The sequence below is a fragment of the Crocuta crocuta genome, unplaced genomic scaffold, assembly GCF_008692635.1.
Source record: "Crocuta crocuta isolate KB4526 unplaced genomic scaffold, BGI_CrCroc_1.0 scaffold154, whole genome shotgun sequence".
In the NCBI taxonomy this organism is placed as follows: Eukaryota; Metazoa; Chordata; class Mammalia; order Carnivora; family Hyaenidae; genus Crocuta; species Crocuta crocuta.
In genome coordinates this window covers 368,950-441,038 of record NW_027530545.1, presented here as the reverse complement: position 1 = coordinate 441,038, position 72,089 = coordinate 368,950, and positions in this window count along the sequence as shown.

The following is a 72,089-nucleotide window of genomic DNA, read 5'->3' as shown; positions in this document are numbered from 1 at the left end:
TCCCCAAACCTTCAGATGCTATCTTTTACTTAACTCATTAAGTCACATTAAGAGTCTAGAATTAAATGCTGCTTAATGTTATTGATGAGATCTTATGTCAGAATATTATTTTAGCTAATCTATTGAAACTCATCAAAGTAACCATTTTAGTTCTCTCTCCATTCTCATTCAATAATGTGATTTTATTCCTGACATTAAAAATAATGTCCTCTAGGGGCAGTGGAATTCAGTGTGCTGTGAGCAAGCCACAGAGGCCCCCAGATGAAGAGTCTCCAATAGGAAGAAAATGAGCCACTTCTGTTCATCCCAGCTTTGACTCTCAGTTGCCTTCAAAACCAAAGTCCAGGTTAAATTAAAAACAGGAAGTCTATATATACTGGTTCCTTTCCTAGGAACCAATATAAAAAAAATAATGTATTGACCACATTTCTCAAATAATGAATTGAATACAATCCAAAATATTTTGGAAGACGTGGATCTTCAGTGATACTCTACATTTGGAACACAGCAGTAGGATAGAGCCTTCCAGTCATTTCGTAGATATGATTTCAGAGCTAATGAAGTCTTTATTTCTCTGTAATCCTTTTCCTAATATTTTCATTTCTACATCTACACTTCTTGCAATGTCATCTATTGTTCCTTTTACCCCCACAATCCATTTTTTCCCTCAGCAAATGTAATTTAATGTTTTCTAGAGAGTCATCTTCCTTCACACTCACTGCTTGTGGTTCAGTTTACACTAAGCCTACTTCTGAATCCGAGCATTAGACATAGGACTCAAGATAGAGCACCACATCCCACTGGCAACACAAATTGAATTCGGAAAGGACTTGTGTTCCTGAGGTTACAACTGGTGTATTTCACCTGTCTGGCCGGAGTGTTTGGGTCATGGATAGGCACAGGACCCAACCAAGCCAATGACCCTCAACCAGAACTTTTGGTGGCATATTGAAATGGAGATTATCTTTCCTTTAGACTGAGGTTAGTAATAAAGCAGTCTTGAGTTGCTGAGAGCTACCTAACCTTCCTGTGGGAAGAGCTGCCTGCATGGAAAGCCAACACAGAGGAAAATTATGCCCAAGAGTAAAGACGGGCTGAATTCTTATGAAATTATTTGAACTCCTATGTCAAGCTATTCCTGAAGACCTCCTGCCAAATGTTCAGCTACATATATAAACTAATATTTCTTTTTTCTGACATCTGATTCAGTTGAGTTTTATATCATCTGGGACTGAAAGATTCTGTCAGTATATTGCTCCATTACTTTTCTAGAATGTTGGGATCTCCTGTCAGAATATTCAAACAGATAAAAAAAAAAAAGATCGCTGAATTATTTTGACAGAAAGTAGATTAAAAGTCTTCTCTGTTAATCCAGAGATTAGTGAGGAAACAAGCACATTAACTTAGTGTCCTATGGACCCTGAGCAAGGCTATTACAATCTTTCTTGGTAACATGACATATATTAGTGACATTACTATGATGAAATAAGTGGTTGTATATGATTAAGCCATGTGCCGTAGTCTCTCCATAAGCAATTCAAAATACATACAGCATGTTTGAGCATTATAATAATTTCCAGATTCTAAAAATACATAGTTCAGTCAATCTATAATTCATTTATATTTTTGGTTCATTCATTCATTCATTCATTCAAGAAATGTTGGTTAGGTACCAACTGTAGGCCAGTCATTTTGCTTCTTGCTGAATACACAATATCCACTAAATTAATAAGCATTTATTTTGCCTCTTAAACCCAATGGGTTATTTTACTGTTCATTGGTACTTCCTTTACAAGATGGATAGGAGGGAAAAAAGAGATGAAAATCTTTTCAGTTAAATGTCATCACTTGTAAATGATTTTACTGGTGGCTGAATGGAAAAGGACTTTTAAATGAATGAACAATGAGAAATTTGGAGATTATTTGTCATTTCCATTTTCCTCTAATTTTCTTCTCACCCATTTTAATAAATCATTGATAATTGGCTGTGGTCCAAGGGAATAGATTTGTCAGAGGGCCCAGGTTATGATGGTCATTAAAAGTATTTCAAAAATTGTCACTTCTCAAATATGTTTGTCTACCCAGAAGTTGAAAAGTGGACAACTTTGTAAAACTGTCTAGATAATTCAAGTCAAGTGTCCTAATGATGATGCTGAGTGAGACTTTTGATGATCATAACATCATAACATGTTTAATTTGGGAAAATTCAATAAGATTAGGCAGTTTGGACATTATACTGTGAACCATAGTTCTAGGAATCCAAAATTTGAATCTCCATAACTTTGTCCCCAACCATTTGAAGAAGGGAGTTATTTAATGCTAATAATTGCAATCATTATGTTTAAAGGCAAAGAGAAAATACCGTAAACAAAGCAGGAAAATATTTTTGGTGTGTAGCATAAACACACAAACAATTATCTTAAAATGTAATCTTCATGTGACTTATTAAAGTAGATTACATTTTAATGTGCGTTGCAATTTGCACATTATAGAGAGCACTCTATATGCAGCGTTAACTGTGTGACCAGCCTGACAACCTGCACAACTGAAGATATAAAAAGAGAAAAAAACCCTCTGCTATCTTTCTCTAAATGGATGTATTTGGTGTTGATAGTCAGATACAGTTTTCACCTTTATCCCAGCTTGTTTCTGACCCAGTGGGTTAGTGTTAATCACCACTGTAGGCACCAATAATTTCCCCATATGTGGAATTTGATAAGTTAGAGCACCCACTTCAATTCAAGAAGATTCCAGCTGACTATCCAGTTATCGCTATGGACAGCTTCAAGCACATCCATGGCTGGCCTTGTATTCTTAGCTTTATCAAGCGCTTTGCACTTTTTGTCTTTTATCTCTTAATTGAGACCTGACTGCAAGAAACGCCTATCTCTTCAACTAGGTTGCATTAAGTATTAACTTTAACTGCTTTGGGTACTTGAGGTACAGAAGAGGGGAAAAAAAGCCTTAAGAAGCTGTGTAGAGTGGAAAATCTTCCCAAATCTCTATTTATAAATTGTGTAAATGCTACAGTGTTTTTTAAAAAGTAAATAAATCTTTATCTCTTTTCCAGATTTTAAAAAAAAAAGTGTTTACATTACCAACTGGAGGAAAGTTTATGAATCCTCCATCATATTTGGCAGTAATAATAATCCTACAATTCTGGCCAAAAGAGATAATATTTAGGAAGAGTAAATAATTCAGTAATAATAGATGAGAAAGAACTTGGTATTTTATGTCTCTGGAATATCTATGGACTGGCTCTTCTCTAAAGGATATGGAAATGGATTTTATTTGAGCTGAGAGAACACCAGACCAAGGATTCAGGTTCCAAGTCTTGCAATTTCCATTTCTAAATATTTCCCATTTCTAAATATCATCCAATTTGTACTGTTTTGTGAACCCCATGAAGGCTCTATCTGTGCCCTTTTCATCTTTCCCCCCAAGTTTCCTGTATATAGTAGACATTCAACTAATGCTCACTGACCTAAATGACATTCACATGGGGTCTTGCTCAGCATTTGGGGAACCTCCCTGTGACTCCACTTTGTGTTCCTTTGTGACAGATGTCTAATTCTGCCAGCTCTGTGGCACCTCTCATAGGTGTTCTTCCATGACTAATATAGAAGTATTGCTTGGAGAATATATGTCATGAACAAAAACAGTGCCTTTAGACAATAACACTGAAAAACTGAAACCCAAGAAAAAGGGTAATTTACTAGCAGGCGGGGGCCCTGATTGCTGCAAATTGAAATGTCACTGCTCCATTTTTATACCGATACCTAAAAACTGAGAACAAATGCAAGATATTAGTGTTGAATATTGCTTCAGTCAAATGTCCTCAACTAAATCAAAGTCTAGACAAGAAATATCTCCTAAGAATCAGATCAAAGACCAATCTTTAAAATTAATTCAGAGCTGGGAAGATGCAAAGAAATGTAGAATAACAAGACTGTTAACAATCTCACAGGAGTTATTATAAAATTTTTAATTATAGATTTGTGTTACTAATTGAGAGTAAATTTCCCGTATTGTATGTAATTCCAGTTAAAAACTCAGCGATAGACCATACATTAAAGAGTGCATGGTGAAAGACATCTATCTATACAAGGTAGATGCTATGTTTTGAAATTTTCATATATCACAAATAGTACTCAAGCCCCCGTACTATCTAGAAGAATTGATTACCAAAAACCTGTCTAGATCTGAAAAGAGAATGAAAAGAAAAGAGAATCATAGTTCTTTTTTTTTTTATTTTTATGTTTATTTATTTTGAGAAAGACAGAGAGAGAGCAAGAGCGCAAGTGGTGGAGGGGCAGAGAGAGAGGGAGAAAGACAATCCCAAGCAGGCTCCATGCAGCCAGCACAGAGCCCTACACGGGGCTTGAGCTCACAAAACCAAAACCTCGAGATGGCGACCTGAGCTAAAACCAAGAGTCCCACGCTTAACCTGAGCTAAAACCGAGAGCCACCCCTGTGCCCCAAGAGAATCATAGGTCTAAAAACAAATGAATGTTAAGTCTGAATGAAAAGAATTTTTTTAAATGTCTTATTTATTTCTGAGAGAGAGAGAGAGAGAGAGACAGCGTGAGCAGGGGAGGGTCAGAGAGAGAGGGAGACACAGAATCAGAAGCAGGTTCCAGGCTCTGAGTTAGCTGTTAACACAGAGCCCGACAAGGGGCTCAAACCCACCAACCGTGAGATCATGACGTAAACCAAAGTCAGACGCTTAACCGACTGAGCCACCCAGGTACCCCTATATCAGAAGAAATTCTATCCCCCACCACTCGTGGTACCAGAGCACTGTAGGATGAATTAATGTTTCATTCATTCATTCATTCATTTTGCAAATCTCTGAGGACTTTGTAGGTGGAGGCACCAGAGTAGCAAAATAAATAGGCTTTTTTGTGTGTGTGCTGCCCTGTGGGCACGGCTGGTGGAGCACAGCACACTGCTTATTCAAAACTGTGAATCGTTAAAATTGGAATCAGAAGTGCTTGAGGAATAGTGTTAATTGACAGCAAATAACACAATCTATTCCTCACCTATAGTCCTACAATGGAATACGATTTTCCTTCAAGTTTCCTAACTCATGTGTTGGTCAGACACATTCATCCTCTCTTATATCCACACCCGGTTCCAATCTCTCAGTGTGACATCACCAACAGGAGCTTGTAAAACCTCCACTCCCTATAGGAAACAATAATACTATTAATAAGGGTTTAATATTCTGCTTTTCTGTGGACATGGAGGATATGTAAAAAGAAGCATTTTTTTCTTTTATGCTTTTCACTTCAGCTTCTAAAAATCCCCCTCCCCACTTAAAGGGAAAGACAAAATACTCTCATTTTATTGTTTTCTTATAGGCTCATAAAATTTTAGCTTTGTGTTACTTTTTCAAAGACTCTATTAAACTTGATACATGAGACTGGTAGGCTGCCACAAACTCATAAAAATCTTTTCGAAGAATTGCTGCCTAGCAGTGGAAATTGAATGGCAATTTCTAAGAATCAAGCTAATGGCTTAAACTATAGAAAATGTGAAGCCCGCTAATAGATAATTTAGGATTTGCTCTCTCCCCCCCTCCCCCACCACTGGAGAGAAAGGAACATGAGCTTGAATAAAATTGCACCGAGATCTTATTAATCTTCGGTCTGTAAAAGCTCCATTGTCTTAAGCAATGGGCTGTGGTATACATACCACAGTAAAAGCTATGCTTAAAATGTCCTCCATATTTCGGGAGCTAAAAGCTCTGCACCTTTTGGCTATGTGGACACTTGTATTATTGTCAGTTTCAAGAGTTAAATATTCCAGCAGGAATTTGTTACTACACAGCGGTACATAATGCCTGAAAACCCCCTGCACCAATATTGCTCTCAAATTGGCAGCAAGTGAACAAGGGACATGAAGGATGCTTCAGCCCAGTAACCTATCCTTCCTTCTCTCCTGGGAGCCACTTGGCCAGCTTTCATCCTCATAATTATAATAAATTTGACATTTCATAGATAATATTGATTTCTGTATTTTAGCATTTCACCATAGGTGACAGTCTAGCGTCAAGAATGAAATTTCTATTGATCTCCTGCGCATTAATCTCTCATGTGTATGTGATCATTTTTATAAGACCTTTTACTGCACATAAATCAATATTTCATATTTCCAGCTATGCCAGAGGAGATGTCATATTTGTAAACTGTGAGTTGACACCTGCAATTCCTTCCTGTTCAGCTTCAACTGTTCAGTAAGAGTCGATTCAGGGTTGGGAAAGGATCAAGCTCAAGAAACCAGGTAGATGAAAGGCGCGGATGTAGACTAGAGTAATTAGCTTAATGAACAAAGAAGCCAGGTAGTGAAAAAAAGTGAAAGAATGTTTCTTCTGTAAAAATTGCTTCTACGGACATAGCATCCATGAGACAGTCTGGCTCTCCATCCTTGCTAGGGAGCTGATGCTAGATTCAAATGTCTGTGGTAATCAGGAACACCAAAATACTTTTAAATAATTACTGTAAAAGAACCAACAAATCTTATGGATAAGAAAGTCACTACAGTTTCACGAATGTTTAACGTACAATCTTCTTACCCACAGCTCTAACAGAGCTGATGAAATAGTTTTGGGGACTGCGATCGGTTTCCTAATTTGGCAAGCATTTTAGAAAGTAAGGAAATAATTTTCCTTGTTCACGTTTAATGGTTTTCATATTTCAAAAATAAGATCTTCGAATTACATATGAAGATTCTAATGAATCAGAAGACAATAATATTATGAACAGAACATAAGCTCTTTGTAAGAATTTTAATGCAGAGTGGGGACTAGCAGGTATTTTTAACAAGTGAATTCTTCACTCTAAAGAGATACTACTTACTCTTAAAATGACATAGGGACCCACTAAAATATTTATTTTGACAATTTCACTAGCAAGTAAAAAATCAATGTGCATTTCTATATAATCTTGCTGGACTTCTCTAAGCTTCATTATTTTCAAAAACTGTTTCCCATTTATTACAAAATTGGAGTTGATCCATGAAATATTTTAAGAGCTTTTGGAATAAACCATCGGACACGAGCTGATCTATGTGGATGTTTATGCTTCTATCTATACATTTTCCCTGCCTCTTCTTACACTTGCTGATAGAGGTTATTAAATGCAAAACTCAATTTGGATATGGTCTAATATAAATGAAAAGGTACTGAGGATAGAATGTTATCTAGTACAGTGTTAGCATTTATTTTTCACAAAATTTCTATTCCACATATTTAGAGAAGTTCAGAACTCTAAGCTTTGTGCAATCAACATTTTCAGAATCTGACAAAGATGCTTTTAATTCAATAAAGTGTTTACTGGTTTAAAAAGAACTACTTTTTCCCAGATAAAAGTGGACTTGGAAATGTCCACTTTCTAGCAATTTCCTATAGTCACTATTGACACACTATTATTTCAAATTATATGTCGTTTCACTAGAAGGAAATGCTACTCTTGCTTATTTTTTAAAGGCCAACCCTTTTTGCTGGTTTCTGAAACATGTTCATGGCCATAAAATATGTCAGCAAATGACTGTTTTAACATGATGACAGACACATTATCGGAGTGTGACTGACTAGTGTATGAGTGACTATATTTTGACAGTTGTGTCAGCTTCTGGCTGAAGGAGCACAATTAAAAAAAAAAAAAACCCACCTAGACCGAATGGTAGGGTATTACTGAAGAAGTCAGCAGGTGGAATGTATCTTTACAAATAGCTTAGTTTCTCGAGTGGCCAAAGAGTTAGTTGTGAGCTTTAGGCATTATAAAATTTATTTTGTTTGAAACCCAATTAACATTACAAAGAAGCAGGCAGCAGAAATTTGTGTTCTCAAAACTAAAAACTTTGTCTTTTAATGTTCAAGTTGACTGGATCTAATGCTCTCATTTTGTCTTAGTTAACTTTCACTGTACATTTTGGCATTTTATTTCTTTAAGTTGAAAATTTCTGAGCCCTGAAATCCCAAAGCCGAAATGACCACCTAACATTCGTTACTAATATCTATTCCTTAAGTAAAATGAATAAGGAACCACATTCTCTTAGGGGAAAAATATTCCTCCAATTTTGTGAGCAAAAACTTTTAGTAATAATAGGGTGTATGCTCACAAAATTATGGAGGGCATTTTTTTAAATGGCGTTTTAATTTGCACTTGATGATTTTGCTATTTCTTTGTATCTCTTTCTCTCCTCACACTTGTCAGTTGTCTTTTATATTCCAGAATCCATAGAGATTTCTCACGGAAACAAAATATCATTACATCTGTTCTCATGTCTCTCCCCTCCATTGCCTGGATCTACTATTTGCTATTCTTGGTAAGACTGGAGTGCACATCTCCTTGGTTTCTATGGCACCCATGGATACTTTGTCATTGTACTCAACTATACTATTATTTTAAGCATTTGTATTTCTTTCTTTTCCACAAGTTGAGAAATCTTTTTTTTTCCTGTCAAAGTTCCCATTGTCTTATACTTAGTAAATATGCAATAGATGTATTTAGTAAATACTAACCACTGGATAAGTAAGCAAATCTTTATGGAATGAATGAATGAATGAATGAATGAGTAATACAATCAGTGGTACATTTAAAATATGTTTTACAATGAGAGGGATCATTAATTCAATGATGTGGCTTACACAGAAGAATCCACTTCCTTATTTTAACAGTGCTATAAATTTAAGCTCTTTAGTATCATTTTTTGTAATCAAAAGGTATTTAGCATCTGGTAGAAACTCAGTAAATAGCCTGCAAAGTGTAGTAAGTTTTTAGCTTTTAATTCATATGGAAATAGTTTTTAATTGGTAAGTGCACAAAAAATTGTTCCATGGTTTCAGAATTTTAAAAATATGCATGCTGTTGGTGTTTTAATATGAGAAGAAATAAAGATTTTTAACAGTATATTTCTAAGATCTTTATAATTTTAAAATAGCAACAATTTTTCTAAATAAGATATGAAAATTATCTCTTTTCTTCATATTAACTTCCTAAATATAGATGTTGACTCAACATTATATATATTTTGGGGGAAATTTGGCTTAATTTTTCAAATTAATTTTCTATTACTTAAAATGTCAAAATTTCAAGTTCTAACTGAAATTTTTAAGATAAAAATTGCATCTATAAATTATGTGGAGTGATGTAAAACCTCAAATTACGGTGAAATTTAGAAATATCTAGAAAGGAAACATAGATTACAGCATTTTAAGACTGGAATAATTTTGATTATTTGATTATTGGTTGCTTCTGTATAAATTGGAGTGACTGATCGCAGACAAAAAGATCCAATTTTCAAAATAAATTTGATGTCCTAAAATTACAGGATTGCCAATGACAACATGGACACTGAGAGAAAGAACACTTTCTGGCATGAAAGTCAAAGATGAAATTAACATTACGGTAGGCTTCATGATATATGAAAACAACCAATGTATTTCAATGAAATTCAAGAATTTGATATGCTGCAGCAGTAAAAATTCCCAGGATTAATATTAAAGGGTAGGTTCATATAAAAAGGAGTTTATTAAATATACATAAATTGAAATGAGTGTATATATGCTGTATAAATATTTTACTGATGGATTCTTATGAGGTACATTTACCCCAAATTATCTTCATATTTCAAGAATTAATATCAACCACATATAAAAATTAAATTCAGATTTCTATGAGGTTTTTAAAAACTGTTTTAAAATCAAAACGTTGAAGCATTTTAGGATTAAAAAGAAGTACTTAAAGAAACAACTATGTAAATTAAGGATTCAATGGGTACATTTTTGTTGATGTTTTTACCAAGAATAATATGACAATTTTTATAGCACATAAAAAAGGAAGAAAAAGGAAATGATTCAGTTGCTCTCATTGCATCTTCAGAGCTAAAATTATAAGTAAAAGGAAGAGCGTTTATTTTAATTGTAATCAGAGCACAGTATGGAATATTTTTGTTCATCTCTTACTCATGGAATCTTTTAAGAAATTCTCGCGTTGATTCTGGTTTCCCAAACTTTAGAAGTTAAAAAGGAAGCCAAACATGGAAGATTTACCTATTAAAGTCTCAGCTTCAAAAATAATAACAGTTCTAGAGAGAACATGACAAAGCATGTATTAGCATGTAAATGTATGTGCCAAAATGTAATTAAAAGTGGTAGTTGAATCTAAATGCTACCTATCATTCCCCTTGTAAAGTCCTCTCTGCTAAACTTTGAAGCAAAGTAGGGGTTGTGACGAGTGGAAAGGAAATGTTCAATTTTTATTTTTTCCTTTTTGAACCATTTTAATCGTCTATACATATTCAATTACTACTTTTATAATTTTTTATAAAACCAATGATTATTTAAGCAGGGTAATGACAGTTTTCGTTTTCCTTTCCCTCTCTGAAAATCTATGCCCAAAAACTTCTTTTTATTTTTTAAAAAATTATTTCTTTATTCTGAGAGAGACAGAGACAGTATGTGTGGGGGAAGGGAAAAAAGAAGGGAAGAGAGAGAAAATCCCAAGCAGGCTCTGCGCAGCCCAGTACCGGACTTGAACCGGTGAAGCCTTGATGTCATGACCTGAGCCAAAACCAGAGTCAGATGCTTAACTGTCTAAGCCACCCAGGTACCCCTGTCCAAAAATTTTTAAAAGCTAATATATGTTATATGCACACACACGACTAAATGAGAAACAAAAGATCAGATATATAGTCAAACTTTAAATTGAAAAAAAATCTCATATATGTGCGTGCGTGTGTGTGTGTGCGCGCGCGCGCATGCATGCATATGTGCATATCTGACATGCCTGGACCAACATGCCTAAAAATTATGAAAGAGAGTCATCACGAAGTTACCTGTTTTTTCCCACCAAAATAGTGCCCATAACTGACATGCCCTTTTTTAAACTGCGGCTCAAAATATGTCTGCTTGTCTTTTAATATTGAAGTTAATATACTTCCAAATCCCCATTTACTCAGATTGAGAGAGAAACAATAGCACAGTGAGTGAAGAAACAAATTTTAGAGCCGACTTCTGCCCCTTACTAGAGATGTGACCTTGGGCAAGTCACTTAATTTCTCAGTGTTTTGTTTTCTCTTCCGTGGAGGGAAGACCATTTCCTACCTCTAACTTTAGGTGTTGTGAGGATACCATGGGTTAATAGAAGTAAAGCACTTAGAAGAGTAAACTGCTATACAAACATAAGCTAAGATTAGCATTCTCCCTCCAGATGTTCCCAAAGATTCCCAGGATGGTTTGCTCAGTCCAGTTCAACCAGATTGTTATTATCTATGGAAAGTCTGGTCTGTCAGCCCATTTTCTCAGCTTTGCTGCTGTCACTGTCACAGAGTATCACCAACAAACGTGGGCAGTCTGGGAGATAGAAGAAGAATGCATTGATTCGATAAATACATGTCGAGTTCTTTCTATAAGCCCGGTGTTCTCCTAAGCATTGAGAATACAATAGTGAACAAAACCAAGCCCCAGTTCTGGTGGAGTTTACGATGTATTTTCTTGACCTCGCTTACGTGCAAACCAGCACAGTTTAGCAGTCTAAAACTGAGGTCACCAAGTAAGTTGGTTTGTCCCAAACTTCTTAATTTTGAAAGTTGTTATAAGAAGGTAAGCAATTTTCTGACAGTTCTTCCCCAAAAAGAATACTTTAAATTACTGAAAATGCTTCATGTTACAAAACGGAGAAAAGACTATTACAGGTATGAGTGCGTATTTGTGTATGTGCATATGTGAGAAAAGGTAGGGTCAGCAGTACGTGCTAAGTGAAATTGCACCTGCAAGTCACAAAGTGAGAGATTTTTATTGAACTTGTCTTTTATTTAGATTTAAACTTAAATCTTTTAATGCCAAATTTCCACTCACAAAAAAAAAAAAAAAACACCTTGAGAAACAAAAACAATTCGGTGCATTCAGGTGTCAACGGTAAATTTTAATCAAAGTAAATATTTTGTAATTGACACTAAAATGGTAAGCCTAAATGCAAATGGATACATGCACGGGGTTCCCTCCCCCCGCCCCCCCGAGGAAATGTAAACATGTTGTATTCTTTGTCCATGACAGCTCTCCTTGAAAAACTGATTCTACATGCCAGTGATACAATTTCACAGAATTGAAGCAACAATGCTGATCAGCAAAACTACGAATAAAATTCTAGCCTGGCCAAGTTGTTTTATAATTCCGTCACCATAGAAAAAGGAAGAATACAGAATATTGGTGCATAGCTATCCCTAATCAAATTTGCTTCCTTTGGAAAGAAAAGATTCAGTTTTATGGGAGAAAATCTCAAGCAATGGAGAAGGGGTGTCTCTCTATTTGCTAAATTGAAAATTCCTTATGAGAACAACCAGATTGAGATTACTCACATATTTATAGAGTCTTGCAGTGTTTTCCCAAGTGAGATTACATTTCTCATTTGAAAAAAGGAGAAACACAAAATTGCATTCATCTGGAAAAGAGTATGCTGTTATTCAGTACATCCTATTGCTTCAAATGGGAGTTACTTCGATATGCATTTGTTTATACCACACATCTCAAAACAAACCTTTTTCATAATCTATAATTTTAGAAATTATGTTCTTATGGTGATAAATATTAGCAACTGAAGTTTTAACTCATGCAGGATTTACTGTTTTTGAACTCCACAATTACCTGGCCATTAAATATATATTCATTTTTCAACATATAAACATATCACATGGTAGACATACTATATATAGCACCATGTAAAAATACATGTGAGCCTTAACCTCATGTAATTAAAAGTATTATGGGGTGGAAAGTAAACACACAAATAAATATCTAGTTATAAATTCTGATGAATGTTTTAAAAACAATGAAGAGAATGGAGACCCACTCCAAATTGTGTGGTTCAGGGAAAGTTTCTAGAAAGAAGAGTGAAAACAAAACCCAAAAGAAAAGAAGCTTTTGAGCCAACTGGGGGATGAAAGCATGTGTGAAGGCTTTGCTAGGAAATTATTTGCCTAATTTATGAAACTAAAAGAGCCATAGTTGAAGCTGGGTGAGAAATAGGGAGAATAATTCCAGGAGAAAATGGAGAGAGAAGTAGGAGCCATTGGATGTAGGTCCCTGAGGCCAATTGTTTTAATTAGAAGAATGACATTTTCAGATTTACAACATGAAACAATCACATCAGAGAGTGTTCTAAGGAGGGCAAGGAGTAGAAAAAGGGAGACCAATGGAAACAATGTCAGCAATGCACAAAATTGCTACAAAAGTCCTGTTTTTTCTTCTGACAACTTTAGACATCTGTCTTGGATTGGTGTCTACACAAGTAGTAGACACAAAAGTAATTTTCATTGAAGAACTTGTTGTGAATTGTTGTCAACAATAAACAAAACCCATTGTCTATCCATATTTCAAGCATGCCCTGGATTTATGCGAGCTATCATGGGACGCTAACTGACATCTATAACATTTCCATATGGGGATGTGTCAAATGTGAGTGTTGGGAATCCGTGGTTAGCGGACATGTGCTTGGCTCCAAAGGGAAACCACTCTTCATCTCCACCTAATTTTTGTTTTGTAGGAAAGGGGGTTTAGTGTTGATAAATGTCTAGTTTTCCAAAATGAGCTAGAAACCTAGATTTTGGTGTGAAATCTTCCAATGCTTGATGTTAGTTCAATTAAAACAATATGTATTTGGATTAACTTCAAGACTTTGTCAGCAATTGAATCTTTGACCATTATAAGGCTCATGTGGTCTTAAGTGAACAAAGATGATTCCGTACCCATAAGAAAATAATTCGATTAAGCAACAAGATAATCTACAAAGGACATTTCTAAAACTAAACTAGTCTAAGGAATCCTCAACATTTAATAATTTTCCCCAAATCCAAAAAAAGATGCCTTTTCTATGAATGAATTCTACAAAAAATTTTGACAAGTAGGCATTCTCAAAAACTGCCCACTGCATTCAATCCCTTAAAATAAAGATAAAATAATTTAGGATATTCAAGTAATCATTCGTGCATTCATTCATTTATTCATTCAACAAATACAAGGGTCAAGCATTGTATTTGGCACTGACCCAAGTAGGATACAAGATAAAATTATTGCTGTCATGAAGCTTGTAGTCACTGGATGGGGGAGTTAAGTTCATAGGTAAGTCAACACACTGAAGTGTGTTGAATGTTTTAAAATGGGAGAGTACAGTATGATCCATAAATATATAGAAGGAGCACATAAATCCACACTTGGAACTGAGAGATGGGGGGATGGGCTAGAGACCGTTCCCAATAGAAGTATCTTATGGCTGAAGAATAAGTAAGCGTTGCTGAGTACGAGTAAAGAATGAGCATGTTTAAGGACCAAATGACTGCAAAGGATAAAATGCTTTCCACAAAGTGTTGAATGGCAAAAGGAAATAGGCCAACCATATGAAAGAGGAAAGCAGAGCATTAGTCACACATGAAAGTAATAGCTCCAAACAACATGGCATTTGGCGAACTTCTGGAACAAGTAGCAGCACTAAGATCCTAAGTACCCTAAGCACTTAGACTAAGTATCCATGAGAAACAGAAACACTCTTTCCAAACCAGTGCTTCAGGCTACCACACATGCTGGAGTTAAGAAAGTGCACAGCAGATTCTTCAAAGATTCCTGAGACCAAGCACCAGCTTCTCCTGCATGCTGTGTAGTAAGAAATGCCCACCTTTTCAGAGACACCTTGCACCAAGGAAAGCACATCATCTTCCTTGGAAATAAACCAAAATTCACATCAGCGAGGAATGGCCATTGGGTAATCCTCACCACCCTAAAGATACTCAGCCTTAATAAAGTATTACCCATCTTTTATCACATCTCTTGAGGCCTCCGGTCTCCCCCACAGGAACACCCATAACTACTGTCACCAGTTCAACACTATTATGTAATTTCTGTCTTCAAAATGTTCCAGGAAATCCACTTCTTAGTACTTACAGGCAACACTTGATTTCAGAGATAAAAGTGGCATAAATCAACTAAAAAACTGCTTACTTCTATTGGAGAGAATGATGTCAGAAAAGTCAAGATGCTGTGGGACCATGGTTACACAGAGAATGGTGGAGAGGAGGATGGGAATGCTCGCTGCAGAACATTCTGGTAAGGCAGGGGATGGAGGAATGGCTAGCTAGACCCTGGGAAAGACAGCCCTGGAATGCAGTAAGTGGACAAATGAAGGGTGAATCTAGATAGAGCTGTGACATGCAGTTGATATATACACAGTGATTTCGATATCTACCAGGATGTATCCATTAAGACTCTTTTTATTTATAAAACCCATTTTAAACTGGCTTACACAAAGATTATTTATTGGTTCATATAACTGAAAGGTCCAAGGAGTATGTTGGGCTTCAGACAGCAGGAGTTCAGAAGTTCAAATGATGTCATTGAAACCAGGTTTTCCTCTTTTCCCTGCCTTCTAGTTTGCTGGCTTCCATCACTAAGCACAACATGTTGACTTTTGACAGCTTCAGGCTTACCTTGTGGTAGCAAGATATTGAACTTGCTTTTCAGTTTTATGCCTTTGTTTTAGTACTTTATCCTGTGTTTTCATTTGATCTCTATTTCCCTCAAGTTTTGTATCGTGGTAAAATACACATAATTTAAAATTTGCCATTGTAACCATTTTTAAGTGTACAGTTCAGTGCTACTAAATACATTGACCATGCTGCGCTAAAGTCCTCACCATCCATCTCTAGAACTCTTTTTATCTTGCAAAACTGAAACGCTATGCCCAGGGAACATTAACCTCCCAGCTACTCCTTTCCCTGAGCCCCCAACAACCACCATTCTATTTTCTGTCTATGATTTTAAATACTCTGAGTACCTCATGATTGGAAACATACAGTACTTGTCTTTTTGTGACTGGCTTATTTCACTTAGCATAATGTCCTCAGTGTTCATTCATGTTGTAGCCTACGTCAGAATTTCATTCCTTTTAAGACTACACAATACGGCATTGTATGTATATACCTCATTTTGCTCATCCATTCATCCATCAATGGATACTTGGGCTGTTTCCACGTTTTACTTCCTGTAAATAATGATGCTATGAATATAAGTAAACAATTATCTTTTCAGGACAATTGAAACCTTACTTTCAGTTCTCTTGGATTTATACCCAAAAGTGGAAATGCTGAGTCAGATGGTAATTCTTTTTTTTTTTTTTTTTTTTTTTTGAGGAAATGCTCTACTGTTTTCCATAGCAGTGGTACCATTTCACAATTTTACATTCCCACCAATAGTGTACAGGTGTTCCAATTCTTCCACATTCTCACCAATACATTTTCTGTTTGTTTGTTCGCTTGTTTTGTTTTTGAGAAAAGCCATCCTAAGGACATTAGTTGGTACCTTACTGTAGGTTTGAAAGGCACTTCCTAATGATTAGTGATGTTAAACATCTTTTCATGTGCTTGGCCATTTGTATACCTTCTTTGAGAAATGTCTATTGAAGTCATTTGCCCATTTTTGAATCAGGTTGTTTCTTTTTGTTGTTGTTAAGCTTCAGGAGTTCTTTATATATTCTCAGTATTAATCCTTTATCAGTATATGGTTTGCAAATATTCTATCCCATTGTGTAGGTGGTCTTTTTACTGTTTATAGCATCTTTTAATGCATCTTACAAAATTTTCATGAAGCCTAATTTGTTTAATTTTGTCATTTGTTGTCTGTGCCTTTGATGTCACAAGATGTTTAATATTGATTTTTTAAAAGGCAAGGGAGGGACGCCTGGGTGACTCAGTCGGTTAAGCATTCAACTTTTGATTTCGGCCCAGGTCATGATCTTGCAATTTGTGAGATCAAAGCCCCATGTCAGGCTCTGCAGTGAGAGCACAGGGCTTGCTTGGGATTCTCTCTCTCTCTCTCTCTCTCTCTCTCTTTCACTCTCTCTCTCTCTCAAAGTAAATAAATAAATATTTTTCCCCAAAAAAGGCAAGAGATTCTTTTCCAGGATTTTAAGAGATGTTTTTCCTTGTCTCCCTGGCTCTGATTAGGTGCCATGTACATACCTAAAACAATTCCTGTGACTGGATCTATACCCAGAATGTACACAAAAATAGGAAGCATTAGGAGGAGGACAATTATTTCAGGAAATATCCTTTATTTGAAAATTTCTGGAACGGTAGTGCACAGTGCAACCCACAAAATTTCACAAGTGTATATAAAATCAGGGACTCAGTCTTTCTTTTGTACAAGCACAATGTTTTGTAAATATTTTAGCAAAATGACATCCCAACAATAAAACTTTTCACTATAGCTACAACCTGAAAAATATTCACTATGCTACATTTTGCTCCACAGGTCAGTAGGCATCAAGAGGTCCTGAAATAAAGCACAGACACTTAAAATAAGCTATACTGAGTACTCTTCTACAATACTATCTTTTTACCCCAAGAATGACACTGTAGAATCCGAATAGTTTCAAAGACCAATTAAAGCACAAATTGAACTGAAAGGAATGTATCTAGTCTGTTTGGCTGCTATAACAAAATGTCACAGGTTGGGTGGTTTCTATACAGTAGATATTTATTTCTCACAGTTCAAGAGGGTAGAAAGTCTAAGATCAAGGTACTGGCAGATTTGGGGTGTGGAGAAACCCACTTCCTGGCTCAGACATGGCCATCTTCTCCCTGTGCCCTTACATGGCAGAAGAGGGGAAGGAGTTCCCTGGTGTTTCTTGTATAAGGGCATTAATCCCATTCACAACGACTCTGCATCTATGACCTAATCACCTCCCAAAAGCTACCCNAGAGAGAGGGAGACACAGAATCCGAAACAGGCTACAGGCTCTGAGCTGCCAGCACTGAGCCTGATGCGAGGCTTGAACCCATGAACTACAAGATCATGACCTGAGTTGAAGTTAGACGCTTAACCAACTGGGCCACCCAGGTGCCCCCAGTTTTTTGTCTGGATAAGTAGTAACTGAAAGAATGTACTAGTGAAACCTATTAACTCATTAAAAGTATAAAGATATAAATATAGATTTAATAGGTAGAAACCATAGGATTTCTTGAAAAATAGTGTGTATACCATAAAAAAAGGGATAAATTGTGAACAACTTTAATTTGAGAGGTTAGTTGATAGTAATGACTTTTGCATTAGTCAAAACTAATAGGGCAAGGGATATCCATTGAAAATGAAGCCCATTAAATTTAGAGCAAACTAAAAAGAAATTGTACTAACTTCAGTAAATAATAAATATGAGGAACTCATTAGAAACTCAAGAAGTGGTAAACCTGAAAATTTAAATGAATCTGAAAATATTTTCTTTAATTATGAACTACAGAACCATTAAGTGAAACTGGCATGAATAGAATTTTAAGGATTTCATAGATGGTAATTATACGCTCTCTTAATTTCATGTCCACCAATGTCTTAGTCATTATTTCACAAGGCAGCATATTCCATTATAGAACAACTTTTATGGTTAGAAAGTCCTTCTTTCATTTGGACTAAAGCTACTAGTTACTTCCATCCTACCTTAGAATCACTCAGGAAAAAAAAATTAAAGATTTATACTCAGAATTAAAGCCATTGATCTCTATGTGATCCAACTAATGCAGACTAGAACAGAAATACGGCCTCCTTTGTTCAGGACACATATCTGCTATTAATGCCCCAAAATAAAAATTTATTATCTTTATTGACAACTTACTGTTACTGAATTCTGTGCTGGATATTGATTGTTTTATCACCAGCATTCATTTTCATTTCCTTGTACGCTCTCTCCTATGCTGCTGAATAATCCCCTTCCACCCCTCACACCCCTCTCCTCCAGATATCTAGCCCCTAATCCCTGGAACCTGTGAGTGTTACCTTGGATGACAACAGGGACCTTGCAGATGTTATTAAATGAAGAATACTGAGATGGGGAGATTATCCTGGATTATCGAGGTTGACCCTAAATGTAATCGTGCATGTTCTTATAGGAAGCAGGGAGAGGGAGAATTGGAACACAAAGAAAAGTCAGTGTGAGCAAGGGAAACACGAAGAAGAAAGCAGATGGTGCGATGCAGGGCCATGAGCAATAGGAATACTGTCCAGAAGTTGGAAAAGTCAAGGAAATGGATTTGTCCCTAGAACCTCTAGGAGGAATATGACCCTGCCAACATCTTGATTTCCACCCAGTGAAACTCATGTCAGACTTCTGGCCTCCAGAACTATGAGAAAAAACACGTGCTGTTTTAAACCACCAAATGTTTGATAGTTTGTTAGAGCAATCACAAGAAATTAAAACACCCTCTCTTATGAGGGGGCGATCACATGAAATTTGGAACACGGAAGAGAATCTAAGTCATTATTATTCTCCTGGCGGTCATATACATGCACAGAGAATTTGGTAGTGGCTCCTGGGACATCTTCACCTTTTCGTGCTTAAGGCAACTGGGTCCACTGGCCGTCAGCATTTGCAAATTCCACAAATTCCTGATTTCCGGAAAGCTCGCAAAACTTTCTATGACTTCCACCAAATCCTCAGCTCTGCCAAATGATTTTAAGCTCCTGAATTTAAACCTCCCTAAAAATATAAAATAAAATAAAATAATAAAATAAAATAAAACCCTTCCTATTTGAAACACGTAAAATGCTGTTTTCCTGACTAACATCCAAGTTCTGAATGTCCTGCAGCTTACTTAGAATAAACACAAAATATTTTGCTTCCCAAACTTTTACAAGGTTCTCATTTCTATAATTCACAACCATGGGAAGAGTTAAATATTTCTAAAACAATATAACTAAATATGTATAAAGAGAAAAGTATAACATTTAATATTTACTTACTCCCTCATTCATTCAACAAATATTTCTTGAGCACCAATTCTGTTGGAGATGCCATATGCAATATTAGAAATGCAACGATGAGCAAGGTGGATGTTACCTGCCAACAGAGTTGATAGTAAGAAGAGAAAAAGACAAATATATAGGCAACTGAATAGAGAATAACATTCTATGATAAGGTAAGTACAAGGTGCTACAGAAGAACACAGACTTAGCAGGATCAAGGAATGCTACTTGGAAGAAGTTACATTCTAAGCCACGATCAAAAGCATAATGGGCATTACTAAGGTGTTTTGTAAATGGAAGAAGAAATTATCCTTTTCTCCCCATCTTGCCTCATCTGTCATTTGTCCCTCCTCCTACATCCACAGATTCCCACAGTACTCAAGCTACCTCCGACTTCTTTCCAACCAGACTTAAACAGAAACTTAAAAAACCGGGGTGCCTGGGTGTCTCAGTTGGTTGAGTGTCCAACTCGGGTCATGATCTTGCATTTTGTGAGTTCGAGCCCCATCTCTGGCTCTGTGCAGACAGCTCAGGGCCTGGGGCCTGTTTCAGATTCTGTGTCTCCCCCTTTCTCTGCCCCTCCCATGATCATGCTTTGCCTCTCTCTGTCTCTTAATGATAAACAAAAGTTTAAAAAAAAGAAAATTGAGGCAAATGGAAGAAAAATATTATTGAAAAGCAATGAGCATTTCCTCCAGTTATGAGTTTTGGAAATAAAAATCTAGAAAACAGGACAATCATTCTAAGGGAGAGTTTAGCATGAAGAGGACACCTCAAATGTAGAAAATGGGCCCCAAACTGCTTTTCGTTCTTGCTGCTGCTTTTGTCCCTATGGCAGTTATTTGAAATATATTATTGGCCAGCATAGAATTTTCAAAATTTCTGAAACCAAATGTCTTTATTCAGAATTCTGCAATTTACTACAGTCCTATTACTTGGATTGAATACTTCACATACTTGTTTCACCTACCAGTTCTCTCAAAGCATTTACTCATGAATCTTACTTTTAAAAAAAGGGGGGTGGGAGGCACCTGGGCGGCTCAGTCTGTTAAGCGACTGACTTCAGCTCAGGTCATGATCTCATTGTTCGTGGGGCTCGACTCAAGTCATGATCTCATTGTTTGTGGGTTCGAGCCCCGCATCGGGCTCTGTGCTTACAGCCAGCCCAGAGCCTGAAGACTGCTTAGGATTCTGTGTCTCCTTCTCTCTCTGCCCCTCCCCTGCTCAGCTGTTTCTCTGTGTGTGTATCAGAAATAAATAAAACATTAAAAAGAATTTTCTAAATAAATTTTAAAAAATTAAAAAGGGTCACCTGGGTGGCTCAGTCAGTTAAGCGTCTGACTTCGGCTCAGGTCATGATCCCCCGGTTCATGAGTTCGAGCCCCACGTCGGGCTCTGTGCTAACTGCCAGCTTACNCTTACAGCCAGCCCAGAGCCTGAAGACTGCTTAGGATTCTGTGTCTCCTTCTCTCTCTGCCCCTCCCCTGCTCAGCTGTTTCTCTGTGTGTGTATCAGAAATAAATAAAACATTAAAAAGAATTTTCTAAATAAATTTTAAAAAATTAAAAAGGGTCACCTGGGTGGCTCAGTCAGTTAAGCGTCTGACTTCGGCTCAGGTCATGATCCCCCGGTTCATGAGTTCGAGCCCCACGTCGGGCTCTGTGCTAACTGCCAGCTTACAGCCTGGAGCCTGTTTCAGATTCTGTATTTCCCTCTCTCTCTCTCTGACCCTCCCCTGCTCATTCTGTCTTCTCTCTCTCTCTCTCTCTCTGTCTCTCTCTCTCAGAAATAACTAAAACATTAAAAAGAATTTAAAAAGAAAAAGTTATGCAGACTTAAGTAGGTCAAACTTGAGTTTAGAGCTCAGTTCAGCACTTATTACATGTGTAATCTGGGACAAAGTACTTAAATTACCGAGTTTTTTTAATTAATCTGTAAATTGAATATAATGATATCTAATCATGCACAGAAACAATGCCTATTAAATGCCCAGTTCAATAGCCAACCTTGTCTTCCTTTCTCCCTTCCTCCGTCCCTCCCTTCTTTCCTTCTTTCCTTCCTTCCTTTGTTCCTTCTTTTTTCTTGAGAGTGCAGCATGTAATAATATTGTAAGAATTATGTGATAGCATCTTAAGTGTAAATTAAAACATTTTTTCTAGCTTGAATATGAGCCTATAATCAGTAAAGTTTCAAGATTTTCAGTTTGAAACAATCTGTCAAATGGATCAAATAAGTGGGGAGACTCAGGTCCCGACTTACCCTTCTTCCGGCCTCAGAGGAATGTCTGCTCAGTTAACATGGTCCTCTATTTTGAATTATTAATGGAAACAGGAAGAAAATTCTTCCTGGTTAGATCAGTAAATCCAATTTTCTACTGCCCACTTCAAGCATTAAGTCAAGCTCCAAATAATGATAGCATTATATCAAAGTAATGGACAAAATAGTCTATATCGTGTAAAATTAAAATGTGAATTAATTTCCAAAGAAAAAAATATTTTCAGTGGTATTAGTTCTTTCATTCTTATCGCCTACTGGGAATGAAGAGAACTGCTCTCAAATCATCTGATGGATTGGTCCCAGAACAAGCAGTAAGAGCCAATTCACCAATTAAGTTTTTAAAAATCCAAGGAACTGAGCACATGTCTAATAAAAAGAACATGGATCCCTGAAGGGAAGAAGAAGAGAAAGAGGAGGAGGAGGAAGAGGAAGAGAAGGAGTGGGAGGACACTAGATCACACGAAAAAGGCTATGTGGTCTAATGAATGAAACTTTGCGTTCTCTATAAGAAGTGTGTTCCATTATCACATGACCTTGAAGGAGACATGTGCTGCTCCTATTCCAGGGTCTAAAGAGTATGATTGAATATAAATGACTCATCAAGAAATACTTAAGAGTACTCTGATATTTTGTTGATACTCTAAAAATGGTATAGTCTGCATTTTCATAATCTACTTTGTTTTAGAAAGACGTATTGCTCACAGATTATGAGAACCCAGGAGACAAGAACTACCCCTTTTCCAATTTTGTACCCTGACAGATTTCCTAGAAAAATGTTTTAAACACAGCATATGTATATCAAATGTAATGAAATCAAAAGCCAGAGACAGTTGCACAACTCCTGGCCCATCTTAAAATGATATAAGGTTTTGTCTATTGCCCATGTATTTGCACAATTATTGGGACCAATGTATTTGTCCAGGAGATTTTTTTCCAAGGTTGGAAAGTATTGGTTTTCTTTAAACAGGGTCCTAAGTAGCAAAGAAACAAAATAAGTCCCAGACTCTGGCCTTTGGACAGCTAGGAAGCTGTTGGGTGAAAAGTTGGAGGGGGCTACCATCACCTAAGAATTACAGAAAAGATGGGTTTTGGGAAATGGAAGTGCCTTCAGGAATTCCAATGCCTTGGAAATGGCATGTCTGGGCAGTGGGGGAGGGGAGGACATGGTCCTATCATGAGGAAAGGTGCTGGAGGAGGCTGTACTGTTTCTATGAAGAGTGATATGGAAACCACAAATGGCAAATTATATAATGAAAATGAAATATAAACACTATAGCTATTCACCTCTAGGATAATTGCCTCCGATATTAGGCTGGGGAAATCTCAACCTGTTGGATTCTTTAGAAGCAACTGTTGTACTGAAGTTACCATGAGATATTCATTTCCCAAAATCAACTAAAAAGCTTGAATGAACAATTAGCATCCTTTTCTCCACATTAGTACCATTCAATGTCTCAGACGCAGGGAATGAGGTGTATGTACCAGGTTTCAGACAAGTTTGACACTTCAGTCTACCCAAAGATAGAAACTATTTTTAAGATACATAAGAACATGGCTTTAAGTTGGGGGCTAGGGGAGTGGTTTTTTTGGTTTAGTTTAGTTTTTTATATGACTGTCTCCTTCACTGTAGCAAGAATTCGTCAAAAGGGGTGGCTTTGATACAGTCATCCTTGTTTCTACAGCTCTTACCATGGTACCTGGCATAGAGAAGATATTCAATATATGTTAGGTGGATGGATGGGAAGGATGATGAATGACTAGGTAAATATTCATAGATGAGTTGTGGCAATTACGGGTACTTAGAAATATCCTTTAATTAAGAGAAATGACTTACATTCTTAAGTTCCCAGGCAAACTTTCTTTCTTGAAGCATAGAAATGCCTAAGAGATATTCCTTATTGGATGACAGAGAGTTTTCTGATATCCAGACTAACCTACAAAATGCCTGGGAGCCAGAGTATTAACCCTAAATACCAGAACCTAAAACATTGAAATGAAGGGACTGGAATATGATGAGTGTGTAGAATCTGTAAAATGAACTAAAAAATGGCAGCGCAGTTTTATCGAGGTTATGTGCAAAGTAGTCCAATTACAAATCTAAGGAATAAATAGAAACCTTCAGACCTCTGACTTGGGGCCCCAATTCCCCCTCCCTTTACCAAGAATCTTCCAGTCCTCCCTTCCATGAGAAAAACAGGTTACTTAGGTTTAGAAATTGTCCTTACATGAAAAAAAGCGTGGTTTAAGTTTCCTATCCTGAAAGATTTCGTCTCAGTTAAGCCTGGAAAAATTCTTCCCAGAAAAACAAAGTTTACGGGAAACTAAATGTTCTATATCTCATATGAAAAGACAAACTATATATATATAAATACCTTGGCTTTTGAGTTCTGATTAACTGAAATGGGAATAACATACACTTTATGCTTTTTAAAGCACAACATTGCCAAATTTTACCAAGGGGAGATCATGTGGGTCTTCACAGGCACCTTTAAGTGTTCACTGTCACGTGATCGCTACCCCAGCCACACTGTACGTGTCACTTCGATCCATCTTGCTTAACCTTGCTAACTAATTATGGTTACACACCAGAGACAATGAAGGAAGGAAATTATTCTAAAGAGCTAATCAAAATATAAAAGCCACATGTCATTAAAAATGCAAAATTGCAAAATTAACACACAAATAGCTATTCTTAGAGTTGGGAAAAAGATGGTTCTAAAGATAGTCATTTGCTTCACATTTCAAAGAAATATTACCATGACCAGAGGAATGTCAGTAAAGAGATGTCTGTGACTGTAACACAAAGCGAAACCAGGCTTTTCTTAGGTGTAATGAATTATGGATTAATCTGTAAGAAAACTATTTGAATGGATTTATTTCTTACCAACAGAAAGTGGTTTTTCTTCTTTTAGAATACTGCTATTCCCTCCTGAAACTTTTTCAGGAGCTCATTGCTGTTTGGGTTTTTACTTGTTTTTTACAGAGACACATTTTTAAGAATTATTTTCTCTTAATAGTGAACATAATCACTTTTCCTTTTATTTCAATGGTTGAAATATGTTCTCCTGTTGGTAAATGTGGCTCGGGAAAATGACTGACCTTTTCAAACAAAATTTATAATTTTAGAAATGTAAAACTTAACATTCTTTAGTAATCCAATATTAAAATACATTTAGGATGATCTATAAAATGCTATGATTTCAACTATTCTTTTTTGAGTGTGCAATAGAGAAGCATTAACAATACGTGTGGTTTAGAAAAATTCATTTATATAGCTGTTTGCTATGTCATGATGTATTTTAAACAAAAGAGGTACAGACAAAGGTATTGATTTTAGGGACTTAACTAAATAAACAGTATGTAAATTGTGTCTTTTTCTATAAAATTAGATCAGGACACACATATTACACTGCCTTTTTCTATAAGAATGACAGCTATTGAATTTGGCAGACATTGGAATTTGGTTAAAGAGTTACAGACCTTTGATCTTTGGATTACAATTAAATGAAACCATTGTAAAAGGACAGGAGTGGTCCAGCCAATTCCTCAAGCACACCACAGCAGCCAGGAGGCGTTATCGCTTAGTGCTGTCGAGAAATCGACTACATTCAGTTCTCAGCACGATGCCTGCTGGTAGATGATGGTGGTGACGATATCCTCATCAGAATACACAGTAATACCTGGAGAACACAATTTAGTGGTTTTCCTCCCCTTTGGTTTCAACCATGTATCCATGTTGATCTATTATACTTCCAAGTAATGATATAATACCCTGGGTATTAGTTGGCTCATGTGTGTGTGTGTGTGTGTGTGTGTGTGTGTGTGTGTGTATACACATATATTTTTTTTCCTTAAGACTCTACATTCTACATGAGATCAGTTTTAGAGTGAGTAGAAACAAACACTGAATCTCGGGTTCAAATTTATTGGAGTTTTAAGGAAAACAAATGCAGGGAAGAAACTTAAGGTTAATGTTGCTCTAGTTACTTCCTCATTTATAGGAATGTTTGTTTCGTTTTTTTTCCTTGTGTCTTTTCTCTTCTTTTATTTTTTAAATACACTCTCTTAATCAACCTGACTGTTAATAAATTAACTTTCACCGTCATACCCAAGAGACTCATTCCTTTCAATTCTTTGCTTTTTAAGCTAAATTCTCCAAGTTACAAATAATGCCGTTACACCACAATGACTACACTTGACCTCCATTTATAAAACGAGATTTATTGATAACCTTTTGAATAAGAGGAGTGCTCCATCCCCAAGTTCCCTATTAATGCACATTCTTCTATAATTATTAGTAATTCTAGCAAGGAGTACCCTAATAAACTGACAATAAACAATGACTTAGCAGGTTTTCTTAATCCAAAATTATATATTCATAGCAACAAATAGGCAAGTTAGATCTCTCTTAGGTCTTTTTATCCAGCCCACCAGATCTGTGTTCTTTTTTTTTTTTTTTTTTAAACCTTCTTTGTTATGTCATTCTGCAGACAGAGCTCAGGCTGTTTCCTGTCACCCACCGGAGCAAACTGCTCAACAGAAAGCACAGTTGGACAGCCCTTAATTAGTGCTACTTGGGATAGTCAGTGTGCGAGCCTGTGTCAGCATCTCACTTAAACAGGAATAGAGCAGTGAGAATCAGCTGACAGTTTGAAATGCGAGACACCAGGTCTTCCACTTCCACCTACAGTCATACACTGCACGCTGCACGCTCGTGAATGTTATGGAAAATGTTGGAAATGATGTTCTGTATGTAAATTGGAGTCAAATTATTCCATCACATTTTACAGGGTGTTTATTTCTTTAAGTTATCCAGGCCATGTTCTCCACTTGAAATCTAATGTGCAAAAATAAGTAAAATGCATCTTGAAATCACTTTCTGACAATTAATGTTTTTTTAATTAACCAGACAGACCTGGCACCATTTTTAATATATATAAAAAAAAACAGAGAATAGCACTTTATAATTAGTTAACTGGAGCCAAGGAATGCAATTAACTTAAAATCAAGGGAACACTAGACTTAGGAGTTGTATTTTATTTTTGCATTGGTTATTAAATGTGATAAAATGATCATTGAGTATTATGATATCCTATATGTAACTTAAACAGAAATCAAACTATATCCAGGTAGACTACATCACCCACATCTTCTTGGCCAAAATCTGAGTGAGGGAGATGCTTTATAAACCTAAACTTCATATTCGCGAACGTAACGAAAGATTTACAGCTTGACAAATCTCTTGGCGGGATAAAAAACCTGAACACAGCACTCAACCATCTGCTTGCACCTCTAAAGTTAAGATGACCAGCTATTCTGATATTTTATTACAATTTCATCTCTACAGCCAAAACCAAGATTCGATGCAGAATTTGGTTCAGTCTGTGATGGTGGGATTTTCTTTGTTGTAGAACAGCCACTGTTTAGTCTGGGTGAAAAGCGAGATCAATATATTCTAAACCTGTAACTTACTATACACATAACCTCCCCCAAAAGTGTTTTAAATGAATATTTTTCCAGTGGCTAATCGAGTCCCTTTAGGTTAAATGTGAAAGGAGTCTACCATGCATGTTTTCAGAGGGTAAACAATCACCACTTCCTTTTTTTAAAAAATTTCTCTGAAAAGTAGCTAGCGTACTTTACACAGTAGACGTTTTTAGAGACTGTTTTTGCTTTTTGTTGTTGTGCAGTTCAGAGGTAAGGTGGCGTTTCAGGGCTGGTGGCAGTACAGCCTTCTTTATAAGGATGAATGAAGATGAAAAGCAAGACAAATAGAAGCGAATGAGACACTGCTTTATGTGATTCATGATAGCTTGCCATAAGCCTGTTAGCCTCTGCCTGGCTCTCCTCCCTGAGAAAATAATGGATAGTTACAATGTGTACAGTGACACTGTCAAACCATCAGGAATTGCTGATTATAGTGCTAAATATTGATCTCTGCTTCACATGTGTCAAAATTCTTTCTTCCCTTAATTAGAACTTCCCTAAGCACCATACAAGAACAAACTGAATATATCAGATCTCCGTGAAAGGGAGTGTGATGCTAGAATATAATTGTGACCTCTTGTCTTCTCCTTTTCTCTTGAGTTCCGAGACGACTTCGGCTGTCTCTCTTGCCCTTCCTAGCCCATGTGATCATCGTGCTCATTTTTCCCAATCTAACCATAGGAAGATTTCTCCCAGCCTCTGCTTTTCATCATTCTGAACCACGAGGGTAGTAGTCAGATGGCAGTGAGACTTAAAGTGCCAGAAGGTGCCTTTTTCTATTTGTTTGTTTCATGGTACACCGCACCAGGCAATGACCTGTGGCAACAATGTCATACAAAACGGAGACAGGTTCACCCAATCAAAGGGAGCTTGAAAATTAATACAGATCCCTTCATTTCTTCATGGGAGATCTGGGAAGGGCAATTTCAGGGTGCCATAGTCTTCCTGATTATCCGGCACATTCACTTTAAAAATCTTTCTTAGAAACTTTTGTGATGGAAATAATCCCGTTTTAGCTCCAAATTCTGCCATCAGCTGAAGCAGGGTAAAGCTCCCTACTAATCTGATATTACTATTCAATCAGCTTCCCTATTCTGTACTCTAGCAGGAATGCCATATGATGAAAGGTTGTGATGTATGGTTTCAATTTGCACCGCAAACTGAACACTTAACTCATTTATCTTAGTTTACCTGTAATATATTGTTATTTTTTAATCATGGCACCATGGTACATTTGCCTTTAGTTTGATGTGCTTGATAAAATCAATATTTCATTAAAAGATTTTCAAAAATTGTTTGTTTCAAACGCGGGGCCGATTGGCAGCCAGTTTCTTAGAAAGCAACATCTGGCCTGACTCTGACTCGCCCCTCAACTACCTTGTGTGGAGGATCTTGGTCTGCAGTTACCTTCCTGGGAATAACAGCCTCCCTCTTTTTGAACAATTCTGACAGGAAGCTCTATCCCACCCAGAGAAACCCCAAGTGTCCTGCATGAACGCAGGCCCCTTCCCATCGCTGCCCAAGTCACCTGGCTACATCTCACCGCGGGTGCTCTGCGTCACTGGTAATGATGAGGTGAGCAAAGTGCAGAGAACTGAACTTTAAATTGGGCTGAAGTGCCTCAGACTGCAATGGAGAGGTGCCAGCATTTCAAATTTCCTGGTGCACATCGATGACACCGAATGCTTGTTTTAATGTGGCGTAGTTTGCAACTTACATGAGAAATGTTAACTAATGGCAACCGTCGACTTTTTCTCCCTCAGCTTAGGGATGTAGGAAGAAAAATGATCATTGGGCTGTCTGGTTAAAACACACATTACCCATTTTCTTGAAGCCATTCAGCTCACAGAAATAACACTTTTGCCTGTTTTCTCCTCCATGTTACACATAAAATATAAATTTATCACTCTAAATCAATATCCAGCTATCTCCACAGGCTACATTTATGCCCTTTGGAGATAAATGTAGAATATGATAACTGAAGCCAATATAGCATCTCTGAACAGATATTTAGCTATCATATAAATACAAGGAAGGTGGTGACATATAAACTTATATGTGTAGATTTAAATAAGTTTGTCCTATAAGATAATAAAAGTCAAAAATGGTCACTGACAAAACTACATGTATTTACCGAATTGTGTTCCTTCTACTTTAAGGTGACGGCAATTTTGTAAATACCAAACTCTGATGAGCACATTGACAATTACATGTAGAGCTCTCCATCAAAAACAATCACGGGTTGAAATGACTAAATCGGCTTCTCCTTTGGTAATAATTGGACAGAAGAGGATTTCCGAGGGCAGGTGTGCATAATACTGTAGAGCCAATAGCATCTAAGGGCAACAAGCTTTTCTTTAATATCATCGCAACTGTGTATCATCCAAAATCTGGAATAAATTAGTCATCCTTCTATCTATAAGAAATATTCATGACAATTCACAGCTGAGACAGATAGGATATGGTCAATAAAGAGTCTACCAGTCTTTACTACGTATGTCCTTCCCATGAATCTTAACCGAAAGAAGTAATAAATAAGTGGCACATACGAATAGTACCTTTAAATAAGCAAGTGAGCCTTCTTCAGCAACAAGCAACATTCTCTGGATATCAAAAATAATAACTGGTTTTGCAGCAATGCAGCGTGGAAACACGAGGGTATAAGATATACTGTACTTTAAGCTCTGTTTGATGAATCTGAGCACAGTTCCTGGGGGATAGATTACTTTAAACCATGCTCTTTTACTTTCTAATCCTGACTTGATTTGATTTGTACTTTAATACAGCTGCCTGGCAATTCAACAGCAAATAGAGACTATTTATGTAATCAGATTGTAAGTAGTGGGACAAGAAGAAACTCTCTAGAACCTTTTTGGAAAATAGTTTGTTGTACTTTTTATTTATTGAACAGCAGGGCTCCGGGCTTTCCAGTGCTCATTATAATTGGTTTTCTGCTTGAACTTTCAAAAACTGTCATGTCAATACTCAAACAGAATTTTTTTGCTTACTATATGGCTGTGGGCTCTATTTTCTCATGTGCAACTTGACAAAGTTTCTTGTAATACCTTAGAGGCAAAGTTCTAGAGTTTCTTTCGCTATTTAAGAAAACTGGGCGTTGGAGAGCTGCAGTGTTTTGCACACTTGTGTTCTTATTTTGCAATTAAACGCCTTAGTCTAATGTATGTTTCCTTTTGTGCCTACCTCTGCCTATTGCGTGTCCCTATTGTTCTGGGGAAGGAGGTCCTCTGCTTTTGTTTGGCGGGCCCTCAACAGGTTCTGAATTCTACTACCTTGAGGCACCCCCACGAGTAAATAAGGTTGTTTTTCCATTGATGTGTTCATAATCACTGTTCATATGCTAATTACCATTTGAAAAAAAAAGTATGCCCTTTCCCATAAGTGTCATTTCCTGTGCCACTACCAAAAGTGCAAACGTGAATTCTATTTTCACCCACAACCCTTTTTCCTTCAGAAGCTCTAAAAACTCACCCAACCAGTGATGCACAACAAGAACCTCCAACGACTGTAAGACAAAGTGAAATTTGCCCAAAGTGAAAATGAATTTTTAAAGTCCATCCCTGGAAATAACCTCTTTTGAGTAACATGAATATTTATATTTTCAAAGAGATTAGCCCTATCATATTCTACTTTTTAACTAGCGTGAGGTCACTTGATTATTTATAACAATTTTTATGTGGCCAGTATGGAGATAATTGCAAGACACAGGATTTGTGCTGGAAATGAGTGCTCTGTATGTAGTTTTATTTCCTTTCTTTCTAAAATTTCATCCTATTTAAAGTAGTCATCTCTTAGGAACTATGCAGTGAGTGAATATTTTCTCTTCGTTTGAAAATGCAGTACCATCATTAAATAAATGAAGGACATTGAATAACATCAAAAATGTAGTTTAAAAAAAACTTTTAAAGTATCAAAACAGTCTGTGCTTGGAGTGGCTGATAGCATTGCAGATAGTTGATCTGTTACAATGTTTCCCTCAATTATGTGAGGAGCTTCCTTAAAGAGTATTCAAGAAAGACATTGTGCTGTAAACTACAACTTTGCATTTGATTTGGTTCCATTCTATCCTAATTTTGTGCTGGTGGTGGTGGTTACACACGTGATTGCAAAGCCAAAAACCATTTTTCTCTCCAAACCAGCCCAGGTGCTAAATTTTCAAAATCCAAATGTTCACAGACAAAGCAGCCATCTACAAGCACAAGGTTAACTTTAAACTCAGTCAAAGAGAAATGTGTCTGCAAGGAAAAATATGCATCATTGAAATGCTGTAGCTGCTGATCAGATTTTCGGCCCTATTCTCAAATGTGAACCTCAGGAAGCTGACAGGGATGCAAGCTGTGGGTCACCTTTATAGAGCACTTCAGCTTTTTTAACCCTTGCTCCAGAAAAAAATTGGCCCTGCCGTTGGTGGGGGTGGGGGGGTCCTTATGCACCTTATGGAATGTATCAGTGCCATCTAATATACGTTTAGAACTTTTCATATTCAGGGTCCAGAAAAAGATTTCCAGACCATGGGGGAAACTGGGCTGTAACTAAGAATAAAAAGATAGTTCAGTATAATGAGGGCGTGATGGGGAATGAAAAATGTTGCAGAAGTTCAAGAAATGGAAAAATACCTGACAACGCTTACTTGAAACAATAATAGACATAGAGGCTCTTGCTGGACTCTATTATTTATTTCAAATATTTAACTGGAGTGGATTTGTATATTTATACAATCATATCTGTGCAGGTAGTCATGTTTAACCACAGAGTACGACTTGCAGCTTGATCCTGGAAATATAAGTTTGCCGTGCTATCATACAGGTTTAAGGTGACTATCAGAATCAAATAAAAATATGAAATCCATTAAATTCTTAGGATAAAACTCATTCTCTGGATCTCAAATAGGAAATTGCTTGTGGATGGCGGCTTTTTACTTTCATAAATTTATGTCTCTGTTGTTCCCTATATGAGTGAATATGTAACTTCTGTTTACATGGAAACTGACAAACTCTCTTAATTCTTTGAAAAACATACAGTGAAAGATACATACACATTTATCCATATATTCATATATACGTTTGTACATGTGAATAAACTAACAAATCTAGCCTGCTGATGATTAGTAAAGAATTCATTTTGTGTTTTCCGTATGGAATGAGCTCAGGGCTTTTAGAGACTGTGTGATTGGATTATCTATTGTATTATCTGTTTTACCATCAGACAGGGGGGATGGACTGGTGTATTTGTTTCATCTCACAGAACAACCGGCTGAGATTTGCTGTCCCCTGTACACTAAACTCAGAAGACAGATCTGATTCTCTGTCTTTAGCTCCCAAAACTACATCAAGGCTACTCTTTTAGTCAACTTGGAAATTTATATACTATACACTAACCCTCCTTTAATATCCTCTCCCTCTTTCCTCTGGGCATTTATTGCTGTTCTTTCTAGTTCAGTAACCAGTGAGCAGAAGGTTCATTAAAACTAATTGAATTGGAAACTTGTCTGCCCTGGGAAATATTAACTCTTTGTTGTTATCTGTAGGAAAGTCCTTTTGTTATGTTCCTTTGAATTGAATTATTGGATCTGAATATTACAAACGCTGTGTTAAAAGTGATTTCTATCTTTTTGATGGTCTAGATGGCAAGTTTCAGGAAAATGTCCTTATACTGGATTGGATCTCACAAAATAAAGCGGCATCTTATTCAATGATATAAACAAACAGCAGTATTGCACACTGCTCAGAAACTGGACCAATGTTGCCCTGTTAACTCATGTAGTTCCAGTCGCTGCTACAGGAGCTGGAAATTTAAAAAGAGAAGAAGAAGAAGAAGAAGAAGAAGAAGAAGAAGGAGAAGAAGAAGGAGAAGGAGAAGGAGAAGGAGAAGAAGAGGAAAAAGAGGAAGAGGTTTCTTTTATGGCTCATTCTCACTTGGTAAAACAACACAACTGTAGGTTAGCAAGTCGATGTTCATTGAATATAGATTATCCAAGAACATTAAGCCTACAACTGCTGCCATTCTATCCATTTGAAAAAATGTCAAAATGAAAAGATTATAATTATTCTTAATGATACAGGGAAACTCACTTTAACTCGTCATTTGTAATCATTTGGAAATTGTGTTGGAAAAAAATGCATCTGAAATAAGGTGATGTGTGTTCTGGAATTGTTTCGAGCAGAGAAATATTGACAAACTTGGGAACATTTGATAATAGTCACAGTGGTAGACTTTTGCTAGCTTTAAAAATCAATCGGAAATAACAGGCAACCCACTGTTGCTAATAAAAGTAAATATTTATGACTGATTTGACTGTGCTTCAATACCAGTCAATCACTTTCCAAAGAATCTTTGCAATTCATTAACCTCTTTTTACTGGTCTTGTCCCTGTTGGAATTAGCCATTAAAAAAGAATAAGGGAGGGGGTTTTGATTTTTCTGTTCTCATCATTCATAGCTTATTTGTTCCTTCCCTTCATTCCCATACATTGCGGCTAAATTGATTGTCTGTTTAGTCATATGAATGATAAAGTAGCCGTGCCAGCAAGATTGAAAGCCTCCATTAATTTCTGAGGAAGGTGAGTTCCTCTGTTTCAGCCACAACTGAAAACAAACCTACTTCCCCCAGTGTCTTCTATCACTACTAATTCCTATTGTGATAGAGTCCGTGTAACTGTCAGACTTCTTTGGAGTTCTCCTTGGGCAAACTTTAATTTTTTTTTAATGTTTATTTTTGAGAGAGAGAGACAGAGACAGACAGAGCATGAGCAGAGGAGAGGCAAAAAGAGAGGGAGTCACAGAATCCAAAGCAGGCTCCAGGCTCTGAGCTGTCAGCACAGAGCCCAATGTGGGGCTCGAACCCATGAACTGTGAGATCATGACTCTAGCCAAAGTCCACCACTTAACTGACTGAGCCACCCAGATGCCCCTCTCTGGGCAAACTTAAAAAAAAAAAAAACAAAAAAAAAAACTGAACAGATATTTAGTAATATCATCTCAAAATTGTTCTGTTTCCTTCTATGTTTCCTTCTAGCCTAGCTGTAATCTTTATGTACAAAACAAGAACATCTATCTGCAAATTTTTATTTAACCATTAAAAACAATATTTAACACGTATTTTTTTAAAAGATGCTACAAAATTCCATTCATTCAGTAATCAACAGACTCAAAGGTAAATCTTTAATGCAGTGAGACATCTTGCTTTAGGAAAAGAGCTTTTTAGAGCTCTTCCATGACACAGTTTTAGATTTCTGAGCTCTGAGTTTAAAAATAATAGCACTACACCTTACTGATGTTTTTTTTTACTTCTTAAAATATTCATAAAATCATAACCATCTAAAATTATCTATAGCAACTGTGTTTCCTTTCAGAGGTATTCTGTGATGTATTACAGCACTACTTTAAGTTGCTTTAATTGCTGTTGTAAGTACATATTTTGTCACTGAATTAACAGACTGAGCAGACTTGTAAAACCCGCATAACTTACCAGTATGTGTAAGTTAAAGCCACCTCTAGGTAGCCTTAAATTATATTCCTCAATGGAGATAGATTTTTTTAACTCTTCCAATGGTGTGTGTGTTTTATCTCTCCCCATACTTTCACGGGACTTTGTTTTTTATAATGACAGCTAACATTTGTTGAGCTAGAAGGCTTGCGTGGCCAGTGCTATGTTTTAAAAAGTGAACTTTGACATAAATCATCATACTTAACCTTCTCAATGACTCCATGAGGAAGATCCCATTTTAACTGCAAGTTCTCAGATGAGAAAACTGAGGCTTCTAGAGATTAAATAATCTTTCCAAAATCGCATGTATGTTTAGCAATAAAAACTGAATTTGCACAACATTCCGAAGCCAGAGCCCATGGGGTAAATGCTAGACCTCACCTCTGTTGGACCATTCAGCATGATCTACCCTGCACAGATCTGTCTGTCCCCCTCCCAGATGGTAATACCCCCCAAGCACTGTGGGACCCAACTATCCCTTAGCATGACACTTTGCATACGATAGATGCTTTTGACTCACCAGAATATGCATACTAGACAGGAACAGATTCTAATTACTTTAGAATTCTTGGTTTTCTTCCTTTGTAAATGCTCCAGGCACTGTATAAGAAATAATGCTACCGAGGCTAATTCAGAGAAAGGTGTAGAAATATGCATTACACATATCAACATATAAGATGAATATAATGCATATGCACAGCCAGCAATACAGAAGTAGCAGGATTTTGAAACCCTGTCCCCAACCCTACCCAGTTACCTTATTTAGAGTTCTGAGTGTGTCCTGTGGCTTAGGATCTGATAAGGTATCATTGTTCCAGCATAAAAAGGAAAAAGTCAAAGTTATTTATTTCATCCACACTGGCCCTTTGGTGTGCCATATGAGCCAAGATCCTGAAAGCCTCCTGATCAGCCTTTCTATGGAGGGTCAGCAGCATTAAAGTCAATTATTAATGGAACATGTCCAGATTTTCCAGTCTTAGGTGGTAGAATTTGGTCCTTGGCCATCCCAAGTTTGGAAACCTGCAGGATAGAAGACTAACCTTCTATTGTTCTCAACAATGGACACATGCAGGACATCGTCTTCTCATGCTTCCATTGGAATAAAGCAGGGTCTTACATGCAGCACTAATCAAAAGCCTTAGACCTAACATGGGCACCATATGCATTCTAGGAAACTGGATAAAAAGATGACTTCAAGGAAAGTAATACAAATACCAATGACACAAACACATCCCATTTGTGGCAAGAATGGAAAGGAAGGAGGATAACTTCCTCACAGATACAGACCTAATGCAGAAGGTCCATGGTTTTATTTTTATTTGATAAGCTTTACTTGTCTTTTGAAATATTATCGATTCCATAAAAAAAGAAATATGATTTCCTCAGAGATGACTTCTGAAAATGGGTACCAGATTACTCAAAGGATCCAAATGGAAAATGGGGGAAAGCAGCAGAAAAAGATTGAACTATGAAGCCATATCTTCTAAACCACTGTGCTTGGGAAGAGGGAAGTGCACTGGGAGTAGGTACGGTAAAGGCAAGAGGCCAGAGTGTCCTGGTTTTCCATTAGATGTTAGAATGTTAACCAACAATTTATATGCTGGCTTTTTAAGAAGAAGTATTAAGAAGGAGTATAAAATAATCATTAAATTAAAAGAATCACATACTGTGCTGATGTTTAATATCTTCTTTGGTGTTAAATTATTATTTCTCGTTATTTCAAGAACATTTTTAATAACTTATAGAAATATTTTAATGTTTAAGAAATTAATAATATTTGACATCTGGAGATAAATGTAGCAAGTTCATAAAGGTTACATTTTTTTTTAATGTTTTTTATTTATTTCTAGGAGAGAGAGAGAGAGAGAGACAGCATGAGCAGGGGAGGGTCAGAGAGAGAGGGAGTCACAGACTGAAACAGGCTCCAGGCTTTGAGCTGGCAGTCAGCACAGAGCCCGACGCGGGGCTCGAACCCACGAACCGTGAGATCATGACCTAAGCGAAAGTCGGACACTTAACCGACTAAGCCACCCAGGCGCCCCTCATAAAGGTTATATTATTTTGGGGGCACCTGGGTGGCTCAGTCAGTGAAGTGTCCAACTTCAGTTCAGGTCATGATCTCACAATTTGTGCATTCGAACCCCTCGTCGGGCTCTCTGAGATCAGTGCAGATTCTGCTTTAGATCCTCTCTCTTCCTCTCTCTGTGTCCCTCCCCCCCAAAAGTAAACATTAAAAAATTTTTAAGTTACACTATTTTATTTTTTTTAGCACTGAAATATTTTACTGGGGAATAGGTCCATAGATACATCATTTACCTAATAGACTAACAATTCTCTTCCAAACTCAAAATCTAGCATCTCTTTGACAATGTTGACAAAATGCCTTTGAGAAGTGCAACGTGGCTGGTAGTTAAACTCGCACATTGGTAGTAGGATGAGGGGAAAGAAAGCCCAAAGCAATGAGGCCAATAGGCTGATGATAAAAGACTCCACTGAGGTTGCTTACTGATAAGACGTCCCGTGTTAGTGGTTCTACAAAGAAGCTGGAATTCATTTGGGAAGTAGAAACCTCCGGGGAACCGTTTGCATCAAGCAGAGTCACAAAAATGTTGAGATCCTTGTAATCGCTATCTTGATCAAGGTGTATAGCACTTCATAAGTCCCAGGTCACATGACTCTGCCTTCGAGTCTGTGCATCCTTGCATGCTAACCCCAAGACTTTACCTACATGCTTTCTCCGGGAAGCAAATTACTTTGATTTTCACAGGGTTCCACCCAACACTTGTCTTCCTGTTTGACAATATTCACACCACTAAAGTCATTAATGAATGTGGGCTCTCCAACTGCTTTGGGATTTTACCCCTTCTCAATCTTTAAATTTTAAAAATTTTTGATGTTTATTTTACATTTTAGAGAGAGAAAGAGAGAGATAGAGAGACAGAGAGAAATAAAGTGCCAGCGACAGAGGGACAGAGAAAGAGGGAGACACAGAATCCAAAGCAGGCTCCAGGCTCTGAACTGTCAGCACAGAGCCCAATGCAGGGCTCATGCGATCATGACCTGAGCTGATATCAGAAGCTTAACCAACTGAGCCACCCAGGAGCCCCTACCCATTTTTCTTTCTAGATACTATACTCTTTAAGTGTAAACCAGTTTTAATTTCATAGTTTGCAATTGTTTTCAAAATAGTAGCAAAGAACAGTTGTTGGTTTTTGCTAAGCCTTTTGCTAAGAAGTTTCAAAAATCAATGATAGGAGATGACTTATGTATTTAAAGATTTTTAAATTATTTTGAAACAGGCCTGCATTAGCACTTGAATATTTTGGGGCGACTGGGCAGCTCCGTTGGTTGAGTGTCTGACATCAGCTCAGGTTATGATCTCATAGTCCGTGGGTTCAAGCCCCGTGTTGGGCTCTGTGCTGATATTTCAGAGCCTGGAGCCTGCTTCAGATTCTGTGTCTCCCTCTCTCTCTGTCCCTCCCCTACTCTGCTCTGTCTCTCTCTATCTCTCAAAAATGAATAAATGTTTAAAAAAATATCTAGAAATGATAGGCAGTACCAAATTAAAATTTTTGTGACCTACATGTCAAACCAATTAATAATGATTCCCCCAACATCAGTAACTAACTCTGATGCTTTATACTGAAATCTTGAAGAGGATTTAAAACATAGCTTTAGGGAAGTCGTGTAGCCTCTTTAGATCTTTGTTTTCTCTTCTGAAAATGAAATGCCTGAATGATTTGATCTCCTTAAATCCCTAACAATCCCAAACACTTTGACAGAAATTTCCACAGAGAAGGAAGGAGGAGGACTTGAGCTACCAAGTGGGCAGGTGAAAAGGGATGATTGGAAAGGTCACCAATGACAAAACTCATAATTTGGTGCTTAGACTTGGCCTGGTAAGCAGTGCTGAAAACTGGCAAATGTTCTGAGCTTATCCTCAAGATTAGGAGCCACAGTCCATCAAAAGAATTAATTTTTGTAAGTTTGAAGGACCCTAAAACGAGGCTAGAAATTCAACCCACTGATCTTGAGACCCCCTGTTGCCCCGTGATGTTATCTGTCTCGGAGGAGGGGGCCCACGCCCGACCTTTTGTGGAGGAATCTTCCCTGCATGCTTCTTTCCTCTAGACAGAGTATAACCTTTGAATTTCAGGAGAAACAGGACCTCTGGCCTTAAACGAGCCATCCTGAGAGCCCAGCTAGAGATTTCTGCAGCGTGCAGCAACTTCTTACACAGAGAGTAAGCCCCTCGCTAATGTCTCTCTGTACATGGTGGGAGCAAACTTGGTTTAAACTGTTTACAAAAGGGTAACTTTTTCTTAATCCCTCTTATCCCTTTCAACTCATAATGTGGAAGTAAAGAACCTGGAGTTTGTGAGGTTCATTCAGGAAGTGATAGAAATACAGCAACCCATTCATGGATCTATTGGAGAAATTTGAATGACTTTTAACTCCTGGGAAGATTTTTGCCAAAGCCAAGGTCATCTAGAGTTTCTCTCTTAAATGCATTTCATAAAGGTAATCTTGTTTTTCCCTCTCCTCCTCCTAACCCACCAGAGACTCTGCTGTTTGGATCATCTTTCTCAAATGTTGAGCGTTTCCTTCGATTTCCTTGAGAGATGAACATTGCAATAAAAATTCATCATCAAGAGGTTTCTTCTTTAATATACTTTGGTGGGCTTTAGATAAATTTCTCTCTCCTTTTTTAAATATATGTATTACCTACTGCCATCCATGTAATTAATAGATGGAATTTTTGCATTGTTATAAGAAAACTTTCAAAGATCATTCCTTCATATAATTATCTGTTATTGGGAATAATTATCAACATTTCCAAAACTTTAAGGTTGGAAAAGTCCTGAGACATCATAAATTATAACCCTTAAATTTCAGAGAAGGAAACTGAAACTCAGAGATGTTAAAAATCCAGGAGTGTTAATAGATTCGATCTTTTGACTCCCTAGTTGAGTGCTATTTCATTACAGTAAAATGCCCTATTTTAGGTGAAGTCATGGATTGCCAAAGCTAATAGGGAACTTAGAGATGAACTGAAGAAAGAAGCTAAGGACTCCCTATGGTAACTTCGGGGCCCCTTTGTTCACCACCAGGAAAGATCTGTCTGACTGGATGTGAAGATACAGACCTTGAGAAGAAGATGGCAGGTGAGCACAAGACAACCAAAGGAGAACTGCTTCTAATCCATATTAGCCCTAAAATTCCCACAGTTCATCTCTTTCTTAGCTTACCTTCACTTTAAAGGAGTATTTAATTGAGTTGTTGAATTTCTAGTACAGGGAGGACCAAGGAAGTAGAGATCTTTAAGGTAAGTGATGCCTTAAGATGTTTCAGCCCATGTCATATATACCATAGCTCACTTCATCTCTGTGAAAGACCTACTTGAGTGCAGTCATAACTTTCTTCCCAACCCTGAGCCATGCCAATAGCTAGCTAGCTAACTTGATAGATGGATAGATGATAGATAGATAGATAGATAGATAGATAGATAGATAGATAGATAGATAGAACAGTCAGTATTGTTAATGCTGATATAGGAATTGTGACTATCTTCAGGTAAATGGCTAGAGACAAAACTTGACTTTTTATTAGGCCATTATAATGTTTCCAAAGTGCAAATGGTTTATTATATACAACTGGTTTTTATTCCTAGTATGAATTCTGCTTTCTCATTCTTCCTTTTGTGACTATAGTTACTTTTGTTTGCTGAGACAAAAAAAAATACATTAATTACCCATACACCACTAAGCTCAGTAGTGGATCCTGGAGTGCAATTTTGAACAAGACAGACATGATCTTTGACATGTTTGTTAGAAAGTGGAATTTTAGGGTGATAAGAAAGCATATCTTATGGAGGAGAAAACCACGAGAGACTTAAGGAAGACCTCCCTAAAGAAGCAACATTTACACAAAACTTTGAAAGAATTATTAAGAGTTGGTGAGTCACTGAGCAGGAAGAAATGTTCTGGGCAAACAGAAGGAACAGCATACATTAAAGCCCTGAAACAAATGTGAGTGTGGTGTATTTAAAAAACTTGAAAAGATCAATACAATTGGAAAAGCAGAAATGACAACAAAACATCCATGGATTACGATTATGTAGAAGAAATCATTTTAAAAGAGAAAAGAACCTAGATGTGCAATTGGAATCAACTCTGCTGATTTTGCTACATGAAACTTTCCTGGTGGCCGTCACCCAGTGCACAAGGGGTGACGCCCCACATGGGCGCAGCTACAGCCCACCCCCACCTCGGCTGACACCTGCTATAGGAGACTTCCCTGGATCAACCTTTTCTGAGTAGGTAGGCTTCCTCCCTGCTCCTTGCAGCAGGATCACTCATCCAGTCCCCGTAGGTGTGTCTTCAGCCAATCAGATCAAGTCTGGCCACTTTGTACAGACTGCAGGGGACCCAGAGGAGCAAACCAGAGTGTGCCACACCACACTGGGCTGTTGATCTCTTCTCTCTGCCTGACATTTCTTTCCATCTTCTCCTCTTGCCCAAGTAGTCACAGAGATCACATTAATAGGAGTTTAAAGAGGACCAGGATGCCAATCTTTGTTTCTCTTAGTCACCTCCAGTTTCTACAGGTAAGTATATTGAAGGTCCTTCACTTAACATAGATGAAGAATACTTCCCTTCCCTTTCCTATAAGAAGAGAAAAAGAATAAAAACCTCAACTGTCTCTCCTCCTCAGATTAATGAATGACACCACTTCCCCAGATTTCAGCCCTCAGCTCTGTCCCCTCTCTTCTCTATCTTCCCGTCACAATCCTCTGGCTTAGACATTAGGAAAGGGGAGGAGAAGTTATGCATACATAATCCACGAAGTGTAAGGAAAGTTCTGGCTATAGAAATAGATTTCTTTCCTATCACCATCTCCCACTGGTCTATTACCAAAAAATGAATTTATCAAACGTGTATCTTTAAATCCTTAAACTCTGCAGGAGGCAGCACTTGACAAGAGGCTGTTTCTTTAAGATCTCTTGCCTCAAGGACCACAGAGATCCACGCTCAACCATTTTAAAGCAATCTTGACTCCAGAAGATGTTGACCCCTGGAATTAGTTTCCTTTTTAACTCCCCTTCTGCCCCCTTATTTGCCTCTGATGTTTCCTGACTTTGATGTGTCTTCAGGATTCCAATTCTGGTGTCCATGCCATTCTGCTCCTGGAGTCTTCTGTCCTGACACCCTGTAATTGAACTTGGCTTAACCCTCCAACTTTTCCCCTGCCAGGGCATCCTGTTGTTCTCCTCTGCCCCTGGTACTGGCCCCCAAGATATCTCATTTGTATCTTAATGGTGCAAATTCTTGATATTAATCTTCAATGTTAGGACGCAAAAAAAATTCTCTGGCATTCCCCAAATCACACCACTATGCATTTTTCATTTACGTGTGTTTAATTAAAAAAGAATGACCATAATAATAAATAGCAAATCATTTTTCTGATAGAGATTTTCTATTAAACTTTGATAGATTTTTCTGTCAACAAAACATGTAATAACAAATGCATGACTTGCTAATATTATGAAACAATATATATTATAAAATTCAGTAACACATAAAAATGATCTCCACTTGATATAAACATTTGATAGTTAAAAATGTTACAAGAAAAAAGTAGTACAAAAATGCCAATAAAACCTTATTTAAAATTTTTAAAAAAGACAATACCATAAAGATTTAATATTTTAAGAGCCGCTACTCTTACAATGAAATTTTAAACATATAAAGCATTAATTACCCCATCTTGACCTTTGTTTCATGACAAATATTAAAGATGTAGAAAAGCTTCTTTCATTTGCAATGCTAAGAGCGTGTCCAAAAGGACTTTCAAGCTGGGTGGTAGAGTGCAACTTTCTTCATATGAACTAATTCCTTTTTGAATGATGAAAATATTTTGCCTGCTTGCTCTGACCTTGGTTTTGCCACTGAAATCGTTATTGCTTTGGCTAATTTAGATTTTAGATTGGTTTTGACTTCTTATCTGAGTACTGAATTCTTTTTTTTTATTTTTTTTATTTATTTCTAGGAGAGAGAGTGACAGCGTGAGCAGGGGAGGGTCAGAGAGAGAGGGAGTCACAGACTGAAACAGGCTCCAGGCTCTGAGCCGGCAGTCAGCACAGAGCCCGACGGGGGGCTCGAACCCACGAACCGCGAGATCATGACCTAAGCGAAAGTCGGACGCTTAACCGACTAAGCCACCCAGGTGCCCCCTGAGTATTGAATTCTTTTCTTTACCTTGTAGTTTTCTATTAAAGTCCTCAGAAAGAAGTGTAGCCTCTGGTGAATATTCAAATGCTAGAAAACCATAGTGTACAATATTGGGTAGGATTCAAATAAGGAAACATTCAAGTCACCTAGAAAAGTTAACAGCACAACACAGACTCACATGGTGAAATTTCCAACTTAAAACGTTATTTTCTTTCAAAACTTGTTATCTCATAGAAGACCACTCATAGGATTTGTATAAAATATATTATGTGCCAGGACTTACTAATATTTGTTTAATTTGCAAGAATGGCTGTGTCAGCAACAGACAGGGCCACAAACACACACTTATAACCAGGCACCAACTATAAGCAAGATTGACTGATTAGGTGGTAACCACTTCTCTCCTCATTGCCCCCATTGCAGTTTCTGGAAATTTCAACTCTCTTGTCAGTGTTTTCTGCTCTTGCTTTTGATTTAACATCAGTGGATTCCTTAAACCAGTAACTTCTTTAATTCTCACAGGAGAATTAGAATGCCTCTTCCCATTTTTCTCAAGTCTCAACTGATTTTTCTGAAGGTGGAAGATTCCAAAAAGATAAATTACCTGAGAAACGTCTGGAAGAAATTCCTTCATGGAAATTAGGGCTCATTGTGGCTCAACACATAATCAATACATGTCAAGATTTAAGTGATATAATGAAATACAGAATTTTGTTTTCTAGTACATGGAATTTGCTAAGTAAATAAAACATTTTATATAATATATATATATATACATTCATACATCAAAAAAGTAATCTAGTTTTGGACATGAAAACATACACCTCCCAGACTTGTTCATGTCATAGGACACATAGAAAGTGACCGTATTTACAGTACATACTGGAGCATCTGGAGGAGGCTGTCCAGTGACATCTTTGGCCCTGAGACCGTCCAGTCTCTTTGGGGGTTGAGGAGATCAAAGTCTCAGCAGCCACTCAGCCAGCCCTACCATGTGACTTGGGTATTTGCCCATGTTGAGAGAGCCATGACACTGACAGATCTCCATGACCAGAATAAGGTAGGCAGGCTCCCAATACTCAGAACCAAGCTCATGGTACCGAGAAACAAACCAACACCATGAGGAGGAAGAAAGGCAGTGATTTCATAAGGGATGATTCCAACAGAAAGCATTTGCTTACTTAGCCAGATATATATTACTCAGGTGTTAATGGATCGCAGAGTTGGTTGTTTTCNCCATTAATGCTTTATGATGTTGGCATACCTGCATCCTCAATTGGCCAGTAGATGTTGATCAGACTTAACTGCCAAAGGGAATAGAGAAATAAATGAATGGCCTGGACCTTGGGGTTATAGAGAGAGGTGTCTGTAAGTATGTGAATGAAGATGAGAGGAGGTGACCCATAGATTCTTTTCTCTTGACTCTATTCTGACACTAAAGCCTGTGGGAGTCCAGACTGATTTCACTTTATTCCTGGAAACCTAAAGCTCAGAGAATAGCTCCCATGGAGTAATCACAGGCTTCTGTTTGCCCTTGAATTGGCTTTTGCCCAGACGGTCAGGTCAGCTCTTTGGTAGCACACACAGAGGTCATCTCATACCCCGAAGTGTGGGTGCCTTGTGCAATTTAAGTCCCGGGAAGCCATACCAATTCCTCGGGAGGTGACCCATATGCAGAGAAACCCAACTATTTGGCACCAATTTATACTCATAAAGAAATTCATCAGAAATAAATTGATATTTCACTAACTAATGGTTCATTAACTAACTAGGGATGTACGTTAGAATTTCTGGGGAGTTTTAATGCTAATGCCTTGGCCCCGTATACTGCTGCTTCTCAAAGACTCTAATTTAAGTACTTTGGGATAGGACCAGAGTATCACAAGTTTTTTAAAGCACCAATTGATTCTAGGATTCAGGAATCCAGCCAGGATTAAGAGAAAAGGATTAATGATTAAGATGCTCAATTACATACAAATCAAAACCATGATAAGATACCTACCACCTCACACCTGTCAGAATGGCTAACATCAACAGCACAGGAAACAAGAGCTGTTGGTGGGAATGCAAACTGGTGCAGCCGCTCCGGAAAACAGTATGGAGGTTCCTCAAAAAGTTAAAAATAGAACTACCCTATGATCCAGTGATTACACTATTAGGTATTTGCCCAAAGAATACAAAAATACATATTTGAAAGGATACGTGCACCCCTGCGTTTATGCAGCATTATCAACAATAGCCAAACTATGGAGAGAGCCTAAATGTCCATCAACTGCAGAATGGATAAAGAAGATGGAGTGTGTATATATACACACACACACACACACACACAATGGACTATTACTCAGCCATCAAAGAGGATGAAATTTTGCCATTTGCAATGGCATGGATAGAGCTAGAGTGTATTATGCTAATCGAAATAGTGAGAGAAAAACAAATACCATATGATTTCACTCATATGTGGAAATTAAGAAACAAAATGGATGAACATATGGGAAAGGGGGAGAGGAGAGAGTGGAACAAACCAGAAAACCCTCTTAACAATAAAGAACTGTTGGTTGATGGGGAGGGGGTGGGCGGGAGATGGGCTGGATGGGTGATGGGTATTAAGGAGGACACTTGTGATGAGCACTGGATGTTGTATGTAAATGATGAATCACTGAATTCTACTCCTGAAACCAATATTGCACTGTATGTTAGCTAAATTTTAAATTAAAAAAAAAAGGAATTCCTATGTTAAAACTAAGTTTTTTGGAAAGAGATGCTAGTCTTTCCCATTACTCAGGTACGTATATAGCTAGATTGTTCTACTTTTTATTTGGTTCACCCCAACGTATTTGATGAAAGTACAAATTTTACTCACATATCTAATTCATGTCAACATGACATAAATATTCCCTCTTCCCTAATATATTCCCTCTTCCCTCAAGAAGTTAACAATCTAAATTAACAGCACTTAATCAATGGCAAATTGGAGTTCACAATAGGTTTCAAAACAGGATGATGCTTGGATTAGATCTTAGATTTTTTGGTCAGTAAATTTGCTAGGATTATATTATAAAAAGAGCCCATAGGAGGGATGCCTGGGTGGTTCCGTCAGTTAAGCTTCTGATTCTAGATTTCTGCTCAGGTCCTGATCCCAGGTTTAAGTGGTCAAGCCCCGTGTCAGGCTTCATAGTGAACATGGATCCTACTTAAGATTTTCTTTCTCTCTCTCTCTCTCTCTCTCTCTCGTTATCTCTCTCTCTTTTCCTTCCTCTTCGCCCCCTTGCCCCTCTCTGCTCCTCTATCCCAGCTTGCGCTTTCTCTCTCTCTCTCTCTCTCTCTCAAAGTAAATAAACTTAAAAAAAAAGACCATGGAAACTTTCCTTCCCCAAATGGTGGAAAATAGGCTGTGAACAATTTTTTTTTTCTAATCAAAGTTTGAGGGCAGGTCCGCCTAAAACAACAAAAGCATAAAGAGTTTAAATATGCAGCAATTCTTAAAATGACTTGGCCATGAAGCTTTTTTCCCCTGGAATATCCAGAGAGCTGACCTATAGATATTCAGAGAAAGGTGTCAAGTCTGTGACTGTGGATAAATTAGCAGACATACTTCTCCAGTTAAGCAGTCATCACCCTTCAGCTAACAGAGGCCCTGAAGTTATGGCTGTATGTGAACACCAGAATCAGTTGAGATGTTAAACGTAAAGTGACTAGTGAAATTTTGTTCAAAATCAGACCTTGTCTCACACAAATTCAAGCAAGAACAGCATACAAGTTTAAGGAAGATTTGTAGAAATAAAACAAAATTGAAAAAGACTATACTTACCACTTTACTGTGTACATATTGATAGGAGAAAAGGATAGGAGAAAAGTCTGGAAGTTTATTGAGTATATTAAAGGAATGATGCTGGAAACTTCAAGGTAGATATAAGAACTTTAGGAAAAGAATATACAAAAGTTCTGGAATGAACTGCAGGCTTAACGGATAAGGAACATAGTTTCATGCCAGAATTAGACTAAGAGCACTTTGTGTATACTTCTGTTTTATACATTCACTGAAATGCACATTATTGACATATTTAAGAACTTCTGGGGGGGCGCCTGGGGGGCTCAGTTAGTTAAGCGTCTGACTTTGCCTCAGGTCATGATCTCATAGGTCATGGGTTTGAGCCTCACATAGGCCTCTGTGCTGACAGCTCAGAGCCTGGAGCCTGCTTTGCATTCTGTTTCTCCCTCTCTCTCTGCCCCTCCCCCTCTTGCACTCTTTCTCTCTCAAAAATAAATAAAACATTGGAAACAAATTAAAACATTGAAAAAAAAGAACAACTCAAGTTTACACAAATGACTTGAGAGAGTATCCAGGAACTAAATAGTCAGTACCATGAGATAGGGTCAATCCAGACACTTCATATAACAGCACAGCCAGCAGAAGTAAGAGGCAGACATTGAGAGGCTAACCTTTAATATTCAGTGTGCAAAAAATAAAGTGTGCATCCTATGAAAAAAAGCAATCAGAATCTGCAAGGATGAGAAGCAGGCAGCCAATATAGGGCCCATGTCTGGTAAAGTCTTGTTGAAAAGGATGCACTGGGGAAGGTAAGTCTGAAATACACTCAAGTCCCAGATGCAGCTGTCCTATGGACTGCCATCAGCGACCAAAGCACCAGCAACAATCTCAGATTTTATGCAAAATATTACCTTGGAGTTGCAGAGAAAGACAGGAAAGTTATACAAATTGAAAATTTCCCACTTCAAATATAAACTTCCTGAAGAGCTTATTTAGGAACTTTGGTGTTAAAATGAAAACTCATTGCTCTGATTGAAATAACTGAATTGAATTATTTGGCTTCATGGATGATAATTCTCATGAATCCACCCTTTGGTATGTGTATTACACAGTCAAGCTATTAATGACTTTTTCTGGTATCCAGCAATATTGTGATGAAAGGCAAAAATTCAAGGTATTTGGATTTGTTAATACAATTTTCCTCAATTACAGGAAATACCTGTAGAGTTAAATGGAAATTGGAAATCAGCATGTGTCAGATCTATTCCTGAAGCTGAAAAAGCCACTAAATTTGGGTTTCTTAAGATCCTAATCTGTAAAACTGTAATAATAACGTATGCCTCCCTCTTCTATTGCCTGAGAGAGTGAAAATTAATGCATTGTGTCTACAGAACTCTATAAGGTTTTTAAAAATAATCATTAAACAGCAAAACATACACTTTAAAAGAATATTCAATAATTATTTTCTTTTTAAAAAATATTTATTTATTTTTGAGAAGGAAAGAGAGAGAGCAGGGAAGGAGCAGAGAGAGAGAGAGGATCTCAGGCAGGCTCTGTGCTATCAGCACAAATCCTGATGAGGGGCTCTAACTCATGAATTGCGAGACTGTGACTTGAGTCAAAGTCAGATCCTTAACAAACTGAGCCACCCAGGCTCCCTTCAATAATTCTTTTCTAACTCAAAGCAATATTCTCTTCTTTTTCCAAAACACACACACACACACACACACACACACACACACACATTCATGCCAATATATACACACGTACCTATACACATATCTTTACTGGTTGAGAGACAGTAAAAAGAGGAAGAAGAAAGCCAATCTTCCTTCCAGAAGCTGTTCTCCAAAGCTTGACAGTGGGAATGGTCAGTTCAGTGATGGAAGCCTTAAGAAAAAATGACATGTCTTGAAATTTCAATCATCACCTTATCAATCTGTCTGAAAAGGCATGCAGTCACTGAACTTAGAAGTTCAGAGAATGTTGGATCTTTTGCTCATCTGATTCAAACTTATTTTGACAAATAAGAGGTGTAAGTATTTTACAGAGGACCTAAGATCCTTACAGAAGATTACAATAAAGGGAGAAGTCTGTTTAATCAAAGTTTCTTTCTCTCTCCACTACCAACCTGTTCATAGTTCTGATGGAACTATGGTAACCAAAAACACATAGCCCTTCTTAGAGTAAATTAAGCCCATATTACAAATCCTTTATTGTATATATCCTTCTGAAACATTATTCTGAGGAATTATGCTATGGCAACGTGATATTAGGAGACTAGAAATGCACTCGTGTCACATTTCTAAATGACTATTTTAAAAGGTGCCCTTTAACTTTATTTTGTCCATCATTAATTTTTATGGTACTTCTCATCTGAGGGGTAAAAGTTTTCAATATTATATCTTTTACCCGTATTATACTACTCATCAGTATCATGATCCCACTTCTTTAAAATAATGAAATATGCTTAACCCAGCTTTGTGTCATACTGAGCCCAAGAAAATGCTTTGCACATAATAGGTAATAAACATAATCTTTACAACAACTATTATTAATGAGCACCTGTATTAGTGTGGGGTCTCCCAGGAGCAGACACCAAGATGCAAGGGTTTTCTTAGGAGAATCTTCTGTGAGAGAACATGAGGAAGGTGCTGAGAAAGGCTGGGAAAACCTTCAGACCACAATGCAAATAAAAGAGAAGGAATGTTAAGTGGAAGTGTCCTAGGCTGCCTTGTAGTGTGAGGAAGGTTCAACCAGACCAAGACATTCAAGGTATCCTTGAGCCAAAGCACCCATGCTAAGGAGGCTCTCGTCTTCCAGGAATAAACCTGCATTACCATCCCCGATGACCCAGTCGTTGGCTGGGAGCAGCTTACGCATGGCTTCATTGCCAATGCACTGGTGAATTTCAAATCACAGAAGCTGATGTTCTTGATAAGAAACATTTCCTGGAGCTGGAGCTCTGCAGCTTGCCTTCTCGTGGTATCAATATCACCTATCATGTGGTAGACCCTGGACCCGGTAGTATATACATACATGTCCTTCTGCATCACAGCCAACTCGTAAGGTAGTATCAATCATCCCATGTTCACTCATGAAGAAATTCGCATTCAGTGAGACTCACTAACTTTCCCGAATGAAAGCTAGTATGGAGTGTAACCAGGATTCCATCACAGGTCTGTCTGATTCCAAAGTTTATGCATTTATTGAATAAATTAATTAACGCATTAATAAATGAAGGGGAGTAGCCTAGATGTATGGAAGGCTTAAAAAAGACAACCGCATTTAGAGGTTTAAAGCTGATGCACTGAGAAGTAAACCATAAAGTCACTCAGCTAATGTGTAATAAAAACATATCTGAAAACCCAGATTTCCCATCTGATTTTTCTCTACTAAGTTTTAACATTTTTGTGCCGTGTGAGTTTTTATTGTATCTATACATATTTTATGAGGGAAAATGAAGGTCTACCTCACAGAAGCTCAACTTTGTTCACGGTTTCAGTCCTACTTATAAAACTGAATAATTAAAATTATATGCAGATTCACCTGTGTACTTCAAGAGAGGAAGAGTTTCTTACACTATGACCTATATTTGTTCAGCTCCATGGAAACCATTTCATTCCATTATCCACACACAATTTACATAAAACTAAGGGGAAAAAAGGTAAGAGATATGAAGTGGCACAACCTGAAAAGAAACAGTAAGACAGCATTCAGTACTGAGAAGAGGAGGGAGCCCAGAGGTATTTGCTGAGCCTGTGTATGTAAAAGACCCATCCCTCTGTAATTGTGACACTGTCTGTAATAACACGAGATAGAAGGAAAAGAAAAAATCCACTCTTCTCTATTCTGTAACAAGCACCGGGCAATTACAGTCTGCTTTATCAAGCTGCTGAATCTTGTTTCCACAAAAATAAGCTGTGTTAAACAATAAAATAATAATCACAACTATACCCGCACACATGCACATTCAAAAGGCACCGCACTGTACAGCTACTCATTCCACCAAAAGAAAACAGGAAAGGAAGGAATAATCCAAAGGACTTTGTCCCCAACGCTACCACTGCTTGAACTACTGACACTGAAAAGTCATGGACTACGGCTGGTATTAGACAGTAACTTGCTTCAATTGTTTGCTTCCCTTATGCGGTACTAATCTGACCATCCTGCAAGTAGACTGTCCAAAATGGACCCAGGAAGTCAGGCCTGGGCTGCCTCCACTCCCCTTGTTTGATTATCCCATAAACACTGATTGCCTAACATCTTCTCCTTAAATAGAGTATATTCTTCAATATTTTTTCCCATGGAGTTTCCTGTTCTGAAGCATGAATGAGTTCTGTGCCACTTTCTGAACAAGGAAAATGGTGCTTGTGGTGGGAAATAAAGAACACGCACATCTGACCTTGAGAATGTTTGCTCTGTGTGTGTATTCCACTTGAAGTGAAATGGTTCTGGATTTGGATATCAGTGAGTTGAGACACAGGCACACTGTGCCCTTAGAGTAAAGCTGATTTAGCAGAGACACTTCCCTATTTGCCAAGCCAAAGCTGTTGCACAAATCACATACTCTGTATGGCGGAAGGGGGGAAACTGCTCCATCCAGTTTTTCTGCCGCAGGGCTGAACCAGATACACCTCAGGTTCAACCATAAACCTCTCCCAGGATGTGAACTCCTAAGCGTGACATCTGCCACCTTGTCTAGGACAAGTACATTTTCAAGGTGTGACAGCTTGAGGCAAATACTGTGACCCATTTACCAAAAAGTATAGTGAATTAAATACTTCGTGTAATTTGATTGAGAAAGGGCTGCCTTTCCAGGTTATATTTTTGGTTTTGTCTGGTTAGGAAATTTGGTGGGTTAAAAGGATGCAAAAGCTATTGAAGTGACAGTCATTATTGTCTTTTCTAATTGACCTCCATTAGCACTGGCTTTCGAAATAAACAGGCAACGAAGGTTGTATGCATCCATAAACATTTTCTAGTTTTTGGATTAGTGGATCTCTAAATGCCAATATGGCAGTTACCAAAACCATAACTCATTCTAACTGGTAGAAAAATCATCTGATTATAATCTGAGTAACACTTATTACTCTCATCATTGTTAATTCTCCTGGAAAGACAATGATCATCTCAGCCACGATGTTAATTTCAAATGAAAACAGCTATCCTAATTAGAGCAGATAATGTTTTGTTTTTATATTTTAAAAGGAATTAAGTAGTTACTGTAGCAATAAAATCCGATTGTGGTTGAGGGCACATAATAAGAAAACTTGTCAATCTAAAATGATAAACACCGAAGAGCTGTAGAAAACTGACATCAATTTCAAGTTAAATTCTATAACCAGTAGTTTTATAAAGTATTTCAAAGCCAAATTATGACAACCATGCCACATGAACACGATAGTCCTAGTCAACTCAAATTTTGTTTTCCTGATTTTATGAAGGATCAGTTAATCTCCCAAGGATACTTAGGAAGTATTATTGTTTCCCACTGTAGCACGAAGGGACAACTTCAATGCCAAGCTAAGGGGTTTTCAATCACACTCAGTATGTAAGGAAGGTCCATTGAATGTTTTCATGGGAAACAGTGATTTGGCATTTAATTTGATGACAGTAAAAAAAAATAAATTTGGAGAAAAAGAATATGGAAGGCATAAAGATTATTTAGAAAACCGGTAAATCAGTACCTATTTTCATTAAGAATATGCCAAGAGAAAGGAAAAGGATGACGCGAAAGGTAATAGAAGTAAACTGAGAATTAAAAAAAAAAAAAAGAAGTAAACTGAGAATTTAGCAAATGAGTGCATATAAGAACCAGGACAGTAAAAAATATGAGGTAGTTTGGGGAGACAGAGCAGAAGTTGCATTTTCATGATTTTGGAACACGTTGCATTTAGAGATTTGCAGCAGGCCGTTGACAATGTTGAGCAGAATCTCCACGGAGAAATAAGCATGGCAATAACATCATCACTAATTATCCACTTCAAAGTAAGAGTTGAGTGTGCCTGATGTTGCTAATATGGAGAAGTAAGGAGACAGATGATGGCCAAGAACTGAACCTTGGAAAACACCTACTTGGGAGAATTTAGAAGAAGAAATGGAATGAAGCAATGTTCCAAGGTGTACGAAAAATCTAGGAGGGTACTGTATAAAGTTCATTTGCAAAGACTAAGGAATGACTGAGTGATGAAGAACAGAGGCTGCAAGCCCCAAGAAGAGAGCAAGAATGAAGGCAAAGTAGCTTGAGAAATTAGCTTAAAGGACTTTGGGTAATCTTCCACGGTGCTTCTTGTAAGATGGAGGAAGACCACTGAAAACAGAAGTTAAAAGTGCTAATGTTCTGGCAGATGCACCAAATATAACATTAAGGACCCCAAAAAAGGGAAGAAGAGGAAAGTACTTGTTCCTCAGAACCGAGAAAGAGGGAGAAAATGAATTTCAAGGGCCTAAAATTAAGGGAGCTAGAGACAGACTCGGAAGGCATGGAGTTGGGGACGGCCCAGAGCAACAGGCTGGGAGGCGGGAAGCGAGTGAGAAAATGGGGAATATGCACTAAGCTGAGAAAAGTACAATCACTTGAACTGGGCGCTTCCATAGAACTATGTGTTCCCACCAGGAGGGAGGTAGTTTTCCTCACGGGTTTCTTGCCATCATTTAAGATCCTGCTTTGCTTTCAAAATCATTGGATAAACAATATCCTGGAAAATAAGTTGACCCACTGAAGTGTGTCCTCTGCAACTAAGAACTAACTTGTATCCATTTTTCTACAAACTGAGAGTTTTAAAACTCTAACCAGATGATGCATTTTAAGGAAAAAAAAAAACTATTTATTTTTTGCTTTAATTAAACATTGCTACCAGTGGATCCGGAAAATCAGTGCTGACTCCTTAGAGAACAAATGTCTTGGCAAACTACAATTTGGCTTCTTCAAATCGCTTCTATCATGTCGAACTCCACCGTAGTACAATATATACCATTGTTTTCTCGTCCTAATTTGTCACATCCTGTTGCTCTGCCTGAGTCCACAGGTGCCAAGTTACACCCTAAAGAGGGATGTTTTCCAATGGTGGGTCTGTAGCACAGCTTCATAATAAGAACCTTAGTTCCAGACGAAAGAGCAGATCTGGGAAGTAGGCTTCTAGAGCAAGCAAATTTTCAAATAGAGTATACTAAACCAAAAGTGGAATAGAGGTTGATTTTGAAGTTCCAGGGCATGATTATATGAACATATGTGTTATGAAATCTTTCTTTGGAAATGATACGATGAAACCCCTCTAGCCAGAGTTTAAATTTTTGTTATGAAAAAGACACCTAATGTCTAGTTAAGAATGTATCCTATAACCTACCTGACAAAAACATGATACGATTCCATGAATATTTTAAAACTTGCATCTGGGGGTGCCTGGGTGGCTCAGTTGGTTAAGTGTCCGACTTCGACTCAGGTCATGATCTCATGATTCTTGGGTTCAAGCCCCACGTTGGGCTCTGTGCTGACAGCTCAGAGCCTGGAACCTACTTCAGGTTCTGTGTCTCCCTCTCTCTCTGACCCTGCCCTGCTCACACTGTCTCTCTCTCTATCTCTCAAAAATAAATAAAACATTAAAAATAATTTAAAAAAAAAAAACCTTGCATCTGGAGAGGAATTTCTTTCTTTTTTTATTTTTTTATTTTCCAGAAGTCTATTTTATTCTAGAAAGTTCTTAAAGTCCATCTTCTAGTACATCTTTATAATTTATTCTCCAGGATTTTATTTTTTATTTTTATTTTTTTGATTTTTAAAAAATTTTTATTTTTTTTCTTACAAATAGTTTTTGTCAAGTTGGTTTCCATATAACACCCAGTGCTCATCCCCACAAGTGCCCTCCTCCATGCCCATCTCCCCCTTCCCCCCAGAGGAATTTCTGAAGGAAAAGTCTAACTCCAAGAAATCTGATTGGGAAGCATACAAACTACACCAAATCCCTCAGGATAGACTGGGGTTTTTGGAGGTTTTTTGTTGTTGTTGTTGTTGTTTGTTTTTTGTTTTTTTTCAAAGGAACTAGCCTCCTGGAATGATTACAAAGACCAGCATGGAGAAAATCTAGTTTCACTCAGTTTCAGTCATCATATGTGTGCTAGGTAGGTGGAAGAGAATACTGAAGAATGATCTCAGCCCCCCCTTAATGAATAGCTAAGCATACTATCAAAAGACACTCTTTGCTCTCTTTTCTCCTTCTCTTTCCTCCTCCTCCTCCTCCCCCTGCTTCTTCTGCTCTCTCTTCTCAGAGATGAGGCACTCTACTATTTTATGGCCACAGTGTTAAAATTCTTCATTCAAAACTAACAAAAACATTTTACTTACTCTAGTATTTGTGTAAGTATTATGCTTTAGTTTTCCATGAGAAATAATTTTACATCTTCAGCTCTAAAATATATAACTCCTTTGTATAATAAAAGATACCTACTTGCTAACTACCCAATGGGTTTTTTATCTGCTTTGGTGAGACTATTTCCTTCACCTGTAGTGCCTTCTGTTGTTTTCTTCCAGGCTAGTATTGTTCTCTCTACATATCTTTAGAACACAATAGTTAAAACCAGGCTTATTCAAAGTAACATGTTAGTCAATGTGAGAGTGCCACATCACACACTTTGGAGAACTCCCTCGGGATTGCGGTGACTTTCACTAAGCCTGTATCCTACGTGTGACTTTGTTCACTAAAACTGTGAAGAAACAGGAACAATGGATGATCTAAGGACAAGACTATTTCTCCATTAAGGATCACATAAATGTTTCACAGGTGTCACAAGCTGATAGCAATAGTTCATAGATTCCAAAACTATGGGATAATTATAGCTTTTAATTTTTTGAAATGTGTGGCAAAGGCCAGTAGTAGCCACCAACATGGGTTTCTTTATTCCTTTCATAATAACAAGATTATAGCTGAGCTCGTGATTAGACCCTATGGCACAGTTCCCCTTTAGGTGACACTTGGCTGCATGACTTGGGTCTCTCTAAAAGAATATGAGTAGAAGAAATATCTTCTGTTTCAGGATCTGAGTTTGAAAGCGAATGGGTCTACCTCTTCTGTGTTCTGTCACCTTCCGCCTGCTGAATGCAAATGGTAATGAGGACTTAGAGCTGGGGATAAGTTGCCCCACTGTAGACATCTAGAGATGGCTAGAGACATTTTTGACTGTCAAGAAGGGGTAGTGGAGAGGGCTACTGGCTTCTAGTGATCCGAGGCTGGGGTGCTACTAACCATCCTACAATGAATAGGTCAGTCCCCCGCAACACAGTCAATAGTGCCAAAGTTAAAAAACGCTACTCTAGGGGATGACAGAGCTTTAATATTGAATGAACCTGGGCCTTCGGATGACTGCATAGAGCAGAGCTACGCTGCCTGCCTAAACACTGTCCAGAACTGTTACCAGAGCTAGATATAAGTTTCTACCATGTTGAACCCAAGACTTTTTAGTCTATTTATTACTGCAAACCAGCTTACTCTAAAGGATGCCATGTAACATGTAAGTCTCAATATAGCAATGACCTTGAGCACCTACACATACAGGTCTCTCTCAACCTTTTTCTCATCCTTTTTTGGTTCCTTCACAGACATATTGGCAGTTTAAAATTATTTTTATGTCTTCCTGTGTTTCCTTCTGCAGGGTACTCTTATTGTTTGTTTTGAGTTTTATTTGAGTTCACTGCTCCTAGTGGAACATAAGCTCCATAGCGGTATGATCCATGCCTCTCTTGTACAACAAGAAAGATAGAAAGAGGGGTGCCTGGGTGGCTCAGTCGGTTGAGTGTCCGACTTCTGCTCAGGTCATGATCTCACAGTTTATGAGTTTGAGCCCCATGTCGGGCTCTGTGCTGACAGCTCAGAGCCTGGAGCCTGCTTCGGATTTTGTGTCTCCCTCTCTCTCTGCCCCTCCCATGATCATGCTCTGTCTCTCTCTGTCTCTCAATGATAAATAAATGTTAAAAAGGAAAGATAAAAAAGAAAGAAAGAAAGAAAGAAAGAAAGAAAGAAAGAAAGAAAGAAAGGTCTTAGTATTGTGCCTACTATGGAATTGGACTTCTAAACATTTGTTAAGTGAATAAACAAATTTCAGAAAAGAAGATTTGAATAAAGGAAAACAGTCCATAAGATCAGTCTGAAATACACTCTTTCTAGTATACTAGCTGAAAGTGATCAAAGGTTCATCTTCTAAACACCCACAAAACTATTCTTGAATGAGTCACTCTAGAATTTTGCTTAGGAAGAACCTCATAGTCCCCAAATTATAATCTATAGAATTTATCTTCTTGTTTTTGAAAAATCAGACATTAAGTAATGAGATCATCTGGTTCCTGCCATTAGAAAAACACTGATCCTCCTGTTCCAAGGAGATATACTGCAAGCTCCTACAAATGAATTCTAATCCTGAATCGCACCAACAATTTTTGATTCTTTCAAATTAGAAGGCAACTCAAAAAAGAATGTAATAGTCCATCTTTAGCATCCTTTTCTGGCTCTAAACAAGGAATTTTACCTGTGAAAAAAGGAGAAAAATAATACATATAAGTCACATTCAGAAGACCTTTAAATGGCAATTAAGAGACACACCTATGACTGGTGATTGATGGCAAGTGCAATGTGCAGTTCACTGTGGGATAAAACAAACACCTCAACCAGCACTATGTACACAAGAGACCTCGGTGAATGGAGTGGTGTGTTTAGACAGCGATTGCTAGAGAACAGTGTACCCATAGTTAGCTCATTCCTGGGAAGGATATGCTATCAAGTGCTTTAGATTAGGAAAAAGTAATTTCGTTGTTATTTCTTGCGGGACCTGAAATCCAAACGTCATTTAATTTAGCAATTTTCGTACTTTCTCTGGGTCTAAGTTCCAATACGAAAAAGAGACATTGAAATGCATAAGGTTACCTAAAGAACACCAGTAGGCATAGGAAATCTGAATAATCTTCAGTGGCTCAGAATTGAAAGGAAGGTAAACTTCCAACTCCCTGCCTTGTCATTCAAGGTCTTCTGTAGTCAGAATCCAGCCTGCCTTGGCCAAATGCACTTCACAAATTTTTCACCACAGTCAAACTCCTTTCTTCACTGTTCTCCAACCACATGGTGCCATGTCATTTGCACAGGCTGTTCTAAAACAGAAAGGCCTCAGTTCTCTATGTCGCATATATTAAGAATCTACATATACATTCTTCAAAAGTAAATTCTAGGGGGGGCCCTGGGTGGCTCAGTCAGTTAAGCGCCTGACTTCAGCTCTGGTCCTGATCTCATGGTAGGTGGGTTCGAGCCCTGAATCGGGCTCTGTGCTAATAGCTTAAAGCCTGGGGCCTGCTTCAGATTCTGTGTCTCCCTCTCTCTCTCTCTCTGACCCTCCCTGCTCATGCTCTCTCTCTCTCAGAAAAAAATAAAAACATTAAAAATTTTTTAAAAAAGTAAATTCTAGGGGCACCTGGGTAGTTCCCATTCTTGATTTTGGCTCAGGTCATGACCTCAAGGTTCGTGATATCAAGCCTCATGAAAACTCGACGCTGTCACTCCACACTAACAGAGAGGAGCCTGCCTGCTTAGGATTCTCTCTCTCCCTCCCTATCTCTGCCCTACCCTGCTCATGCACTAGCATGCATACACACATGTACTCTCTCTCTCTCTCAAAAACAATAAATACATACACTTTTAAATAAATATGCTTTTTTATATATGTCAGGAGCACTCAGTAAATACTTAAGTAATTCATTGAATTAAAACATTAATGAAGAGATTTCAAAAATGCTTTCCTGGGGCACCTGGGCGCCTCAGTTGGTTGAGTGTCCAACTCTTGATATAGGCCCAGTTCATGATTCCAGGGTCAAGTGATCAAGTCCCATGTTGGACTCCACACTGAGCATGGAGCCCGTTTAAGATTATCTCTCTCTCTCTCTTTCTCTTTCTCCCTCTTTCTCTCTCTCTCTCTCAATGCCTGGGTGGCTCAGTTGGTTGAGCACATGACTTCTGCTCAAGTCATGATCTCACGGTTGTAGGTTCAAGCCCCATGTCAGGCTCTGTGCTGACAGCTCGGATTCTGTCTTCCTCTTTCCGTCCCTCCCCCACTTCTGTACACTCTTTTTTCCTCTCTCTCTCAAAAATAAACATTAAATTAAAAAAAAAAGATTTTCTCCCTCTTTCTCTCCCTCTGCCTTTCTCCCGTGCTCAAGCTCTCTCTCTCTTTCTAACAGTAAAAAAAAAAAAAAAGTTTTCCTTCAGTTGATGTAGTTTAAGAACAATGCAATTTAAAAGAATGTGTTCTTAAATCAACATGAAACCCAACTAAGGACTATGAGTACTATTACTCTTGCTACAACGTGATTATATAAGTTTGTTCTTGGTATAGTGCTTTCATTGATGTAAATTATACATCAAAAGGGCATGTTCTGACCTTATGTAGATAATCTGGTGTGGTTCCCATTGCGTTTGTTTAACCAACTTGGTGCAGTGCCCAGTAGCACAACCAGGACAACGTGGAGCTTTACTACCTGTTACTTACTGTTGACGTAGCTATAACCTGGGTTGACCTTTGCTCCCAAGAGCTTCCCCACCTGCAAAAGGGAGATGGACCTCTCTCCAGAGTTCCAGTGTTATCTGAAGCTAAATTCACTTTTAAACACAAAGTCTCCTCAAACTTTAAATGACCCATGAAGTATTTTGAACCACAACCCTTATGACTAAAACTTGTGTTAAGTTTTGAGAAAGAGGAAGAGAAAGCGATCTGAGGAAGGGCAGAGAGACAGAGGACCTGAATGGGGCTCCATGCTGACAGCAGAGAGCCAGGCTTGGGGCTCGAACTCAAACCGTGAGACCCTGACCTGAGCCAAAGTCTGACACTTAACTTACTAAGTCACCCAGGCACCCCTTTTTTTAAAGTTTTTTTTTAAAGACATTTAAGTGAAAAGAAAGATTGCATCTACATTCTTATGCTGATGGCCCATGTTTAACTCTCAGTTTCATGCTAGACATTGAATAATATGGTATTTGATCTTCCAATATCATGACAGGAAACCTCTTTAATAAGATATTGAGGAAATATAATGCTATGCTAGCACCATCATTTAATATTTATGTTTTTTTAATTTCTACACAGATCAAACATTGTAAACCCATGATTTACAATCAGAAACGAATATGAGGAAAAAATCTCAGAGTTCAGCACTGAATAAGCACTTCTTATATACAATGAATATTATTCATAGTAGAATGCATTCATTTCAAAATATAATTATTTAGGGTCTTTCCACAGTCAGTTTGTTTTAAAATCTTTGCCACCTTTCATTATTCTCATGATCAGAGTTTACCTGTTTATGAGTCTAGGAGCCCTCACTGAATTGTGACTATACAAACTTAAATCGCATAATCCTCTCTCAAGAACACAGAAATGTCGAGGGTAAGAAAATATTATATTAATAACACAGCAGTCCCTTCTGCCTTGCTCCACCCCCAAGGCAAGCAGTCTAGAGAACATGACTGTTCAAACTGCACAAGAATACAGAGTCAGACACACCAACAACTTCTGAAGAAAGGGAAACTGAGGATTCATCCATGTCTGGTTATTGCTTAATTATCTCACAGGAGAAAGCAAATTTGCATGCTTCCAAAGTAAACTATAGCAGCCAGTTTCACTTTCACCCTCTGTGCCACATACAGGCTGATAATGTATAGAGATGGCAGTGCACCTGACCATATGAACCTGGAAGGAGACCAGCATTAACTCTTTAAGGAACATATAAATGAGCCCAAGGCCATCAATGTAATCAAGATCAGACCAGAATTTCCATGTGTAAGAAGAATACATGAGGGGCGCCTAGGTGGCTTGTCAGTTAAGCCTCCGATTTCAGCTCAGGTCATGATCTCAAGGTTCGTGGGTTCGAGCCTCACGTCGGGCTCTGTGCTGACTGCCAGCTCAGAGCCTGGAGCCTGTTTCAGATTCTGTGTCTCCCTCTCTTTGTGACCTTCCAAGTCTCACTCGCTCTCTCTCTCTCTCTCAGAAATAAATAAAGCATTAAAAAAAACAAAGTCTTTTAAAAAATAAAAAAAAGAATACATGAAGTTGCACTACTCTTTTTTTATTATTATTAGTCTTGTTTTAATAAAATGTATGTATTAAATTTCCTTTATATTTTATCATACATTACAGTACATCAGCATAAGAAAGCTATGTGTTAATTTAAGTGAGGTTCTTTTCAAGCCTACAAAATCAGATGAAGGCAGGGTTGGGTGAGTTATAACTCATCTTTGGCAAATCTGAGAATAAAAGTCTGGAAGTCGTCTATCAGTGTAGAAATTATAATCTTCCAGGCCCATTTGTGTAGTAATAGAATAAGAAGTACAAAACAAATCTTACATGCAGGCATCCCACAGCAGCCCTACAGACTGGGGAGTAGCTGGAGATGCCATTAGTGCTGAAGCATCCTCATTTTGAGCATTCCACACCTTCTCCTAAAGCCACACAAAGGAAGAAACTCCATCTATAGTTGGATATGCTCATTTCCAAAAGAGCAGTCTCAAACTCGTTTCCAGTCACAATCTTTCTGAAATTCCTATAGAGCTGTGAACACCGCTCTTTAGAAAAATGAAGTGGGCGTACACACCAATCTTATGTACATTTCCAGTGATTCCGAAATCCCACTGAAATTCCACATGTGGATATGTGGGTCCATAAAACCAGGTCAAGAACCAGCGCCTTCCTGGGTGATGGGAGTGCAAAGTGAAGGGGTACAATAGAACTGCTGATTATGAACAGGATAAACTATTCTCCTGAAAGGGATTGAAGAATTCAGAGCCTTTTAAATGATCCCCATCTCCCTCTTTCTTTCTTTAGCTTCCTCATTTTTTTGAGGGAAGGTCAAAGACTCAGATATTGAACTTTCCAGAAACCACCTGGAGAAACCACTGCACATTTCATTTGCCAGAGGGGGTCACTATGCAGCTAACTGTTCACGTACAAAACTAAAGCATACCTTTGTTCTTTCCCATAACTATGCCCAGAAGAATTACTTTAAAATGCATTTTCCACACTATAAAGTGTGTCCTAACAAAACACAATATACTCAACCGCAATGTGATTACTGTGCTTGTAAAACAGTTGGTGTTTTAGCAATATGCCCTTAAAAAAAGTATGCTTGGAAAAATGGATTCTGTTTCAACAGTTAAAAGGACATAATTATTTTTCTGCTGCATAACAATTTTTAAATGTTAATGAGTTAAAATACAGCACCAAAACAGCTCCCCTGCAATAATACAGTGGATCATTTGGCTGCCTGGTCCCCTGCTTTTGTTTTTCCTTCAATGGTCAAATAATATGCAGCAACCTTGGAAGACCACAGATATACCAAAGCGTACCCATCACAGGAGGTGGCTTGCTCTTCATAAACGTTCTCTGGATTAATATAGACTAGAGCTTCTCAACCTTGGCCTCCTGGACAGTCTGGGCCTAATGAGCCTTTGTTGTGATGGCTACCCTGTGCAATGTTGAATACATAGCAGTGTCCCCGGCCTCTGCCCGCTAGACTCTGGCAGGACCCTCACTTCCAACCCCAAGCCATGATTATAGAGTGTCTCCAGATACTGCCAACTGTCCTCTGGGAGGACAAAATAGTCCCCAGTTTAGAGTCACTGATAGAGATCATAGTTCTAGGAAAGGAATCACAGATAAAGCAGAACGCACTGGGCACTGTACCTGAATAGTCCAGCTGTCAGAGGGAGGGCTAATTTTCTAGAACTACATTTGTCTAATATTATAAGCAATGTCAATGGCATGACTCTTATCTATTCATTTAAAAATTTTTAACATTTTATTTTATTTTTTGAGGGGGAGAGTGTTGGGGGGGAGGGCAGAGAGAGAGGGAGGCACAGAATCCGAAGCAAGCTCCAGACTCCAGGCTCCAAGCTCGATGTGGAGCTTGAACCCACAAATGCGAGATCATGGCCTAAGCGGAAGTCGGAAGCTCAACCGAATGAGCCACCACCCAGACGCCCTATGACTCATATCTATTAAGCGAGTTACCAGGCTCATTAAGTAAAAAGCATTTGATTTGCAACCTCAACAATATCAAATCGCATATAAAGGAAACCCTAAAATCTTATCAAATGCCCCACTCATTTATTCAAGTGTCTACTAAGAAGCTAGACTATGTCAGTCATGATGTTAGAAGCTGGGTTCCGGAGAAAAAGTGACAGATGCATTCTCGCCTTCACAGACTCTCAATGCCAAGGGGCAAAGTCAGGTAAGGAAGTGGGCAACTATGGCATATCGTAAGTGCTATCATGAGGAAAGCAGCTGGGGCTCCTTAACTAGATTTAAGAGTTTTAAAGAGATTCTTAAAAAACATTCTGTCTATGCTAAGACCAAAAGGATGAACAGAAATGAGGCAGAGAAAAGACTAAGAAGAGAACATGACTACAAAGCTGGAATGGCATGAGAGATGGCCCAGTGTGGTCATAAAACATAGAGTGTTCATGGGAATGTAAATATTGCATTAACGATAGGGCACACTTAATGGGGGAGACATAGAGCGAAAAGATCACTCTAGCTATCGTGGCTGTATGGGGGCTCTCCAGGAAAACAAAACCAATAGGAGAGATATGTATGTGTTTATTTATAGAGACAGAGACAGACAAAGGGACAGGTTTATTATAAGGAATTGGCTTATAAGATTATGAAGGCTGAAAGGTCCCACAATCCATTGTCTGCAAGCCTAAAACCCAAGGAAGCCAGTAATGTAGTTCTAGTCCAAGTCCAAAGGCCTGAGAACCAGGAGAACCAATGAGGTAGGTAATTAAGTGGGAGGAAGTCTCACTTACTCAGAGGTGGCGGGGGTGGGGGGTCAGCCTGTTTGTAACTTCTACTGAGTCTACTAATTTAGTGTTAATCTCATCCGAAAACACCCTCACAGAAACACCAGAATAATGTCTGACCAAATACCAGGGCACCCTATGGCCAGGTCAAATTGACACACAAATGTAACCATCACAGTGGTGAATGTTAAAAAAAGAAAGAACCCAGGGAGTGCATGAGAAAAGCTGGTGTAGTAAACTAGGCAAGACATTATAGTGACCTGAACGGCACAGGAATCTCAGTACCCACTTTTTTTCTTTTAATGTTTTTTATTTATTTCTAGGAGAGAGAGAGAGAGAGAGAGAGACAGCATGAACAGGAGAGGGTCAGAGAGAGAGGGAGTCACAGACTCTGAAATAGGTTCCAGGCTCTGAGCTGGCAGTCAGCACAGAGCCCGACACGGGGCCCGAACCCACGAACCGTGAGATCATGACCTAAGTGAAAGTCGGACGTTCAACCGACTAAGCCACCCAGGCGCCCCACTACCCACTTTTTTTTAAACAGAGGTCTCAGCCTGGCATATAGTAGGAGCTTATTGAATACGTAGCTAATATTTGTCAAATTAGTGAATGAACATGAGGGAATGAAATCAAAAACATTTTTTAATGGATTTATTTCATTTAAAAGCTCGGGAGGTAGTCCCATACACCTGTGATAACCTGTCTATGCATTAATCATTTCATCAATCCTGTTCACATCAGAAACCATTTAATGTTATTCCGAACCTTGAGTGCTGTTAACAGTTAATACTGGTGAAGGTGTGATGAAAAAGACACTTCCAGGCTCTTTTGATGGAATTTCTGGATAGGAATCTGGCAGCATTAAGAGCATTAAACATGTTCTTACCCTTTGGTTTAGCAACTCTCCTTCTAAGTTTCTATTCTAAGGACTGTTCATTACAGTGAAAAAATGAAGGCAACTTAATCTCTAACATGGAGAAAAGCACTAATTAGTATCCACCAAGTAAAAATCTTGTTTTCAATGTCAGTTTGGTGAAATAGACAATGCGTTAAAAATTATGTTAACAAATTAAAATACAAAACTCTCCACATAATATAATCCTAAATGCTCATCCATTCCTTTCCAGGCTTATCTACATTAAACAAGACAGAGAGCTTAGCGATATACAAATGAGGAAAATAACCTTAATTTATAAAATACATATGTATACATAATTGCATGCACTTAGAAATTGTTAGTTATTCATTTTTTTAGTGAAATTAGTCAGACTATCAGCTAAATAGCCATTCAAAAGTATGTTTTAAAAGGCAATGAATAAAAGAATGGTTGAGTGAATGGCTGCTCCTAATTGCAAATGACCAGATGTCTGCACAGTGCCTGGAAACGCTCTATTTGGCTCACAATAGAGGAAAGTAACAGGCTTCTGAAGACTCTCTTCCCAGTGATACTATACATATCCTGACTGTTTTGAAAGGACCTTCAGACCTTGGGTTTGGAAAGGCAGAAGAGTTTACCAGAATTTTTTGTTCACAGAGTCACATAATCCAATTCAGTTAGTTTTCAAATTTCTATAAAACTGTGAAGGGCCTCAAAAGGTCTTGCAGCCTGGTCTCTGTCAATGGAGATTAACAGCTGAGCGTGTATGTGTGTGCGAAGGGGTAAGTACAGAACCGCCTTTCATGCGCGTTTCCAGGACTTAAGAACCTCCTTTGTCAATTCTTACTTCGAGTTCAGCTCATTCCTTCTTGTCTGGCCTTCATAAAGTATGGAACAGCTGGGTTCCATGCTTCTTGTATAACCCTTCAAAACACTTATAAGAGAATTACTTGTTCTGTTTGTCCCCAACTCTTCCCACCCCCGTGCCCCGTAGAGTTATCACCCTCATCAGCCTGAGGCCATTTTCTCCCTACCAGTGAGGTATATGTCCTATGCCTCCATTCTTTGCCTTCTCCCGATGTCTTTCCCAATCATATGGCTGTTATAGAATTCACTGCTGGCTCAAGCATTATTCTAAAGAAGTCAGTCCTTGGAGGTTGACTACAGAATGGGAATAAGTAGATACTACCAGGATATTTGTTTCCTAGGTTGTTCTCCTAACAGGAAAGGATAAACTGCCTTTAGTGTATTTGATCTTTTGCCTAATACATTCCTTATAAAGGGTCTGCACAAGAAGGTGTTTTGAGGTTGTGTTCATTTACTTTTATTAAATCACTGCTTTGTTACCCAAAACAAGGCTTGTTCATAAACAAAAAGATTTACAACTTACAGAACTGCCCACTTTTCTCTCAGAAGTGGATCACCCATTAGAAGGATCTAGCTCACTGAGTATCTTAATCCAATAAAAAAAAAATTTTTTAGCGGGGCACCTGGGTGACTCAGTTGGTTATGTACCTGACACTTGATTTGAGCCCAGGTCATGATCTAACAGTTCTTGGGCTTGAGCCCTGCACTGGGCTCTGTGCTGACAGTGCAGAATCTGCTTGGGATCCTCTCTCTCTCCCCCTCTACCCTGCCCCCGCTTGCACGTACACAAACTAGCTGTGGCTCTGTCTCTCGCTCTCTCCCTCTCTATCAAAATAAATAAATAAACATTAACAAAAACATTTGTTGAGGGGGCAGAGAAGTGATTTAATGGCAGACTTTTATGTTATTAATATTTTAAAGTAAATTTAATGTTTATGACTTACCCAGTTACAGGTAAAATGAAGGAATACTTTCAGGGATCAGGGAGATAAAGACCTCATCTAATGGTTATAGAATGTATTACTAGAGTACCTAAATAGTCCTAGAGATACAAATAAGAAGCTGTCTTTATGAACCACCCCATAGTTCTGAGTTTTGTTGTTGAAATACTTATTCACAAAAATGGGGAACATATGTCTTCCTTCTTTGGTATTCTCTGTTTTTTTTTAAACTCTGTCATTGCTGATGGCTAGAATAAAGTCCTATTCAAAAGGCAACTGATAAGAAGAGCTTCATATTTCTCCCTCTGTGCCTCTTCCCACCCCCCCATCACCAAGCACACACACACACACACACACACACACACACACACACACAGCACACACAGCACACACACATCCAAGATGAAATTACTGTGGGATTCCTCTTTGCACCAAACAAAGCCAGTTAAAAAGCTTAATCGTCATCGCCAGCTCGGCTTACCTTCAAACCTACAGCAATGAATTAAATAAAACTTTAAATGCTTTGTATTATTAATTGTCAATGAGTCAAATAAAAAACCATTGGCAGTATAAATCCAATCCATGTGATTCATTTGTTAATTAAATGTGTGTTTATAATCAATTGCCAAGAAGTCCTCCAGATAAGTAAACATTAGCCTAGGTGGTCTTTTACATCAATAACTAAAACTACAAAAAGTATATATATTTATCTATAAATGATCAGGTAGGCCTCTGCTTTCCAAGTGGATCCTCTACTGAATCCATTTTTTAGACTAGATATTAAAACTGTGCTTCATCAATGTTATAGAATACTAATTATTGCTCAGACACCAAGGACATTTGATTGTAACTAATTGTGCAACTGAGCTGTATATATAAAATTTTCACACATACTTTTTCTACAATTGTCAATATAGTGTCATCTTGGAAGCACAAAATGGTGTAAAATTACATATTTTACCTGTGAGAGAACACGAAAAGTCTTTTGTGAGTATTGGAAGGCTAAGAGAGCTAGAAGACATTCTAGAGCTACCAGGGGGCTAAATCTATAGATAGGAGACTGGAAAAAAGTGAGAGTCAATGGTTTTTTTCCATGAAATGTGACTACCCAAAGCCTCTTAGACCACTGCACTCTTAAGGGGTGATCAATACTGACTTGTTACTCACCGAAAGCCAGGTGATCACTGCAATAGTATATTTTACTATACATGGCTGATTAAAAAGGGATGAGGTGCTTATATTTTTTAATCAAGATTATAAAATGGTCTTTAAAATCTGGGTTAAATAGACATTTCTGTGGTACACTTTGGATAAAGATTTTCTTTTTCCAGCCTGTTTTTTTTTTCCTTTTGACAGCTACAGTCCCCAAAGGAACAAATGAGAATAGCATTTCATAGATGAGAAATCATATCCCCTTCATCAAACATCTCACCTCTTGACATTACTTACAACTGGATAAACATGAGGGATAGTCCTATTGAACCGACTCCAACTTTGGCTAGACAATGACAATTCACCCGCTACATTTCAGAAGCATTTTGGATTCTGCTATCCGTAGAGTCTTTAAAATGCTGAGCATGGTTGAGAGATAGTCTTATCAAATGGGACATTACAGTTCAATAAATTTTTATTGAAGCCCATGCTCTTCACAGGGTAATATTTCCTTTCCTTGAACAAATGGTTTTAACATAAAAGAAGGTGATACAACATCTTAATCAGCTTAATTACATTAAATTTTTCCCAGTCCTTTCACTTCTACTCATTCCAAATGAGACATACACCTTATTCAATTTTGCACCTATCATCAGGTTGTTGAGTCTCAAGCAAAATATCTGCCTGGACCATCTCTCTGCGTAGGTCCATGACTGCAAAACAAATTTCGTTATCACTTAAAATTAAAAGGTTTAATGCTGCTGAAAACATATTTACATTCTCACCATTTCATTTAGTGTATATTGTAATGTTTAAAAAAATCAAACACCATGTTGTGGTTTTGCTTTAGAAGACTAAACAAATATCCTACAGAAGGAAAAGGGAAAAAATATCTGGCTGTGTTCGTAGCACATTCCAACCAAAATGCTGTAGCCACACTTCTCACTACATGTCTCACTCAAGGAAGTTGCCCCCAGGAAAAGACACACATCTGAATTGTTGAAAACATAAAGAAAACTCCCTACAACAGCAGGGGAGGGGGAAGTGTGAGAAGCGCAGTGTTACCTTTCTGCTCAGGTAGTATAGTGCCAGTAGATGCACAGCTCTACTCCTGTTAACCCAGCAGCCACCGTGTATCAGAGCCACTTTTGTCAGGGTTACAGTGACAGCTACAGCAAAAGGGTGGAGCGTTGCTGAAGTTATTTCAACATTTTAAATATAAGACTTTGATTAAGAGACAGAATTAGAGAAGAGTCTCGGTGGTTCAGTGGGTTAAGCATCCAACTTCAGCTCAGGTCATGATCTCCTGGTTTGTAAGTTCAAACCCCTCATCAGACTCTGTGCTGACAGCTCAGAGGTGGAGGCTCCTTCAGATTCTGTGACTCCTCTCTCTGCCTCTCCCCCACTCACACTCTATCTCTATCTCAAAAATAAATAAACATTTAAAATTTTTAAAATAAAAAGGAGACAGTATTATAGGCAAATGAATTCTTCTTCACTGACTCACAAATTCTCTTGTTTTCCACTTCATCTGATTTAGGAAGTACTCAAATCAGATTCATAAATCATACCCATAATATGACACCTTATTAGGTGGGGTTTGGGTGAGGAAAAATTGCTATAAGTAGATTACAATGACTGGCATGAGGAAAGAAAAATCGCTCCTCATAGTTTTTACAGGACTTCCCTCCACATCAACAAACAAAACAAAATCCATGCTTCATACGCAAAATGTAGGGTGTAGAGAATCTTGTGCAATGGACAGAGCTGGAACCTGTTCGACCTATTTCTTATGCTTTGGCAGGCCATTACAATGCCATCAATAAAACTTCCTTTTCTAAAGTTTATATTTCAAAGATGGAATTTGAAATGAAGAAGTGTCTTTTAAATGAAAACATTAATAGGAAATGTGATAATTTACCATACTCCTATGGTAACTGTTCTCCTAGCATTTCCTAGGTCTAGCCCTCACCCTTCCCAAAGCCCTCTGCCATATTCATAGCCCTTGGCAAAAGGTCAACTATACTCAGTTGTGCGATGTCTTTAGTGATTTTCATCTTGAATTGAGTGAACTTCTTCAAAATATATGAAAATAGTTATTTGTCCCAAAGGTACATACCAAAGATCCATTTAATATATGTGAGTGTCTTGCCAATCACTTCCTCACCATTGTCACCTGAATGCCCAAGCCCACTCAAAGACAACATAATGACGAAAATTATGGACAATTCATTTCTAGATAACACACAAAACAAGACCAAGCCCCTCTTGTGAAGATGTCTGGTCTGGCATAATTACTGAATAGCCTGTTACTTTTTTAATCACAAACTTGATCCACAGCCTACAGAACACTAGTGTGTGAGGAGTTAATTATTTTCAATGCAAGGGTACACCCTGAGACTTCTTCTACAGGGTTGGTTCTATGCTGAAAGAAGCCAAAATTGCACACACCCATTATTCAAGAAAATGCCTCTCTTCTATTCAATTTGAAACATATTTATTTTGAAACTGCCTAGGACTGACTAATTACATATTTGAGCTTCTCAGATATGCAGGACAAAATGATTATTTATGTTCAAAAGAAATTCACTTAGTAAGTTCATAGGAACTGTCTATCTAAACATTGTGCTTGGTTAAATGATTCCCGGGCCAGGGTGCCTGGGTGGCTCAGTCAGTTAAGCATCCGACTTCATCTCAGGTCATGATTTCACAGTTTGTGGGTTCAAGCCCCACGTTGGACTCTGTGCTGACAGCTAGCTCAGAGCCTGGAGTCTGCTTTAGATTCTGTATCACCCTCTCTCTCTGACCCTCCCCTGCTCACGCTGTCTCTCTCTCTCTTCTCAGAAATTAAAAAAAGATGTTAAATGATTCCAGGGCCACAAAAAGCAATAATATTTTATATTTCACTATTTCCTAACTCTATTACTTTTCATTCTTGTACTATGGAATTTAAGTAGAGAAGGCAGACTACAGTAAGAATGAAATAATCATATTGATACATAGAATCTCAATCGTATGAAAACTCATTAAAAATTTATTTCCAGTTAAAAAGAATAATAGAATTTACTGGACAGTAGTCATTAACGATAGCCAGGAAATAAGTGGATTTCAACATAAATGGACACATTATGCTTTCAGGCTGTAAGTCCTTTTGTAGCTGATAAGGTCCAAGAAAGCACTGTTGAGTGTTAAAAAAGTCAATCTGGACCCAAGATCTAAGCGGGGGGCTGGGAAAATGGTGTTGCTTCTTTTCTCTTAGAAAAAAGTAAGGAAGAGGATGGAAAGAAGATGGAGTGAAGAAAGAAAGAAAAAGAGAAGGGAAATTATAGCTGTTCTCTGTCATTGTATACTCTACCCAAGCTAAAAATGCTTTGTGACAATATAGTCGTAAAAGAAAATTTATCCTTATCAGAGGTGCGTGTGTGTTTCCCTATTCCCTCTTTACACTTAGCTGAGAGAAGGGCCCACTTTATTCAATGCAAAGGATTGCCTCCACCAGAACCTTGGACCCCAAGATCAAAATTGGCTTTTCTTTTAATATATTACAGAACACTGCAGTTACTGAATCTGCATGTGACAAGTATCCTTCGTTCGACTGTCCATTATAATCTGCTAAATAAAATAGCTGCTCACTTCTTGCTGATAAATTCCCATGAGAGGACATTCTCTGAACATTAGTGCTGAGCCTCAATCTCAGCAGAACCCAGTTTCCAACCATCGGAAAAGTAGGTCCAAGAGACTAATGTTGAGTTTGTTGTTGGGAACTCAAAACTTTTGTAGCCAAAATAAGTAATGCTTTCATGACAGCTTGGTCCACAGTCCCTACATAATAACTATTTAGCCTACAACATAATTTAATGAATGATACTTTTGAACTTTAAGAGAGTAGAAAATGATAATATAAGTGAAAATACAAGAAGTACGAGAAGGAATAGAAAAGGAGCTTCCTTCTAACTTGGATGAAAGGTTCATGTCAAGCAAAAATGTGAAATAAGCAAAACTCCCCTGCTTACATCTCCTTTCAGTGCTTCTTTTCTATATAACTTCTCTAACATAATTCCTCCATTGCTAAGAGTCATACTCAAACTTCAAGAGGCACCTCACCCTAACAGCCTCCTCTAAGCCAGTCCTCTGTCTCCAAGTGGCCTCAGTTCCAAACCTACCTACTGCCAATCTCTCTTTGGGTAAAATTCACACATGGTTTAATAGAGCACCCCTTAACTGGGTTTTAGGAAGAAAGCAATGTGCCTGACTGATCATTTTCATTATGTGTGAAAAATTGTCTTCTTAAATATTTCTTAAATAATTTTCCATGGTTCTCTTTATTCATTTGCTTTGTGTTTGAACCTTTTCTAGAAATCTATCTTGATTTA